This window comes from Kogia breviceps, chromosome 4, assembly GCF_026419965.1.
Source record: "Kogia breviceps isolate mKogBre1 chromosome 4, mKogBre1 haplotype 1, whole genome shotgun sequence".
NCBI classification, from domain to species: Eukaryota; Metazoa; Chordata; class Mammalia; order Artiodactyla; family Physeteridae; genus Kogia; species Kogia breviceps.
The window spans coordinates 77,728,613-77,800,701 of NC_081313.1; positions in this window are offsets into that span (position 1 = coordinate 77,728,613).

Here is a 72,089-nt window from a genome sequence, read left to right on the forward strand (position 1 = left end):
TTTGGAATATCGTCTCCATTGGATAGAAATATCATGTTACTGCACTCTGGCAGTTTGGGACTTTAGAAAATTCTCAGGAAGTGAAGATAAAAAACTCAATATCAAATGACTCATAGAGGCACTGATTTTAATGGTTCTGCTGCTGTCATGTCACCCAAAGAGGAAGCTCTTCATAGTTGGTCAATATGGTGACACCACATCATTTTGAATTTTATATGAAAAAGACCACAGAACTTTCATTATAATAATCCTGCTAGATTGGTCCTGTCAATGACTAACATTTTCAGTTAAAGTAAATACAGACTCTATTCTCTCTAATTTGTATTTTCTTATAAAATATGTATGAAGACAATCACAGCAAATGTCAAAATATCACCCTTTTAAAAATTCATCAGCATTGACTCATGCTGTTCAAAATTGAATAATATATTGAATGGCTGAGAAAACCAGCAAAACTTGAGAGTCAAAGTCTTGGGACAATACACAAGACTTTATGAATGAACCATGCAAGCCTTACATCATGTCAACTGTTTAAAAGTGAAAAAGTGGGATGGTGAGAACTTATATTCTGTAATTAGGTTCTTAAATGTTTAAAACTGAATATAGTGTGGATTAATCGACCCCTTTATCATTACAATGTAATACTCTTTATCCTGAGTCATATCCTTTGCTCTGAAATCTACTTTGATATTAATATAGTCATTACAGTTTTCTTTCAGTTAGTGTTGTTACATCATTTCCATTCATTTACTTTTAACTTGTTTATGTCTTTATATTAAAAGTTTGATCTTCCTTTTTTATGCAATCTAACAATCTCTGCCTTTAATTGGTATTTTTATACCATTTATATTTAATGTGAATATTGATATCATTGGGTTTAAATCTATCACCTTGGTTTTTAAATTTTGACCCATCTGTCTTTGTTTTTTTCTTTTCCTTTTCTTTGCCTTGTCATAGATTAATTGAATTTTTTTTGTTTGTTTGTTTGTTTTTTTTTGTGGTACATGGGCCTCTCCCATTGTGGAGCACAGGCTCTGGACACGCAGGCTCAGCAGCCACGACTCACGGGCCCAGCCGCTCCGCGGCATGTGGGATCTTCCCGGACCGGGGCACGAACCCATGTCCCATGCATCGGCAGGCGGATTCTCAACCACTGCGCCACCAGGGAAGCCCTAATTGAATATTTTTATTATTTAGTTTTATCTTCTTTTTTGGCTTATTAGACATAACTCTGTTGTTATTTTAATGGTTGTTTTAAGACTTATAGTATATGTCTTTATCTAATCACAGTGTACCTTTAATATGTATAGAATGAAAATCTTATAACAGTTTAGTCCCATTTCTCCCTTGCTGGCCTTTATCCTGTTGTTGGCATAAAATTTATACACATATTATAAATGCTCCAGTACATTGTTTTTATTTTTGTTTCAAACAGTTAACTATTTTTTAATGAAGTTTAAAAAATAAGAAAAAACTTCAACCCACATAAGTTACCATTTCTGGTGCTTTTTATTCCTTTGTACTGGTCTAGATTTCTATCTGGTATCATTCTCTCTCTGCCTAAAGGATCTTCTTTAACATTTCTTGTGGTGGATATCTGCTGTTGATGGATTCTTTCACATTTTGTAAGTCTAAAATATATTTATTCCATCTTTATATTTTTCTCTCAATATTTTTTTATTAATAACTTTATTTTTAGAACCATTTAAGATTTACAGAAAAAAACAGTAGTACAGAAAGTTCTCATATATCTCTCTATACACAACTTCCCCTATTACTGACCTCTTACTTTCGTATGGAACATTTGTTACATTAATGAAACAATATTGGTATGCCATTATTAACTAAAATTCATGGTTTATTCAGACTTCCTTAGTTTTTACCTAATGTCCTTATTCTGTTTTAGGATCCCATCCAAGATACCACATAACTTATAGTTCTCAGATTTCCTTAGACTTAATTTCTTAGACTTTCCTTATTTTTGATGAACTGGACAATTTTGAAGAGTACTAGTAGGTCACTCCTCCATTGGATTGTCTGATGTTTTTTTTCATGATTAGACTGGTGTAATGGATTTTAGGGAGGAAGAGCACAAAGGTAAATTGACGTTTTCATTACATATCAAGGGTATATACTATCAATATGATTTATCACTGATGATACTGCTCTTGATCATCTGGCTGAAGTAGTATTTGTCAGGTTTCTCCACTGTAAGGTTACTCTTATTCCCCCCTTTCCATACTGTACTCTTTGAGAGGACATCATAATGCACAGAATACACCTAGGAGTGGGAGTTTTGCTCCGTCTCTTTTAGGATGAAGTATCTACATAATTTATTTGGAATTCTTCTATATTAGAGATTTGTCTCTCCTCATTTATTTATTTAATCATCTGTATAAGTATGGGCTCATGAATATTTTATATTTGGGATTATATTCTAATACTACTTTATTTTGTTGCTTGAATTGTTCCAGCTTTGGCTATTAGGAGCTCTTTCAGTTGGCTCCTGTGCCCCTTTACCATTCATCAGTGTGGTTGTTTATCTCTTTTTCAGCACTTCCTTATTTCTGGTACTACAAGCTGACAAACCACTCTAAGTTCATCTTGTATTTTTCCTGCCCCAGTCCTAGAGACAGCCATTTCTCCAAGGAGCCCTGTTTCCTTTTATTGGAGAATGACATTAGAAACCAAGATCTGGGTGCTAGGTGTGCTCATGCTAATGGGGTGTCATTTCGTTTAGACCCTCTCAGCTGACAAAGAAATATGAGTGTGTGTGCTAACATGTGTGTATACACATATCTATAAATATTTCTAAGTGTAATCATCCATATCTGTCTTAAATTAAACATGAGTTCTTACTGGTGTCTTTATTACCAAATGGATCATTCTAGCCCACTCGTTTTGCTGATCTGTATATTTCTCCTCCAACAGTGTAAACCCTTGATCCCACCATCTGCCATCTGTTTACTTAAGTTTTAATTCCAGTATACACATATAGCAGAATCAAAACTGTTAATACAGGACATACACCCATGGGAGAAAAAAAGCTTTATCGACTAAAGTCAATGCTTATGTGCAGCTCTTTTGGCCTTTAGTCTTAAAATACTCCATTTCCACAGTTATTTAGGTCGGCACCTTTTCCTTCACCCCTTTCTTTGAGATCGTTTCATACATTTGTAATACACTTAGGTTCTCTTGTCACAGTCTGCATTCTTCTCTGGGAATCCCTGACCTTATAAATGATTTTTTCACGTGTATAGATTAAGTTTTTCTCTTTGCATTATATAATTCTATAGGGTTTAACAAACAAATGTCAATGTATCCACTATTACAGCATCATAAAGAACAGTTTCACCTGTGTTTCACTTTTTCCATCCCCTCTGTTTTACCTTTTCAATCCTCTCTCCTCCAAACTCCTCACAACCAATGATTTTTTTAATTGTCTGTATAGTTTTACCTTTTACAGAATGTCATTTAATTAGAATAATGCAGTATATAGCCATCTCAAACTTATTTATTTTACTTAGCAGTATTATTTAAGGTTCTGTGTCTTTTTATGGCTCAATAGGTCATTTCTGAATTATATTGTGTAATAATATTCCATTGCATGGATGTACCAAAGTTTATCTGTTTATCTATTGAAGAACATCTTGGTTGCCTCCAGTTTTCTGGCAATTATGAATACAGTTGCTGTAAACATTCATGTGTGGACATGCTTTAAACTCAACTGGGTAAATACCTAATACCAGCGTAACTTCTGGATAATATGTTAAGACAAGACTATGTTTAGCTTTGTAAGAAACAGTCAAACTCTCTTCCAAAGTGAGCTGCATTTTGCATTCCCACCAGTGAGGAATGAGAGTTCCTATTGATGCACATCATCATCACGTTTGAGGTTGTCAGTTTTTGGATTTTAGCATTCTAATAGGTGTGTGGTGATATCTGATGGCTGTTTTCATATGTAATTATCTAATGACAAATGAAGTTGAACATCTTTTCATATGCTCACTTGCCAAATGTGTGTCACACACATCACAGTCAGCAGTAGTTAGCCAGGTCAGCCTTAGTAAGAGGAAGTCTGTGTTGTTAAGCTCATGTAGAGCCTTATCCATGCCACCATGCCACTTATCAGATGCCACTTATCTCAGAGGCCTATTGAGCAAGCACTGAAATAGCTGGGGAAAGAGGCTGACTGACATGCAAAACGTGTCATTTTCTTTATCTGATTCAGAGCCCCTCTGAAGTGAATGACCTTTGATGACCTTTTACTTGGTTCACAAATATCTTCACTGTTTGTGACCATTCACCATTTTTAGTCCAGCCACATATCTCTTCCCCAGATTTCTTTGTCACCAATCTGTCCCTCTTGTTCCTTCCAAGTTGCTGACAATCTATCCAAACAATTAGTCACTGCCTAAGAATGCATCCGTTTTTCTGGCTGTCTCTTACTGGCAAAATGTACAACTAAATGTACTGCTTATAGTTCTGACCACTGCCACTGAATTTCCTTCACTACTGTCCTACAAGATTATTTCTGAGAACAGTACTGTAGCTCTCCACTATTGGGTCATAGCAATATAATGTGCAGACTCATCATTAAACCAGGATTTTTTAAATTTCTCAGTTGGTCATTAGGAACATCCCAGGTGACCAAAGTCATGAGTTGGTAGACAGGAGATGATGCAACCATAGCCAGTGTTCAAGGTCTGAGCCTCCTGTTCAGGCTACTTGAATCTCCCCAAGCTAGGGCTCTCTCTTTTTTTTTAACATCTTTATTACAGTATAATTGCTTTACAATGGTGTGTTAGTTTCTCCTTTATAAAAAAGTGAATCAGCTATACATGTACATATAGCCACATATCTCCTCCTTCTTGCATCTCCCTCCCACCCTCCCTTTCCCACCACTCTAGGTTGTCACAAAGCATTGAGATGATCTCCCTGTGCTATGCAGCTGCTTCCCACTATCTATTTTACAATTAGTAGTATATATAAGTCTACGCCACTCTCTCACTTCATCCTAGCTTCCTCTTCCACCTCCCCACGTCCTAAACTCCATTCTCTACGTCTTTATTCCTGTCCTGCCCCTAGGTTCATCAGAACCGTTTTTTTTTTCTTTTTTTCTTTTTTAGATTCCATATATATGTGTTAACATACGGTATTTGTTTTTCTCTTTCTGACTTACTTCACTCTGTATGACAGACTCTAGGTCCATCCACCTCACTACAAATAACTCAAGTTCATTTCTTTTTATGGCTGAGTAATATTCCATTGTATATATGTGCCACATCTTTATCCATTCTTCTGTTGATGGACACTTACATTGCTTCCATGTCCTGGCTATTGTAAATAGAGCTGAAATGAATTTTGTGGTACATGACTTTTTCTGAATTATGGTTTTCTCAGGATATATGCCCAGTAATGGGATTGCTGGGTCATATGGTAGTTCTATTTTTAGTTTTTTAAGGAACCTCCATACTGTTCTCCATAGTGGCTGTATCAATTTACATTCCCACCAACAGTGCATGAGCGTTCCCTTTTCTCCACACCCTCTCCAGCATTTATTGTTTGTAGATTTTTTGATGATGGCCATTCTGACTAGTGTGAGGTGATACCTCATTGTAGTTTTGATTTGCATTTGTCTAATGATTAGTGATGTTGAGCATTCTTTCATGTGTTTGTTGTCAATCTGTCTATCTTCTTGGGAGAAATGTCTATTTAGGTCTTCTGCCCATTTTTGGATTGGGTTGTTGGTTTTTTGATATTGAGCTGCATGGGTGGCTTGTAAATTTTGGAGTTTAATCCTCTGTCCATTGCTTGACTTACAAATATTTTCTCCCATTCTGAGGGTTGTCTTTTAGTCTTGTTTATGGTTTCCTTTGCTGTGCAAAAGCTTTTAAGTTTCATTAGGTCCCTTTTGTTTTTATTTCCATTCCTCTAGGAGGTGGATAAAAAAGGATCTTGCTGTGATTTATGTCATACTGTGTTCTGCCTATGTTTTCCTCTAACAGTTTGATAGTGTCTGGCCTGACATTTAGGTCTTTGATCCATTTTTTTTTTTAAAGCGGTACGCGGGCCTCTCACTGTTGTGGCCTCTCCCGTTGCGGAGCACAGGCTCAGCGGCCATGGCTCACGGGCTCAGCCACTCCGTGACATGTGGGATCTTCCCGGACTGGGGCACGAATCCGCGTCCCCTGCATTGGCAGGCGTACTCTCAACCACTGTGCCACCAGGGAAGCCCCTTTGATCCATTTTGAGTTTATTTTTGCGTATGGTGTTAGGAAGTGTTCTAATTTCATACTTTTACATGTACCTGTCCAGTTTTCCCAGCACCACTTATTGAAGAGGCTGTCTTTTCTGCATTGTATATTCTTGCCTCCGTTATCAAACATAAAGGGATCATATGGGCGTGGGTTTTTCTCTGGGCTTTCTATAGTGTTCCATTGACGTATATTTCTGTTTTTGTGCCAGTACCATACTGTCTTGATTACTGTAGCTTTGTAGTATAGTCTGAAGTCAGGGAGCCTGATTCCTCCAGCTCTCTTTTTCTTTCTCAAGATTGCTTTGGCTATTTGGGACCTTGTGTGTTTCCATACAAATTGTGAAATTGTTTGTTCTAGTTCTGTGAAAAATGCCAGTGGTAGTTTGATAGGGATTGCACTGAATCTGTAGATTGCTTTGGGTAATATAGTCATTTTCACAATGTTGATTCTTCCAATGTAAGACATGGTATATCTCTCCAACTGTTTCTATCATCTATAATTTCTTTCATCAGTGTCTTAGAGTTTTTAAATACAGGTCTTTTGTCTCCTTAGGTGGGTTTATTCCTATGTATCTTATTCTTTCCGTTGCAGTGGTAAATGGGAGTACTTGCTTAATTTCTCTTTCAGATATTTCATCTTTTGTGTATAGGAATGCAGGAGATTTCTGTACATTAATTTTGTATCCTGCTACTCTACCAAATTTATTGATTAGCACTAGTACTTTTCTGGTAGAGTCTTTAGGATTCTCTATGTATAGTATCATGTCACCTGCAAACAGTGACAGTTTTACTTCTTCTTTTCTGATTTGGATTTCTTTTATTTCCCTTTCTCCTCTGATTGCTGTGGCTAAAACTTCCAAAACTACGTTGAATCATAGTGCTGAGAGTGGGCAACCTTGTCTTGTTCCTGATCTTAGAGGAAATGGTTTCCGTTTTTCACCATTGAGAATGATGTTGGCTGTGAGTCTGTCATACATGGCCTTTTTTTATGTTGAGGAGGGTTCCCTCTATGCCTACTTTCTGGAGAGTTTTTATCATAAATGTGTGTTGAATTTTGTCAGAAGCTTTTCTGCATCTATTGAGATAATCACATGGGTTTTATTCTTCAGTTTGTTAATATGGTGTACCACATTGACTGATGTGCATATATCAAAGAATCCTTGCATTCCTGGGATAAACCCCACTTGATCATGGTGTATGATCCTTTTAATGTGCTGTTGGATTCTGTTTGCTAGTATTTTGTTGAGGAGTTTTGCATCTATGTTCATCAGTGATATTGGCCTGTAGTTTTCTTTTTGGGGGACATCTTCATCTGGTTTTGGTATCAGGGTGATGGTGGTCTCTTAGAATGAGGTTGGGAGTGTTCCTCCCTCTGCTATATTTTGGAAGAGTTTGAGAAGGATAGGTGTTAGCTCTTCTTTAAATGTTTAATAGAATTCACCTGTGAAACCATCTGGTCCTGGGCTTTTGTTTGTTGGAAGATTTTTAATCACAGTTTCAATTTCAGGGCTTGTGATTGGTCTGTTTATATTTTCTATTTCTTCCTCGTTCAGTCTGGGAAGGTTCTGCTTTTCTAAGAATTCGTCCATTTCTTCCAGGTTTTCATTTCAACTACAGGCATATAGTTGCTTGTAGTCGTAATCTCTCATGATCCTTTCTTTTTCTGCAGTGTCAGTTGTTACTTCTCCTTTTTCATTTCTAATTCTATTGGTATGAGTCTTCTCCCTTTTTTCTTGATGAGTCTGGCTAATGGTTTATCAATTTTGTTTATCTTCTCAATGAACCAGCTTTTAGTTTTATTGATCTTTTCTATTGTTTTCCTTCATTTCTTTTTCATCTATTTCTGATCTGATCTTTATTTCTTTCCTTCTGCTAACTTTAGGGTTCTCTTGTTCTTCTTTCTCTAATTGCTTTAGGTGTAAGGTTAGCTTGTTTATTTGAGATGTTTCTTGTTTCTTGAGGTAGGATTGTACTGCTATAAACTTCCCTCATAGAACTGCGTTTGCTGCATCCCGTAGGTTTTGGCTCGTCGTGTTTTCATTGTCACTTGTTTCTAGGTACTTTTTGATTTCCTCTTTGATTTCTTCAGTGATCTCTTGGCTATAAAGTAGCGTATTGTTTAGCATCCATGTGGTTGTATTTTTTACAGATTTTTTCCTGTAATTGATATCTACTCTCATAGCATTGTGGTCAGAAAAGATACTTGATACGATTTCAATTTTCTTAAATTTACCAAAGCTTGATTTGTGACCCAAGATATGATCTGTCCTGGAGAATGTTCCATGAGCACTTGAGAAGAAAGTTTATTCTGTTGTTTTTGGATGGAATGTCCTATAAATATCAATTGAGTCCATTTTGTATCATTTAAAGCTTGTGGTTCCTTACTTATTTTCATTTTGGATGATCAGTCCATTGGTGAAAGTGGGGTGTTAAAGTCCCCTACTATGATTGTGTTACTGTCCATTTCCCCTTTTATGGCTGTTAGCATTTGCCTTATGTATTGAGGTGCTCCTATGTTGCGTTCATAAATATTTACAATTGTTCTATCTTCTTCTTGGATTGATCCCTTGATCATTATGTAGTGTCCTTCTTTGTCTCTTGTAATAGTCTTTATTTTAAAGCCTATGTTGTCTGATATGAGAATTGCTACTCCAGCTTTCTTTTGATTTCCATTTGCATGGAATATCTTTTTCTGTCCCCTCACTTTCAGTCTGTATGTGTCCCTAGGTCTGAAGTGGGTCTCTTGTAGACAGCATATATATGGGTCTTGTTTTTGTATCCATTCAGCCCGTCTGTGTCTTTTGGTTGGATCATTTAATCCATTTCCATTTAAGGTAATTATCGATATGTATGTTCCTATTACCATTTTCTTAATTGTTTTGGGTTTGTTATTATATGTCTTTTCCTTCTCTTGTGTTTCCTGCCTAGAGAAGTTCCTTTAGCACTTGTTTTAAAGCTTGTTTGGTGGTGCTGAATTCCCTTAGCTTTTGCTTGTCTGTAAAGGTTTTAATTTCTCTGTCAAATCTGAATGAGATCCTTGCTGGGCAGAGTAATGTTGTTTGTAGGTTTTTCCTTTTCATCACTTTAAATACGTCCTGCCACTCCCTTCTGGCTTGCAGAGTTTTTGCTGAAAGATCAGCTGTTAACCTTATGGGGATTCCCTTGTATGTTATTTGTTGCTTTTCCCTTGCTGCTTTTAATATTCTTTCTTTGTTTTTAATTTTTGATAGTTTGATTTAATATGTGTCTCAGCGTGTTTCTCTTTGGGTTTATCTTGTATGGGACTACCTGAACTTCCTAGACGTGGGTGGCTATTTCCTTCCCCATGTTAGGAAAGTTTTTGCCTGTAATCTCTTCAAATATTTTCTCAGACTCTTTTTCTCTTCTTTTTCTGGGACCCATATAATTCGAATGTTGCTTCATTTAATGCTATCCGAGAGGTCTCTGAGACTGTCCTCAATTATTTTCATTCTTTTTTCTTTATTCTGCTCCCTGGCAGTTATTTTCACCATTTTATCTTCCAGCTCACTTACCCATTCTTCTGCCTCAGTTATTCTGTTATTGATTCCTTTTAGAGTATTTTTAATTTCAGTATTGTATTGCTTATCATTGTTTGTTTGCTCTGTATTTCTTCTAGATCCTTGTTAAATGTTTCTTGTATTTTCTCCATTCTGTTTCTGAGATTTTGGATCATCTTTACTATCATTACTCTGAATTAGTTTTCAGGTAGTTTGCCTCTTTCATCTTCATTAATCTGTTCTGGTAGGTTTTTACCTTGCTCCTTCGTCTGTAACAAATTTTTTTGTCATTTCAATTTTTTTTTTTTTTTATGGGTGGGGCTGTATGCCTCTTACTGGTTGTTAGGCCTGAGGCGTCCAGCACTGGAGTTTGCAGGCAGTTGGATAGGGCCAGGTCTTGGTGCTGAGATTAGGACCTCCTGGAGGCCTCACTCCAATTAATATTCCCTGGGGTCTGAGGTTCTCTGTTAGTCCAGTGGTTTGGACTTGGAGCTCCCATTACTGGAGCTCTGGCCTGACCTCTGGCTTGGGAACCAACATCCCACAAGCTGCATGGCACAGCAAAAAAATAAAATAAAATAAAAATTTAAAAAGAAAAAAAAATTTTAAAGGAGCAGTACAATATCAAAGAATAAAAATCAAAATAAAATTGGAAAGATTAAAAAACTTAGGAAAAATAAAAATATAATTGAAATAACTGCAACAAGGTAAAATAAAATCACAACAGAAAAAAGAAAAAGAAAGGGGGGCATGCAGGGGGAACAAGCCAAAAGGAAAAAACAATAACAAAGTATAAAGAATACAATAAAATTAGAAAAATAAAAGATTTATTAGGAAAAATAAAAATATAAGTGAATCAACAGCAATGAATCAACAAGGTGAAACAGAACCCCAATCTAAAAAAAAAACCTTTTCTATGGGAGCAGAGTTTAAGTGGGGGATGGAACTTAGGCTTGGGTGGGGTTTAGGGTGGGGAGGGATTTAGGCCGGTGGGGGGGTGATATTTGAGTGTGGGGCAGGGCCTAGGCTCAGGACCCATGCAGCCAGAAAGGCCTTGGGGGCGAGGCCTAGGCAGGGTGACATTCAAGAGTGGGGTGCTGTCTCTGCTTAGGACCGGTACAGAAGGGCAGAGGCAGCATGTGGAAAGGAGGGCCTCTACAGTGTGGAATTCCAGAGTTTGGAGGTAAAGCCCTGGGTGAGGGTGTGTGGGTGGGGTTTAGGCCTAGCATCTTGGAAGGGGTCTCAGAGGGGGTCTATGAGTGTAGAAGTAGGGCCCTGGGTGGGGGTGTAGGGGCGGGCCTTGGGCTCTGTAGGCCTGGGAGCCCAACAAACTCCCCAGTACCTAAGTGCACAGGGAAAGCACTGGCCCTGTTCCCTTCCGTTCCTTTGTGCCCCTCCCCCACCATCTCCCCCAGGGTCTCCCCTGTGGCCACTGGACCCCAACCATGGCTGGGTCCCACTGGGTGCAGGAACTCCTCCCCTTCCCCAGCTGTCCCTCAGGGCTGCCCGTCTCGGAGGTCTGGCCTTTACTTTTGCTCCCCCTCCCCTCCCTTCCACTCCCTCACGACTCGCATGCATGGAGGGGGCCTAGGTGGGCAGAGGATGAGGCCTTGGATCTCAGCAGGCTCCCTGTGGCCCAAGTGAGCAGGAGAAACCTGGCCACACTCCCTTTTGATCCTCTGTCCTCCCAGTGGTCCCCCAATTTCCCCCTTCAGGTGTGGGATCCCTTCCCCTCCCCCAGCCACCCCTCATGGGTGCCAGTCCTGTCTGGCCTCCACCTCTCCTCTCCTTTCACTCCCCCCACTTCCCACATCCTACCTGGTCACTAGGGGTTCCTCCCGTCCCCTTAGGTGTCCATGGTCCCCCACCAGTGCCTGGTAGGTGCCCTAGTTGTGTGGAGACATGAATTCTGCATCTCCTTGTCTGCCATCTTGACTCCACCCCCCCATATTTCCTTTAATGAGTGAAATTTACATTTTCTTTATGATTGCATTTTTTCATATATTACAGAAATATTTGTATCTTTTTTTCTATGAAATATTTGTTCATGTAATTTTGTGATTAATAGGTTAGTCATCTTTTTCTTAGTGATTTGTCTGTGGTGTAAGTTGCAAACATTTTTCTCAGTTGTCATTTGTCTTTTGACTTTTCACAATATTTTACTCTATAGATTTTTTTTTTTTTAGCTGTGCTGTGCAGCTTGTGGAATCTCAGTTCACTGGCCAGGGATGAAACCTGGACCATGGCAATGAAAGCACCTAGTCCTAACCACTGGACCACCAGGGAATTCCCTACAGATTTTTCTTTTAGTGTAGGAAAATTTTTTTAATGACCTTCAAGTTTTCTATTATACTCAAGACTTTTTTCTGCTCTGATATTTTATACATATGCGTATATGCCACATGTTTTTGTTTTAATATTTTCAACATTTAAATTGCAATCTATATAGAATTTAGTATAAGAAGTAAAGTAAGGCTCTAGATTAATTTATTTTTATGGATAGACCTCTGTTTTCTCAACACCAATTTCTGAATAATTGATTTTTCCCCACTTATTAAAATGCCTAATTTTTCATATTCCAAATGCCAGAATGCTGTTAGGTCTATTTTGGTGTTTTGGGTCTGTTCCATTGACTCGTGTGTATTTATATGCTAATAGTGCAGAATTTTATCATTTGTATCTCTGTCAGTTATTAAAGCCAGCTCTAAATCTGTCCATTGTGCTGTTGGTGATACTGGAGCGTCTCCTGTAAGTTTTTCTCCCTTGCCAGTAAAGGGTGCTTGAGGGTCATGGCAGGAGGAAGGAGCATCTCTTCCTAGTTCCTTGTAATTTTCTTCTTGGCTTGCTCCTGTGGCAATGATGCTTACCTTCAAGCTTTCCTGGCCTGGTCTGTGGTTCCCTGTTCACCAGTCTTAGCTTGCTAGCATCCTGGTGGCATGATTTCTTGCATTCAGTTCTCTGCCCTGCTGAACAGACTCTGCCTGCCAGCTGTGAACTAGTTCTGGCCTGGGAAAACTCAGGGCTGGGGCAGTGACATATTTATGCTGCATTTTTTGTTATTTATCTGAAATTCAAACTTAACTGGACATCTCTTTTGTTTTGTCTTTTTGCTAAATCTGGCAATCCTACTCAGAAGATACTCACTTCACTGAGGCATTGAGAAATAAATTAGAGAAGGAAGTACCTGCATCCTTGAAAACTTTATAGTTGCCCCTTGTGTGGGCAGGGTATGATCATAGGGGATTCTGCCACTGAAATGGGTTCCCTAATTTCAATGGGGATGATGAGAACCCAGAGTGCCAGAGACCAAGTGGCAGCACTTAACCACAGAAGAGAGGGCTGGTGCATCTACCATAAAGGACAACAAAGAAGTACTGTAACCAGAATGCCTTGTCCCACAGGATCTTTGGTGTGCCTTGTGCTCCAGATGGGAAGTCTACTAGAGTATTAGTTGATCTATATAACATAAAACTCTAGCTATGGCTGTTAGAAAGCTGACTTGCACCACCACAGTGGAGAATCATAGCCTCTCACTTAGTTTCTGGACTTAAGTCAATTCATAGACCCCAAATTCCTTGGTTGGAGGGTAATCTGTGTCTTGTCTTGTTGAAGATTGGAGGTACACGATGTGAATCATTCTCTAAGCCTTCTCCAAAGGACTTAGAGTGACTGTACATTGGATGAAATGAAATACCCACATCTTTGGGGGATAACTACACATTGGCTCTGAATTGACTAATTCCTGGGGTCCCAAAATGCCACTATCACCCATCAATCCAAGTGGAGGTTATGATTGCAGATAACAGATGATGTCTTAATTTAAGTCTGACTAACAGTGATCACGTAGGTCCAAGGACCCACTTTGTGTTTATTTTTCCAGTTCTTGTATGTATAATTGGGATAGACATGCTTAGCAATGGATGGAATCCCCACATTGGATCTCAGACCCTGGAATTTACTTCTACTTCCTACCAAGATAGTGAACCGAAATACAACATGGTATCCTCAGGGAAACTGCTGATATTAACACCGACAAAGCCTTGAAAGAAGTAGGGGTAGTAACATATCATTACCCCATTTAATTTACCCGTTTCACTTGTTCAAAAGTAGGACAGGTCTTGGAGAAAAACTACAGACTGTCATAAACTTAATCAGGGAGTGACTCTCAATTCCAGTTCCTGTCCCAAATGTCATATCTTCACTAGATCAAAAATCAATATGGTCTCTGGAACTTGGTTTCCAGCTTCAATCTGGCAAATGCCTTTTTCTCCATAGGAATTTGCAAGGACAATCTTGAGCAGTTTGCTTCTACCTGTATGGCATGGTTTACTTTCACATCCTTGTCTTAGGGCTCTGAGAGTTCTCCTGCTCCTTGCTGTAATACAGTTTATAGAGACCTTGATTATCTTCACATTCCACAGTATACATTGTTCTATTAGATTGATGACATATGCTAACTGGATCTGATATGCAAAAAATAGCAAGCATTTCAGATGACTTAGGAAGGCATATGAGAACTAGAGAGTACGAGCTAACCCCATGACGATTCAGGAGCCCACTACTTCAGTGAAATTTGAGAGTTCAGTACTCTTGGGAGTGTTGAAATATCTACTCCAAGATGAAAGACCAGCTTTTGCACCTTATACCCATGCCACTAAAAAGAGGTGTGATGCTCAATGGGCCTTTTTGGATTTTGGAGGCAATATATGCCACATCTGAGGGTGTTGCTTTGATCCACCTAGAGTCTAAGAGAAGGCAATCTGCTCCACAACCTGACAGTAGATCCACCAGATCCACTAACACTCATGTTGTATGTGGCAAATAGAGATGGCATATGGACCTCTGGCAAGCACTAATAGAGAATCACAGGGAAGACCTAGGATTTGGGAGCAAATTAATTTCAGATAACTTTCTAAACTTTGAGACACAATTTCTGGCTTTCTAATAAGCACTGATAAAGAGGTTGAATCCCTGATCATGAACATCAGAAGACCATGTGGCCTGAGCTTTCTATCGTGAACTGGGGGTTTCTGACCAACCTAGCCACAAGGTTCACTGTGCATGGAAGCAATACATCATCAGTAGGAAATGGAATATAAGAGACCTAACTTGAGGATCAGCAGAAATGCTGCAAGCCAGAAGGGAGTGGCAGGATGTATTTAAAGTGATGAAAAGGAAAAACCTACAAACAACATTACTCTGCCCAGCAAGGATCTCATTCAGATTTGACAGAGAAATTAAAACCTTTACAGACAAGCAAAAGCTAAGGGAATTCAGCACCACCAAACAAGCTTTAAAACAAGTGCTAAAGGAACTTCTCTAGGCAGGAAACACAAGAGAAGGAAAAGACATATAATAACAAACCCAAAACAATTAAGAAAATGGTAATAGGAACATACATATCGATAATTACCTTAAATGGAAATGGATTAAATGATCCAACCAAAAGACACAGACGGGCTGAATGGATACAAAAACAAGACCCATATATATGCTGTCTACAAGAGACCCACTTCAGACCTAGGGACACATACAGACTGAAAGTGAGGGGACAGAAAAAGATATTCCATGCAAATGGAAATCAAAAGAAAGCTGGAGTAGCAATTCTCATATCAGACAACATAGGCTTTAAAATAAAGACTATTACAAGAGACAAAGAAGGACACTACATAATGATCAAGGGATCAATCCAAGAAGAAGATAGAACAATTGTAAATATTTATGAACGCAACATAGGAGCACCTCAATACATAAGGCAAATGCTAACAGCCATAAAAGGGGAAATGGACAGTAACACAATCATAGTAGGGGACTTTAACACCCCACTTTCACCAATGGACTGATCATCCAAAATGAAAATAAGTAAGGAACCACAAGCTTTAAATGATACAAAATGGACTCAATTGATATTTATAGGACATTCCATCCAAAAACAACAGAATAAACTTTCTTCTCAAGTGCTCATGGAACATTCTCCAGGACAGATCATATCTTGGGTCACAAATCAAGCTTTGGTAAATTTAAGAAAATTGAAATCGTATCAAGTATCTTTTCTGACCACAATGCTATGAGAGTAGATATCAATTACAGGAAAAAATCTGTAAAAAATACAACCACATGGATGCTAAACAATACGCTACTTTATAGCCAAGAGATCACTGAAGAAATCAAAGAGGAAATCAAAAAGTACCTAGAAACAAGTGACAATGAAAACACGACGAGCCAAAACCTACGGGATGCAGCAAACGCAGTTCTATGAGGGAAGTTTATAGCAGTACAATCCTACCTCAAGAAACAAGAAACATCTCAAATAAACAAGCTAACCTTACACCTAAAGCAATTAGAGAAAGAAGAACAAGAGAACCCTAAAGTTAGCAGAAGGAAAGAAATAAAGATCAGATCAGAAATAGATGAAAAAGAAATGAAGGAAAACAATAGAAAAGATCAATAAAACTAAAAGCTGGTTCATTGAGAAGATAAACAAAATTGATAAACCATTAGCCAGACTCATCAAGAAAAAAGGGAGAAGACTCATACCAATAGAATTAGAAATGAAAAAGGAGAAGTAACAACTGACACTGCAGAAAAAGAAAGGATCATGAGAGATTACGACTACAAGCAACTATATGCCTGTAGTTGAAATGAAAACCTGGAAGAAATGGACGAATTCTTAGAAAAGCAGAACCTTCCCAGACTGAACGAGGAAGAAATAGAAAATATAAACAGACCAATCACAAGCCCTGAAATTGAAACTGTGATTAAAAATCTTCCAACAAACAAAAGCCCAGGACCAGATGGTTTCACAGGTGAATTCTATTAAACATTTAAAGAAGAGCTAACACCTATCCTTCTCAAACTCTTCCAAAATATAGCAGAGGGAGGAACACTCCCAACCTCATTCTAAGAGACCACCATCACCCTGATACCAAAACCAGATGAAGATGTCCCCCAAAAAGAAAACTACAGGCCAATATCACTGATGAACATAGATGCAAAACTCCTCAACAAAATACTAGCAAACAGAATCCAACAGCACATTAAAAGGATCATACACCATGATCAAGTGGGGTTTATCCCAGGAATGCAAGGATTCTTTGATATATGCACATCAGTCAATGTGGTACACCATATTAACAAACTGAAGAATAAAACCCATGTGATTATCTCAATAGATGCAGAAAAGCTTCTGACAAAATTCAACACACATTTATGATAAAAACTCTCCAGAAAGTAGGCATAGAGGGAACCCTCCTCAACATAAAAAAAGGCCATGTATGACAGACTCACAGCCAACATCATTCTCAATGGTGAAAAACGGAAACCATTTCCTCTAAGATCAGGAACAAGACAAGGTTGCCCACTCTCAGCACTATGATTCAACGTAGTTTTGGAAGTTTTAGCCACAGCAATCAGAGGAGAAAGGGAAATAAAAGAAATCCAAATCAGAAAAGAAGAAGTAAAACTGTCACTGTTTGCAGGTGACATGATACTATACATAGAGAATCCTAAAGACTCTACCAGAAAAGTACTAGAGCTAACCAATAAATTTGGTAGAGTAGCAGGATACAAAATTAATGTACAGAAATCTCCTGCATTCCTATACATAAATGATGAAATATCTGAAAGAGAAATTAAGCAAACAATCCCATTTACCATTGCAACAAAAAGAATAAGATACCTAGGTATAAACCACCTAAGGAGAAGGACCTGAAAAAGACCTGTATGCAGAAATCTATAAGACACTGATGAAAGAAATTAAAGATGATACAACCAGATAGTGAGATATAGCATGTTCTTGGGTTCGAAAAATCAATATTGTGAAAATGACTATACTACCCTGAGCAATCTACAGATTCAATGCCATCCCCATCAAACTACCACTGGCATTTTTCACAGAACTAGAACAAACAATTTCATAATTTGTATGGAAACACAAAAGACCCCAAATAGCCAAAGCAATTTTGAGAAAGAAAAGCGGAGCTGGAGGAATCAGGCTCCCTGACTTCAGACTATACGACAAAGCTACAGAAATCAAGACAGTATGGTACTGGCACAAAAACAGAAATATAGATCAATGGAACAAGAAGGAAAGCCCAGAGATAAACCCATGCACATATGGTCACCTTATCTTTGGTAAAGGAGGCAAGAGTATAGAATGGAGAAAAGATAGCCTCTTCAATAAGTGGTGCTGGGAAAACTGGACAGCTACATGTAAAAGTATGAAATTAGAACACTCCCTAACACCATACACAAAAATAAACTCAAAATGGATTAAAGACCTAAATGTAAGGCCAGACACTGTATAACTCTTAGAGGAAAATATAGGCAGAACACTGTATGACATAAATCACAACAAGATCCTTTTTGACCCACCTCCTAGAAATGGAAATAAAAACAAAAATAAATAAATGAGACCTAATGAAACTTAAAAGCTTTTGCACAGCAAGGGAAACCATAAACAAGACAAAAAGATAACCCTAAGAATGGGATAAAATATTTGCAAACAAAGCAACTGACAAAGGATTACAAGCAGCTCATGCAGCTCAATATCAAAAAAACCAACAAACCAATCCAAAAATGGGCAGAAGGCCTAAAGAGACATTTCTCCAAAGAAGATATACAGATTGCCAACAAACACATGAAAGGATGCTCAACATCACTAATCATTAGGGAAATGTAAATCAAAACTACAATAAGGTATCACCTCACATCAGTCAGAATGGCCATCATCAAAAAATCTGCAAACAATAAATGCTGGAGAGGGTGTGGAGAAATGGGAATCCCCTTGCACTTTTGGTGGGAATGTAAATTGATACAGCCACTATGGAGAACAGTATGAAGGTTCCTTAGAAAACTAAAAACAGAACTACCATATGACCCAGCAATCCCACTACTGGGCATATATCCTGAGAAAACCATAATTCAAAAAGAGTCATGTACCACAATGTTCATTGCAGCACTATTTACAATAGCTGGGACATGGAAGCAACGTAAGTGTCCATCGACAGATGAATGGATAAAGAAGATGTGGCACATATATACAATGGAATATTATTCAGCCACAAAAAGAAATGAAATTGAGTTATTTGTAGTGAGGTGGATGGACCTAGAGTGTGTCATACAGAGTGAAGTAAGTCAGAAAGAGAAAAACAAATACCGTATGCTAACACACATATATGGAATCTAAAGGGAGGGATGGTTCTGATGAACCTAGGGGCAGGACAGGAATAAAGATGCAGATGTAGAGAATGGACTTGAGGACACGGGGAGAGGCCTGGGTGGGCTGGGACGAAGTTAGAGAGTAGCATTGACATGTACACACTACCAAGTGTGAAGTACATAGGTAGTGGGAAGCAGCTGCATAGCACAGGCAGATCAGCTCGGTGCTTTGTAATCACCTAGATGGGTGGGATAGGGAGCGGGAGAGGAAGGGGATATGGGGATATATGTATACATATAGCTGATTCACTTTGTTAAACAGCAGAAACTAATACAACATTGTAAACAATTATACTCCAATAAAGATGTTAAGAAAAAGGAAATATAAATTAAGATTACAATGAAATGTATTTTTTTGCCTTTCAAATTGAAGTACTGTGCCAAAAGTTGTATAACACATTGTGATAGTTAGGGTGTGGAGAAATAAACTCACACACATTTTAGAAGGTGCTGCTTGAATATCTGTGCTATGTAGTGACACAGGCTCAGTAGGAAAGGACTTTTCCAGTCCATGATAAATATCATTTTGGTTCCATCAAGAGACCCTGGTCCATGATACATTTCAAAAATAATACTGCCTTCTACATGATGGCTTCATTAGGCTGTTGCCTCTACTTCTGAACAATGATTGATATGCAAGAGAGAGAGACGTTTTTGTGAATCCCACAGGGTCCCCAAATACCTTAGTTTTGTATGAAAATAGGTGCAATGAAGAATCCTTTTATGCCCCACCAACTGTAAGGAGTATAGAACACTTTGGTTCAGTATCGTTGTGTGTTTGCTTCAGAGATATAATGGGTGCCTTTCACAATATGTCAATTCCAGGGAAAAGATTAACTGACAACAAAATCTTCACATCCATCAACTTTTTCACTTGGGTCTGCTCTGATTCCAAAGACTGTTGCCTGAAGCTTGCTTTGTTTTCCAAAGTTTTACCTTTTTAAAACAGAAACTCACCCTGGTAGCCAGCAAAATACTTTGAGTTCAAGAGGATTAATATACTTTTAAAGAGCAAGCCAACTTTCAAGCAGGTAACTCTTTGCTGTCACCAAAGTCCTTCAGTCTCACCTCAGCTCTGAATCAGTGAGGACTTCAACTGGAGAACACATCGTTAAAATCCCAACTTAAATATCATCTCCTCTCTGAAGTATGTACCAACTCACCCAGGTAGAGTTACTCTCTCCTTCCTCTGAACTTTCAAAACGTGCCCAGACCTCAACTAAAATATGTATCACATGGTATTATAAGCATTTATTTATACTCTTGCTTCACTCTCTGGCCCTCCCTCTAGCTAATGTGAATAGCTAGACCCCAAATCAGCAGCTAAATGTGATGTTTAACACGATGCTTTGTCCATTTTAATTACTCTGCAATTAATAAATAAATGAGGGAGTGGATAAATGAAGTGGTACTGAGCCCCCTCAGAAGGAACTTTTAAATAGATGGACCCTTGGGAGAGTCAGGGAGGAGCACGGAAAATAGATTGCCTAATTTTTCTGGAGCCAGCCAGCCAGCTTTAGAGAAAGCGAAGAACGAGTACATGAGAGGTCTGCAGTCTCCCCATGAGACTGACAGGGCAGAAGGGAATACCTTCCCTCCTACAGAATAATTGGTACTCAAATCAAACCTAGAAATCCTATATTCACTCTCCCTTTTAGTGGGAAGGCTCTCTGCCTGGCTAGAATTTCAACAGACATATTTCCAACTGGCTCTATTATCATAACCCAAAAATAAATATCATGGTAGGAGCCCATGAGGTGGGAGCACAATTTATACTAACTGAAAATAGAGGCGGAAAGCATCAGCCCTAGTATCCTTGATACTAGAGTGGGGTTGCCATAGCAACCAGCTGAGTCACTAATGAAAAAAGAACAGTTGCACTATGACTAGGCTGACATTCTGTGACATTCTCTTATTTTACTGTAGCTCTAATGATGTCGTCAGTAGGAATGACAGAGAGGAAAGGGTCTGACCTCTCTATTAAACCTGCAACTAGCTTGACATGCTCTGCCTTTAGCCTAATGAATGTTAATTTCTGTGTACAAATTCTGCCTTGGAGAAAAGCACTTTAGGAATTTGTCTGATTCATATATTACACTTGTTGATTCTATTGTTCCCTTAATGTAATCCCTTCTCTTCCAAATTAAGATGGCAATGAAGCAGATGAGCCCCAAAAGCAAAACAGGAAGGGAAAAAATGAGTGAGAAGATGTGACTGGGTGATGCTAATCCATCAGTGATGAAATGAAATTGGAGAAAACAACCAGAAGCAGTTTTTGCCCCTTCTTCAAGCAGGATGAACCACAGACAATTAAGAAAGAAAGCTAGAAATCTCTGCAAATAGAAATGGAACCTGCTGGAAATGTGTTCTGAGAGCATCACGATCCACATATTCACTTGCTGGTCACTATTTTCAGAGCACTGAGTTAGGCACGAAGAGGTCTTAGAAAGAAAGAATAGCCTCAAGTCATCTAAAGTCTAGAGCTGACAGAGGGATGGAAAGGGTTAACAACTTAAAAATACATACAAACCACACGTGGCCCCTACTACTGCCAGGAAACAGGTACAGAAACCAACGCATTTACAATTGGAAGTTTTAAAAATTGAAGTTGTTAAAATTAAAAGAAAAACCTGCCACAACTGTAATTGAGTATACAAATGGAGTTTAAAAATAGACACTGTCATTGAGTTTGTGAAACAGTGAGAATGCTTTGTTTTTTTTCCCCCCGAAAGTACTTGTTTGCAAACATATGAATTTGTTTTAAACCCAACATTGGGTTGCTTTCATCTGCACAAGAATGGCCACAAGAACTGGTGTCAGCACTTGCTGCAAATTATGTGGGAGTTTCTGAATCTGAGTGTAGGCACATACATCTCTTTATCAGCAGGAAAGAAGAGAGCTCATTCATTATTAAAGCAGCCTTCTAGCCACTCTCTTTCATCAGCATAACACTGCTAGACTCATTTTATTCGTCTATGACTCGAATCGTATTATTCCTCTCCTCAAGATCTTAATTTACCACTTTCATCATGTCACTCTCCTAGTTAAGAATAGACGATGGTCCCCCACTGAAAATCAGATCACACCTAATTCTCCCTGATTTGTAGCGCCCTCCACAGTTTTGCTCCAGCATATCTATCCACACTTATCTCCTATTTCTCTCAATGCCAGCCCTTCCTTCCTGCCAGACTGTCTCCTCTCCTCCCTGACCACAAAATGGCATTACTAATTCTCACCTCCATACCTTTCCTCTACCTACCCAATCCTCACTCATCCATTGAGAAACTACCAGCTACCCTTCCTCCATAGGGTGTTCTCTGATTGGCTGTTGCTTTTGGAAACCGGAGTGGGGAGCGTTCCACTCAGCTGGCTGTTCAGCGTTTTCCTTACATGTTCTTAGATTTTCTCTTGACTAACGTGTCCCTTGAGAGTAGGCTCTGCCTTGTATCCTCCTTTTCATGTACATGCTCCCCTAACGCATTAATTCAACCAACACTGGTGGACCATGGTGGGAGGGATGGGGAAGTAGGGTCTCTAGAGGGGGAACTTAAGACCTGCTGGCGTCTTCATGTCAATGTTAGACTGTGCAGTATCTGGAATGTAGGGAGGGCATGATACGGGCAGGGTAATTTGGAACCAGACAATATAGATGTTTTAGAGTCACCTAAAGATTTGAATCTTTTCTTAAACCCTGCTTTAGCAGAGCTTCCAAGTCCCATGGAGAGGGAGGGGGCAGGTGACATGCATTTTTCTGATTTAACCAGAGCAGCTTTGGTTCTATCGACTCTATCGATTTAGACTTCTTGAACTTTAGGCCAGAATTTCTTTTGAAGAAAGGGCACTTTTTTACTGAACCAAGTTTGGAAACCTCTTTTCTGGGTGGGGGAGAGCCTTTAATGTTTGTAAGTGGGGAGGGACAAGCAGGTGTCTCTGGCTCTGAATCAAGGCTGAATCCACACCAGAAAGTTGGTGGATTGCTTAGCCCTCCAGAGACTCTCACACCACCATACACGTTTGACAGATGTTCTTTCACTGTTTGTTTTCCATTAAGAGGCAGAAGGTAAAGATGGCTGATTTATCCCTTTAATACTGAGAAGGTTGGGGAGTATTCTGGCATTATATTTTGCCTCCAAGCACCAAGAAGTAAGCTGCTTCCTTCTTCTTTCTGTGCATGTTTCTTTCATTTTTCATGGGAATGTTTACTTTCTTTGCTTGTTGCACAAGGGAATAATTCAAAGGGCTGGTAAAAGACAGCTAAAGTGACTGGATCTCTGCCACCATGTATCATAACTAAATCTATACTTATGAAGAATATTGTTAACAAAAACAAAACAGAAGGGACATTGGAAGTTGCATGGAAAGGGAATAATATACACGTGCGAAATCAGCACAGAAACAGCCTTTGTTGTTGTGTCAGAGCCAAAAATAGAAGAGTGCCCTGGCACAAAGCAGCAGCAATACTCTGTACAGACCAGTTCTCCTCAGGACTCGCCACCTCCCCAGAACACAAACCTAAGGCTGTCACCTCCTCAGCTATTGCTGTTACACATTTAGGATAATAAGTGGAAGAAACTCCTGGAGGGTTTCTAGGTGCCAAACCAATAAAAATAAACTTCATTTTATGGAACACCTCCCTGCTGAAATAGACACATTCAAAAAACATTCCTAACATTCCAGCCCTTGAAATAAACAGACACAGTAAGAGACCTCCTCACTTGGAGTTCTGTTTCTGCCACAAAAATGTGTGACCTGTGTGGCATTCAAGAAGTATCGTCAGTTTCCCCAAGGATCTTCAATTTCCTCTTTTGTGATTCTCAATTTTTGTTTTACTGCTAACTTAGGAATACTAGAATTTGGGAATGTCTCATTTGAAGGGACTAGAAGTCTCAAAACAGCCATAAACAAGTCATCGATAGTGACAACATGATGACTGCTCCAGTGGAATATCTCAAGGAGCCTATAAAAGCACCCACGGTTGTTGCATTTTTCCATTGGACGCCGCTCAGCGCTGTTTTACTGTTTGAATAGAGCGGTTCACTTCCTGCCTACCCTCTTATATGTGCACAGAGCCCATTTCTCCTCAGAGCCAGTAAACTAGACAACTGATTATGGCCCTGGTTTGACATTATGCCTCACCTGTTTCATTTGCTTAAAGCAGGTGGCTCCTGTCTCTCAACCACATTTCTCAGTCTAAGACCTTCTCAGTCTAATTCCATCTGACTGACATCACAGTGACAGGTTGTATCCTCAGATATAACAAAAATAAATTTATAGCCTGATCTAAAATCGGTAGCTCACTTGTGAATGTTGACAGCACTGTGGTTGAGAAGCACATTCATAAACTTGTCTGTCTGCCTCCCCAGACTGTGAGAGCCTTAAGATCCTTGGAAAAAAATGCTTGTGTCTTGTTTACCCCTGTGAACATGTGCCCAACAGAGCAGACCCTCAAAAATGTTTATGAAATGATTTTCAAGACCAATAAAAATAATAGCGTTCATGTATTCACAACTTCCTCCCATCATGCTAGCTGGGAATGAAGGAACTTTTCTTCACTGATCATGGAGCTATGGCCTAGATTACTGTTGTAGATATAAAGGAAAAGGGAATGGTGGCTGAATTGGAAGAATAGGGAAAAGCTAGATTAGTTTATGATAGAATGGGCCTGGAACTCAAATAAGGACAATTGAATCTAAAGATGAAATAGAGAGGGAATGAAGGAGAAAGGCTAAAAAAAGATAGAGCTGGGGAAGGGTTGGAAAAGAGAGAGATTTAAGCGGAGTGCCTTCTGTAATGAATATTCTCTACTGTTGTATTGAAAATACAAAGAAGGTAAAGAGTATCCTTAAGACATGTGCAGTGTGCCCTATAATGAGTTTCCCCTCTTCAGCATTTCTTTAAGCAACTTCAACAAAGATTTACATCAATTTTCACTACTTTTGGGAGAATATTAAACTGTTATTTATTTTGAGTGCCATAAAGTACTGAAACTGACCACAAGGTGACCCAAGTTTATCTGGTTTTTAGACAGAATAACCTGGTTAAGTGAAGCGGTGAACTTAGATGACCCGTAGGCCAACATCATCATTGACCAAAAAGTTCAATGTCAATGCTCCCAACTTTTGATTAGCAGTCTGGTGATCCCCCATAACTTTGAACAGTGTTGTGAATTTGGGGCCTTTCTGCATGATATTACACTGGGTGATGTCATCCAGTATGAGCTTAATTCTGTCAAACTGCTGGAGTGTCTTAGCCTCTGATATTGAATGGTAAGCGTTAAGGAGAGGTCCAAGAAGCCATAGCTGTCATTTGTAATGGGTCCAAGTTCAGAGCTATATCGAAAGTATTAAAACCTGAATCTCATTCTGGCTCCGTGTTTTGCAGGGCTCATCACTGCAACAGGGAGATAGGTGCTGGGGGAGTGCAGAGGGGGACTTGTAAAGAAGCTGCTCAGTCATTCGGGACTTAACACCTCAGGAGGCTTAACTCACTTTCTCATTAATACCTTTCCACTTTCATCAGAAAAAGGGTGGAAACTGATTCTCTCTTCTTCACACAAGTATTCTCTGCTCATCTTTTTGTTGTTGTTGATTTATTTGACATATCAATACTATTCATTTTGAAAATATTCCATAAATTATTGATGGGGCTTGTGGAAGAATGAAGTTGGTAAAGAAGCGTGTTGAGTTTTGATCTAGGTCCATTCACCTGGGGATGGTTATAATTGTCTGTTGAATGGAGTCAGCATGCTTGATAAGTTTTCTGATATCAATAACCATTCTAGGAAGAAAGGGGGAAAGGAGTCACATATTTTTCAGTCCATTGCTCCTTGACACTGATCTCTATTCCATTGTAATAGCCACAAAGGGGGATTTTGATCAAATGTAACATCTTATGCCACTTTCTATACCCCTACCCTGCTTAACTTTCTTTTATAGGTCTTATCACTCCCTGTCATTATATTACATGCTTAGTCCCTTACTTGTTCATTGCCTACGTGTCCAAATGGAATGTAAATTCCATGAGGGCAGGAGTTATGCTGTGCTCACTGATGTATCCTAAAATGGTGCCTAGTATGTACGAGGTGCTCAGTTTTTACTGTTGAATATATAAACATAGGATTAATTAGTAAATGAATTGTTGAATGGAATTAATGAATTAGTTAATAAGTTAATGGACATCTACCATGTGCCAGCAATGATAGCTTTATAAATATTAAACACTTAAATCCAATACCAACCCTCTCAGGTAAGTGTTGCTTTCTAGAGTTGACAGGTGTGGAAACTGCGGCTCAGAGAAGCTGAAGAATTTGCCCACTAAATATTCACACAGTAAGTTACAGATATAGAATTTGAACCTGATTCTTTCTGATTATATAACTTGTGCTATTTTTATAACACTTTACTTTGTAGAATAGCTGTAAGTCAGGTTGTTTAATATGCTTCAAAGCCACAACCCTGGAGAGGGTTTTTAAGGGAAACCATTCAATAACACCTTTGTGTTGAGCTTGGGATCTCTTGGTCTTCCTTTCCCCTATCCCCTCCAGCTACATCTGACTTGGACATGTAAACAAGGCTTGCAAAGGTCCCTTGGCTGAAAATAAAGCTTGCTTGCTGCTAATCTCTGCACCTTGGACAGGCTTACTCTTTCCTCAGTTATGTGCCAGCCAGCAGAGCAGCTGTGAGCCTGCCAGAGCTGAAGGGAGTCTGTATTTGTCTACCAGGTGTCTACAGTCCTAGAGGATATGGCTCACAGCATTATGTACAGCATTATGGTGGCACTTGGTAAGACAGCAGGAAGAAAGGTCAAATGAATAACAAGTGTGTTCAGGACAAAATAGAAATAAACCAGGCAGGGTGTTGAATGGTGAAAGGAACAGGCTACTTGATGACTAACTGGGGAGAAGGACAAAAACTGTGATATTGAAGGACAAGGATGTAGGTAACTGCTGTGGTTGCTGAGTCTATCCCATTAACGTGATTTTTTTTTTTTTTACCTTTTATGGTTTATGCCCTTGGACTGTGCACTAGGTGTGATGACTCAACTGGGTTAGAGCCAGATGGTTTTCTACCAGATCTTTATGGGAGTCCCCAGAAGATCAGAAATTTGAACTTCAAGGCATCTTCAGTCACCTTGAAATTTGGTTTTTCTTCTTTTTATTTTGTCTTTTTATGCTTTTCAATGAAGTATAATTTATATAAAATGACAAGCACAGGTCATAAATGATGAACACTGACACATGCACATACCCATGTAACCCACACTGCAAACAAGATAGAAAATATTGACACTTAGAAAGTTCCTTTGTGCTCCTTCCCAGACAATCCCACCCACCAGTCCTTCAAGCAGCCAGTCTTCTGATTCCATAGAATAGATTAGCTCTGCCTGTTCTAGAGTGAAAGCATATGTTCTTTGTTCTGACCTCTTTTTATCAGCATGATGCTTCTGGGATTTTTCCATGATATATGCTTTAGTATTTCATTAGATGTTAATACAATTTGACTGCTGAATAGTATTCCACTATAAATATTCAAAATTTGTTATCCAAACCCTCATATATTTTCCCATCTTCTAATTGGATTGATTGGTTTTGTCCTGTTGGGTTTTGATAATGCTTTATATATTTTAGGTACTAGTCATTCACTGAATATGTGGTTCGCAAATATTGATATTTTCTTCTATTGTGTAGCTTATCTTTTCATCTTTTTAAGAAGGGTTTTCACATAGCAATAGTTTTCATTTTGATGAGATCCAATGTATCACTTTTTCCTTTTATGGATTATACTTTCTGTGTCAATCTAAGAACTCTTTGCTTAAACCTAGATTCCCAAAATTTTCCCGTTTTTTTTCCTAATAGTTTTATTACATTTCTGTCCGTGATCCATTTTCGGTTAATTTTTATATAAGGTATGGAGTTTAGGTCAAGATTCATCTTTTTGCCTACAAATGTCCAATTGCCCTAGCATCAGTTGTTGAAAGGATAGTGTTCCTCCATAAAATTGTTTTTGTGCCTTTGTCAAAAACTAGGTCAGCATATTTGTGTGGGTCTATTTCTGGGTTCCCTATTATGTTCTATTGATTTATGTGTCTATTATCCCTCTGCCTATGCTTTTCAAATAAATGGCAGAATAAGCTCGTCTATGTCATAAACAAACAAACAAACAACTTTGCTGGGGTTTTGATAGGAACTGAATTAAACCTATAGATCACTTTGCAGAGAATTGCAATCTTCACTCTGTTCCAATCTAGAAGCAGGTATACCTCTTCATTTATTTGAGTCTTTTTTTATTTCTTTCATCAGCACTTTTTAGTTTTCAGCATACAGATCCTATATGTATATTGTTAAGTGTATACTTAAGTATTTTGTAATTTAAATTCAGCTTCACATATTATTATTAGGATACAAAAATGAGATTGATCTCTGTGTGTTGATCTTGTATGCTATGACCTGTTGAACTCACTTATGAATTCTAGGAATGTTTTTTTGTTCATTTCGTGGGATTTTGTACGTAGACAGTTATGTCATCTGCAAACAGAAATTATTTCATTTAGTCCTTTCCAATCTGTATGTCTTTATTCTTTTCTTCATCTTGCTTCAGTGGCTTGAAGTTCCAGTACTGTATTGAATAGAGTGGTAAGAGTCGATGTCCTTCCCTTGTTCCTGATTTTAGAGGAAAAGCGTTCAGTTCTGCACCACTAAGTATGATGTTAGTTGTAGGATTTTTGTAGATGCTACTTATCAAGGTGAGGTAGTTCCTTAACTTACTGAAAGGTTTTATCCTGAATGGGTGTTGGATTTTGTTAAATGCTTTTTCTGTGTCAAATGACATGACCATATGATTTTTCTTGATTTTTAAACAACTTTGTTGTTCTGATGAAGTACATTGATTGATTTTAGAATGATGAACCAGTCTTGCTTACCTGGAATAAATCCACTTGGTCATGGTGTATAATTCTTTTAAATCATGTTTAGATTTGATTTGCTAGTATTTTGTTGAGGATTTCTTTTTTTTAACTAAATTTACGAGATATATTTATCTGTAGTTTCTTTTGTGTACTGTATCTGTCTAGTTGTTATCAGGGTAATAATGGACTGATAAAATGAGTTGGAAAGTATTCCTTCTTCTATTTTCTGGATAAGGTTGTGTAAAATAGGTGTTAATTCTTCTTTAAGTGCTTGGTGCCATTCTCCAGTTAAACCATCTGAGTCTGGAGGTTTATTTTTCATAAAATTTTTCATTATGAATTTAATTTTTAAAATTATTATGGGGGCTAGTTGGATCATCTCTTTCATTTTGGTTGAATTTTGGCATTTTGAGGTTTTTCAAATAATTGATTAACTTCTTCTAAGTTATCAAACTTATGATCATAAAGTTGTTCACAATATTCCATTATTATCTTTTTAATGATTGCAGGATTTGTCGTGATATCTACTATTTCATTCCTGATTTTGATAATTGTCCCAGTGGAGAAAAGGAGTCTCTGGCAAGAGGAGGTAGGGAGGTGTTTTAGGCACTTGTTGTGGTAGGATCCCCTTAAAGATACCCCCACCCCAGCTCCATGATGTCTCTGGACAGGGTACATGGGGTCAGAGAGGCTCCCCAGTTGAGTCACATGTTGTTACAGGTCCCTCTTGCCAGTTCTTCCCAGTAGCTTTGGTATTTGGGAGGTGGGATGGGTAGTCTCTAGCCTGACAATGAAGGAGAGCACTTCTTGGCCACTTATTGTTAGGAGGGTCTCTAGCTCTATTCCCCTTGTCCAAGGGTGTCAGGCTGGTTTCAGAAGGATGTTTTCAGAGGAGCTCCCTTTCAACCCAGGGGAGGAATGAGTCCACTTGGGCTGCTATCTATTGCTAGGTTGGGGACCAGGGAAATGCTGAGTCTGTATTACCTGTTGGGTAGGGCCTGCAAGACGCCTCGCCATTATGCTGTTTCTTCTGTCTGGGGTCCCAAACAAGTTTCCCTCCTTCTTACCATCCATCACGTCTCTTTTGGCTGTCTCTTGAGTTATTTCCAGTTGAGTTTATAGTTATATTTAGGGGAATTAGCAAGGAGAAAGAGGTCTACACCATCTTGTCCAGACCAGTGGTTGAGTATATTTTTAAAAGAAGAGTTGTCTTTGGTTCTTAAATGTCTCCTTTCTATGTTTAGAAACTTAGTCATTTCAGGGGCCAAAGTCATCATTGCACTAATGGTTCCCAGGCATTGCTGCTTTGAGGCATCAAAGCAATCCCGAAGTTTCTTCTGTGACTTGGTGCCTGGATCTGTCATAGAAGCAGCTGGTGAGGATGAGCGGTCAACAGGTGATTGTTCTGAAAAAATAACAAGGTCAGTAAAGTACTGCCACATGCATAAATATCTTCAGTTAAATATTTATATTATGAAGATATCCTTCTTTCTCTTTCCCCTTAGGCCTTGTCTTAAAATTCACCTTAACTGGATTTAACATGTCCATAAGACAAAGGAAATTGAGTATGAGGGACTTATCTGGGGTCTTACCACACATACTTACTCGAAGTTTTAGATTAATTTCCCCCAAAACTGAGTAATGAGAACCTCTATATTAAAATACTGATTCAATATCCAAAAAGTGCATCATAAATCAGAATTATGAGTTGACATGAATACAATGAAATTTAATGAGAATAAGGGTAAAATTTTGTATTTAGGTACAAAATATTAATAAATGAATACAGATGGGGAAACAGTTTTTGTTTGTTTGTTTTGTGGTACGCGAGCCTCTCACTGTTGTGGCGTCTCCCGTTGCGGAGCACAGGCTCCGGACGCGCAGGCTCAGCGGCCATGGCTCCCGGGCCCAGCGGCTCCGCGGCATGTGGGATCTTCCGGGACCGAGGCACGAACCCGTGTTCCCTGAACCGGTAGGCGGATTCTCAACCCCTGCGCCACCAGGGAAGCCCGGAGAAACAGTTTAACAACAGTTTATTTGATAGCAGAATAAAAGGCTTAGTTGCTATGACCTGAAAAGCTATGAAAATAGTTACTATGACCTGAAAAGCTCTGATAATTTTAATATAAATTTCAGAACTGGGGCAAAAGGTAAAGATCTTCATGGTCTATCACAGTGTTTCTCAAATTTTAATGTGCATGCAGATTACTTGGATATCCTGTACAACAGAAGATCCTGATTGAGCAGACACTGCGTAGGGCTTGAGATTCTGTGGTCTAAAAGTCTCCAGGTGATGCTGGCTCTGTTGGTCAGGGAACCACACTTTGAAGAGCAAGACCCTATACCATACAGATCACTTCTAGGGTGAGATATTCATTTTTGAGCAAGCACCACATCTTAAGAGAATCACTGAGAAATGAATTTGTTCAGAGAAGATAAGGCAGGATAGTTAGAAGTTAGACACTAAAAAAGAAAGCTCAAATTGGAAACAACGGTTATCTCTGATTGGCATGATTCTAAAGGAGCTTTATTTTATTTCCTTTCCTTTTATGTGTTTAATAAACATATTTCAATGACAAAAAAAGAAGTTAGACACTAACTTCCATGAGTCTCAGTAGAAAGATCAACCTTTAATCAAGAGCTCTTTCAAATTGATGATATAAAGTACCCAAAGACAAATAGGCAAACAATTCAACAATAACAATAAAAAAAATCTCAGAAGACCAAATACAGATGATAGTAAACATTCAGTTGGTGGATAGGCAAAAGTTCAAAAGCTTGATAAAATCCAATGGGAAAATAGCCATTTTTTTGGTGGGATATGAATCACCACAACCTTTTTGAAAAGTAATCCAGCATTAGCTATTAAAATAAAAAAGGTTAATGTATACTTTGACTCAGCAATTCCACTTGTGAGAGCCTTCACTAATGAAATAAACCCAGAATTATTAATATAATCACCAAGATGTTTATGGTAACATTTTTGTGAAAAAAGCTTGGAAACAACCTGAATGTCCATCAACTAGTGATCTGCTAAACAGTGGCATATACAATGGAAGGGAGAACTTTACATAAATTCCTGCCTTCCAAGGGTGGAATAATGAGGTAGTAAGTTCCTTGCACTGGAATGTTCTATCGGAGGCCATCAGAAATGCTAGTAGGGGAATTCTTATAGAGAATTATAAACACATTCATCTGCATGATTTCTGGGTTTCTTTCTGACTCTGAAATTCTGTAATTCTATAAATTGAGCACAGTGACCTCAATGAAAGAAAGGAAGAAAAGGAACGGAGGCAAATTTTCTACCCTATTTTTATCTGCTCTCCTCATTTTAGAATTGGGACTTTGGGAGCAGGTTTAAGGGGTGGAATGTTTTCATTAACACGTATAGAGGCCACAAACTGAAGCTATTTCATTTAGACACATAATAAATGAAGAAAAAATGGTTATTCGTTTCTCTATCCCTAATTGTTGAAACACGATCCATATTTCAGAAAATGCCTCCTTTATATTCACAGTCACTAACGGAAAGTGACTAATTTGTGGCTGCACAGGGACACAGCATTAAACACCCTGAGCATATGGATAAGTGACTCTGTGTGTCTAAGATCGATGGAGCCTGATGCCTGCTCCTTTGCTAGGAGCGTGGGCCAGCATAAATGTACTCAGGAATGGGAGAATGCCATCTAGTTATGTACTGGATGGCAGTGAGTGGCTGGATGCCTGCATTTCCCTCTACCAGTGGTTTGCAAACTGTGATACTTCCTCGGAGGTGCTTCAGGGGCCCAGCAACTATTCGTTGCAAGTGTTTAAAGTATGTTTAAATAGTTATTTTTTTAAATGTAATTAAAAAGTAACTACCAAACACATTCAAATGTGATATATATCCAATTTTAATACACTGGAAACCATCAAAGTATTAATGTATATTCTCACTGATTGGCTGTTTAAGTAAATATTATGAATATCAAAGCATAAAATAAGTCTGTGTATTAAAATACTGTTTTGCTTGTTTTATGATTCAGTGTCATTTGGAAAATAGGAAATTTCACTGCTAAAGTTTTTGATAATCACTGCCCCAAATCACAAGTTAGGGAAAACAGAAAAGTAAAGGTAGGATGAGTGAAGCCTGAAAAATTACTATTAGAATGGTTAATTCATATAGTTCTCAAATCTTTAAATGGTCCACACCTCCTTCAGAACACCACGCCTTAAAACAAAAACTCTTTATTCCACCTTAGAACATTTAAATCTATTTTGTTCTTTTCAGAATCTGGTCATTCTTCTTCCTTCATTCTTATTTTTTTCTGTCATCTTTTGGGGGAAAGGGAGTTGTTACTGGGAGTTGGAGTTAAGTTGAATGTTGGTGAATGACTTGCATGACAATTTTTGTTTGAAGGAAAGAAGTTCTTCTTAAAGCACTCCGTTCTTTTTCTATTGCAAACATATTCTGAGAAATTAAGTGAGCTAGGAAACTTTCCAACACAGATCTGGAGTTTGAGTGCTTCAGTTCGAGTTCTAGTTCCACTATCTTTAAGGTGAACCCTAACATGGGCACATTTTCTAAGTGCTACCTCAATTTTCCTTTCTGCAAGATGGGGATAATAATAGTATTATCATCACAGGGTTCTTGTGAAGATCAAAGGAGACAATATTCGTAAAATACTCAGAGTGGTGTCTAGCATGTGATAAACGTTCCGCAAATGTTAGTGCCACTATTGTTTTATACATTTTTTTGCCTAAATTTACTATGAGGACTGTGGGTACCAAATAGGAAAATAAGGAGGAAGGCTAAGAGGCACACAGAGTGCAATTGTTTATGTTATAGAATTGTCATGAGACTTTTGCATTTATTATTCAGTTCTTCAGTAAACTCCAAGGTTCTGAGAAGATACCAAACAGCAAGTGATGGAGGTAGAAAGGAGCAAATAGGAACAAGGTCCTTTAACCTAAATCTAGTACTCTTTCTTCTATGGTGCACCTTCTGTCGTAGTTGCAAGACAGAGCTGTTAAAGTTAATAATGGTTGTTGATTTTTTTCTGCTTACTGTTTTTCATAGGTACAGAATTCTGATGTCCCCTAGATGATAACTAATGCTGGCCATTCTTCACTCCTCTAATATTTATTTTGTGTAAATATAAGACAACTGGCAATACCGTCACTACAGGAAGCAAAGGAGGAAAAAATTTCACAGAGAAAGATGTTAGTTCAGTTAGGAAAACAAAATAAATCACCCCAGTTATTTTAACAGACAAAATGTTATATAGGAAATTGGTTTAACAGTCATTGGAGAACTGAAAAGGCAAATGGGGACACAGACGTAATACAGAGAAAGTAAATGTAGGAGGCAACTTTCACATCTAGGACTGGGAGAAACACAAGGCAGAATATGGGTCCATTAGAACCCAGAAGTTGGAATAGGAGCCCCTCAGAACCCAGGAAGAGGTGCTGGCAGGATAGTGTTGGTGTTTCTGAGGGGGTGTAAGGAAGCTGCTTCTGAAAGGGTGAAAAGACAACTGCATATTGGAACCTGGGTGGGCTGCCAGAGTGAAGACGCGTTCTTGGGGTGAGGCCTCCTCCCCTCTCAGGCCTTTTCATTTTTCTCTAGTGCCCCCTATCGGCAGAGCTTCAATAGCAAGCCGCTGGCAAAGTGGAAAGTGTTTGGCCAAGTCCCCAGCTCCAGCATCACAGGTAGGTTTGGAACTGAGAGGCAGTCGCTTAATGACCAGCACAGATATATGCACATATTGTTACGGTTAATTGCCATTAATATATGTGTGTTATGGGCTGAATTGTGTCCCCCCAGACTGATATGTTGAATCCCTAACTTCTGGTAGCCTAGAATGTAACTGTATTTGGAGATAGGCCTTTCAAGAGGTCATTAAGTTAAAAGGGGGCTGTTAGCATGGGCCCTGATCCATTATGACTGGTGTCCTTATAAGAAGAGGAGATCAGGACACAGACAACACATATCAAGGGACAACCATGGAAGGACACAGCAAAAAAGGTGGCCATATACAAGCCAAGGAGAGAAGCCTCAGAATGAAACTAAGCTGACTGACACCTTGATCTTGGACTTTTAGCCTCCAGAACTGTAAGAAAATACACTTCTGTTCTCTAAGCCACCCAGTCAGTAGTATTTTGCTGTGGTAGCCCTAGCCCACTAATACAGTGTGCTACAGAAGAAGCAATCATTTTATACTGGGTGTCTTCTAGACTCCATTATACCCAATTGGACCTCATGTTTTGATTTACTATTTTTATTATATATGATCTCAACTCTTCAGCCCCTGTCTGTCCCCAGTCCCACTGGATTAGGTCCTTATCATGTCCCATTTGAATTATTCCCAATTGATTTCCCTGCCTCCAGTTTTTTTACCCTCAGTTCGTCCTATCTGCCAACACAGAATAATCCCTATTACTCCACTGCTTAAGACTCTTAATTAACTTCCTACTACCTGTAGAATAATGTCCAAACTCTGTGCATGAACTACAAGCTGCCTCCTCTCCTTCCATCCTGTCCACTTCCTGTGCCAGGTCTCATCTGCTAAAATTGCTCAGAGCCCTTGTCTTAATATCATACATAGCAAGGTGGTTGTGTGGCGGGGGCTTGGAGTTTGGAGCTAAAGAAAAGCAAAATGTGTATAAAATGAAAGAATTATCACAATCAATCAGGTCTATGATGAGCTCCACCCAGCATTCTGTTTCTGGTAGAGGAGCTAAAAGTTGAGAGACAGAAGGACATTCAGAGAGCTGGCCAATCTTCCAGGTGTCTCATAAAAACCTACCAAGGGACTAGAAACATACAAACCTACTAGGAGCAGGTTAATAAGTTATTAATAACAATAATCTACTTAATTAAGTAGGTTATTAATCAGGGGTTAATTCAGAAAGGGAAGAGGAGAAGAGGAATAATAGAGGTCCCATTCATGAGGCACCTGCTGTGTTAGACAGTCACTCTGTTAAGCACTCTCTGTTATACATACCATGTAAACCTCAAATGAACACCCTAAGGTATTTTTATCTCCATATCACAGAACACGCTCAAGATCACCGAGGTAGGAAAACTGCCTTCAAGCCCAGATTCATTAGAGTTTAAAGCCTATGATCTTTTTACTGTATCAAGCTGCTTCAGCTATTACTGAACATAGAGTGTTATTTGTTTCTATAATTGCTCTGGTTATTTAAGCAATAGAGTTTTGTTTTCAGAAAATAAGACCCTCATTCTCAATTCACCACATCAGCTAGTAAAGCAGCTCTTTGTATAAAAAGCAAAATTAACCTATATTTAACAGCAACCCATTACAGCTGCCAGAGCCATTGTCTCTGTAGCTCAGAAGGTCTATTGCAGGTGACTAGAGTTTGCAAATCCTATACAACAACGTAATAATGCATTCTGTCTTTCAAAGGGTAAAGACCTAGGATTGAAAGTGGTTCACTGGGGAGACTGATGAAGACTTCTTGACTAGAGGAAGGATAGTCATGCTGGTAAGTACAAGAAGAAACCGTTAGAGATATTATTTCTTGATTGGTTGCTACTCATGTAAGTTGGTAAATATTTTGAGTGTCCTCTTTGTGAGGAGAGAATAGTTGGGGCACAGAACAAGATGGCAGTTTCTTTGATTTGTTAAATGCATCTGTGTCTTGAGCAGAAAGATGGGTAGACAGTGTGTAACTAATAAGAATGTTGAGCATAATGAATCATGATAAATTGTAATCTACTGACAGTTTCAGCTCTGTGAACATGTTCTAAGAGGTTTTATCTTCAAGAAATAGTCAGTGATATTCAAGTTAAGAGGATACTGCTGATTGAGAAACACTGAAGATAAATTCCTGATACTACTAAGATGAGAGTATTCTTTACTCGTGTTCTAATTGTGTATGGTATTTAAATAAGAAATATTCTGGAAGCTTTGCTTAGCTGTTTCAGAAAAGCTTCAATTCTTATGAAAAGTAGTCTTTCTTACATATAATCTTTCTTGTAATATTATATGTGCAAAGTATGTAGCACAGTGTTTGTCACAGGTGTATGTAGTTCAGCTTTTCCTTATTGAAACTCTAGCTGTTCAGACTTTTGTTGCATGATCCAGACACCACCTGGGTGTAATTACCTAAACTGTAATCACCTCAGGGGAAACGATAGCTTCTAGAATGCTGTTATTTCTTTCATTAACCAAAGCCTATACATGCAACTAAAGTAGATGTTCTAACCCATGTTAAATTTATATTTTCTTCATTAAAATAAGATAGAAGTTCAACAGGTTTTACCATTTGATACCTGTAGTGGTCTAAGTCTAATTATTTCAGTGCAGATAAGAAAAAAAGGTGCTCTTACCAACTGGATGAAATTACAGTAAAATGGCCAGAAAAATGATGTATATTTAGATCCCAAGAGAGTCATCAATTTACACTCTGAAGCATGAAATCTGATTGCCCTTTTCTCTAATGTGAAACACCATGTACAACAATTTATTGACCATAAAACTACTTACTTATCCATCCGGTGCCATGATTTCTCCGCATGATTTTCAAAGAAAGGATTGGTATGAAATTGATCTCCTAGTTGCTTCAGATGGAGAAAGCCCAACCACATTTTTTAGCTCTGCTTAGAAGGAGGACCTCTGTAAAATGGTAATGGGATTCTGCATTTCACTTTCATAATTTATGTCCAAATAAAAGCAGTAATTTTTTAGGCCTCCAGAATCACTAAGTTGTCTTCTCCCATATTCTTTATTCTTCCCTGTATTGTAAAAACAGACATTTTCTTTCCAGCCTTTCAAGCTTACTAAAGACCTTTGGATTCTGGAAACAATGAGCTCAGTTACGTTACTTTAAAGATAGTAGATTTCTAAATAATGTCAAATTCATTCCCTATGAATCAATTTATATTCAACTAATGCTCATATTACAAAAATCGATGGATGAAATGTTCAGTAAACTTTTCAAAGAGGTTGAAGTAAGGTGTTTGGGTCTTATATATGAATAAACATTTTTGTAAAAACTCCCAAATTTTCCATAATTTGAATTTGAATAGAGGTATATTTCACTTTCAGTTGCATAACATGTCAATGCTTTGTGTTATTCAAAAACTGGTATGTATAAAATAGGAAGTTTAAGTTTCAAAATGTTTTGAACCTTGGGAATTCATTTCCTTTTTCAAAAAATTATAAAGCCATTGAGTTTATCTTAAGTGCCACTTTCCACTTTATCTGAAAGTCATTTTTACATTTGCCTTTAAATTTATTTCCATTTGAAAATGGAACATATCACCTGAGTCTGCATTCACTGACAGTTGAAAAGAAACAATAACTTTTTTTAGATCAAAAAGTTTTAGTCACAGTCTGAGGAGGAAAGGATATTTTGTATAAGGTCAAGGGATTCTTTTAATGGCAGAACTTCTCTAAATCGAGGACCATGAGAATATAATAATTTTTAACATAATTATGAGTTTCTTTGAGTATGTTCAACCTAGCACAAAAGCCTTGCTAAATAATCAGCTCTCACCTCTCTTTTACAAGGATCTTTCTTTGATTACACAAAAGCCAAATTGAGTAGTTCTCTGCACTCCAGACAACTGTTCCTTATAATAGGAACTGTCAATTGTAATCACTTTAAATAGGTTTTAGTGTGTCAGCAAAAACGATAATATGAAGCTTCTAATTAGATGTGTAAACGGAAAAAAGGCAGGTTTAGTCAAATAAGAGTGTTGGACTTTACAATTTGAAAGAGGCTGTTTTATACTGTTTCTAGTGTTCTGGTAACTAATAGTAAAAATCAAGAAATTTTATGAGTTTTATAATTTTTCAAAATTAATTTTTCATAATGTTATAATGTTTCCAGAGCAAGTTGTATTAATGAGCTATCCACTTCCTTGTTACACAAAGTATGGTCCATGAACCCCACTGACGTTGTCTGGGGATTTGTTAGAAATGCAGAATCTCAGACCTGTTGAATCAGAATATGCATCTTTAATGAGTCTCCCAGGTGTTGCATAAGCATATTAACATTTGAGAAGCAGCAAACTAGTTAACAATGATACTCAGAAGGGCTAAAAACTGTTTATTACAGAGTTTCCCAGTTTACGTACTGAAGTAGGCTGCTGTGTGGCAAATAGTTTGCAGGTGCACTGAAGTAACAACTCCCTTGGCCCTTAGAGCAGGTGGGTGGGGACTGATGCAGCCAAACCCCCCCAGAGCAGCCCCTACAGTTGCAGGTGACCTTGTCCATTAACCGCAGTGTGTCATACAGATATCATCATTTGCTGCGTGTGCTGCTACATGAAAAAGGTAACAGAATGCTGCTCTGATGAATTAGATTTAATGGGGGAATATTTTATGGGAAGGATGAGAGGTGGAAAGTATAGAGAAGTAGGAAATCAGTGCTCTTGGGTACAGACAAATCAAAAGCAAGGAAGCCAAGGTTGACTGGAGATTTGCGTCAGTTCTCCAACTCCTTGCATTGTTAAATAAGCAGAACTTATACAACAACCAAATGATATTGGAAGAATAGCTCCTGCCTGGCAGATTTTTTTTTTCATAGTTCTTGCTTTAAGGTAAACCAGCGTAGCCAAAAACATGCATAAAATTGTTCAGCAGTAAACTCTTGGCAGTGGTAACAGAAGGACCACTGAATAATAACAGAATATAGACCAAATTAGAAAAAACATTTCTCTAAGCCATATTTGTCAAATGCTTTGAGGAGAGTAGCTTAGAAGTTGATATAAGAACCCAACTCCATAGCGATTGTTATTGCTATGGCATTGTGCTTTAGTGAATTTTTCAGTTAATATTTTAACTCTCATTCCTTAATATGCGTCTGCCATTTTCAATTAATGGATTTATTTTTAAGTTTAATGGGACAAAACTAAAGAACTCCACAGTCTTAGCTTCTCTCTTGGGGCAAAGCAATGGCTTCCAATTGACTTCTCTTGCTATAGTTTACCTCTTTCAAACCCATCATTCACATAATCATCCGAGAGAATGTTTGAGAATACAAATCCTTTAATGTCACTTTTCTGCTTATACAGCTCCAATAGTGTTGCATCACTTTCTGGAGAGTTTAAATTCTTTCTTTTAACACTCACGTTCCTTTAGGACTTCTTAAGTCTCAGCTTCCTTTGCTATCCCACCCCCATCAGCATTCCAGCCACATCAAGCAGCTGTAGTTCCCCAAACGTGCAGTGCTTTATAATGCCTCGAGTCTTTGCACCTGCTGACTCTCCAACTATAATGCTCTCCTCCTCCTTTGTTCACTTGGCTAAGCCTTTCTCATCCTTGAGGCTTCAGCTCCAGTGCCACCTCCCCGCCTTGGAAAGTCCTCTTCTCTTCTTCCCTTCTAGTGAGTTATTCCCATGGAGCCCTGTGTATGTCTTGATCATGGAATTTCTCAGAGGACTTTTTCATCCAGACCAGACTTGTGTGTGTACAGCTGTATGGTTACACACAACCTTGCTCTCCGGAGGGCCCTGTACTTTACCTAATGTTCTGGTACCACCATTTTGAAATTCCTAATAAGTTCATCTTTGAATTTGTGTTTCGAAGTGAAGTCTCATGGGACAATGGAACATACCCCTGAGCAGAGGAGATCCATGCAGTATCTGTGTCAGCCGTTCCTTAAACTGCCCCATTCACTTAAAACATTTGCAATGCTTTACATCTACTACTGAGTAAGCAGTGGTATTTACAAGCCCAAGAGGGCATGCTTTCTATTCCAGCTAGAACTCTCTTTGAAGACAGAAAAAAGGCAGTGATGTTCTAAGAAAGAAGAATGAGCAAGGAATCCTGTCATCCTTTCCTACGCTTGTCACTTCCCTGTGTTAGCCAACTATTTATACTGAAAATGATCTCATGCGAGAAAGGGAAAGGCAGGGCAACCCATAGTACCTTCACTTTCAGCCCTTCCTTATTCACCAGGAAGCTAAAGGTAGAGAGCACATGCATATCAAGAAGCTTTACATTTTAGTGCTGATGGTACTTTTATGGGGTTTTTTTTTTTTTTTTTTGGTGCTAGGCGGGCCTCTCACTGTTGTGGCCTCTCCCGTTGCGGAGCACAGGCTCCGGACGCGCAGGCTCAGCGGCCATGGCTCACGGGCCCAGCTGCTCGGCGGCATGTGGGATCTTCCCGGACCGGGGCACAAACCCGTGTCCCCTGCATCGGCAGGCGGATTCTCAACCACTGCGCCACCAGGGAAGCCCTATGCTGATTTTTGAATAAGAGGTTTCCTACTTTCATTTTTCAGTTGACCCTGCAAATTATATAGCTGACCTGATTATAATCTCTGCTTTCCTTGTCTGTGTACCGTATTAGATTAGGGGTTTCTTGAAGGCAGGCAAAATGTTTTTCACCTTGGTATCCTTAGTGCTTACATAAAGCCAGCTCTCAAAAGATGAATTTCAAAAGGCAACTGCAGCTAATTTTAATGTTTCCAGAAAGGGGAGACAACATAAGCAGCTTTTTTTCCTGCTTAGAATGTGCACCTAACAACGTATATTTTGTCTTGAATGTGCCAATATGGAGTAGGGAGAATAAAACCAAATCCCCAATCAGTTGGTGCTGGTTTTGAACACCTGCTATGTCTGTGTTAGGTGTGTTAGGGAGAGTCGCATATCTAGGAGTCATTCATGAGGTCTGGCTGCTTATGCCCAGAAACGGATAAATGGTGCAGGTGGCTAATGCTCACAGGAGACATGTACCTTGTGACATCAGAGGGGCTGGGAGATATGCCTCAGATGCCAAAGTGGATGTTTATATAGATAAATAAAAGCACGATTCCTACATGGGCAACTCAAGGTGAGGTAGAAGGGTCCTAATACATGGACTGAGCTTAGCCGCAAGGCCAGGCTGTGGCCTGGGTCCCTAGATTCCTATCAAACAGGTATTGTCTGGAGAGTTTGTGTGCATGGACCTGGGCCCTGGTCACTAGGGAAAATGGGAATCAGCAGCAGAATTCCAAGCCCCAGGGAAGGACAACGCAAAGGACAAGGCAGGACCCCAGTCTTGGAAGGCCGTGGAGTCAAGGAACGTTCCCAGAACAAGACCTCAGAAAGGACCAGAGCAGGAGACTGACCCACAACCAAGGCCAAGGATGGAATGGGTAACAAACAAGCAGGGCCCCTGGTGGGTTCAGACACTTAGCTGGGGAGTGACACAGAACCTGTGGGCATCAGTGAGTCCAGCTAAGAAGGCGACCTAGAGGCCAAAGAAATTATTTCAAGGAATGGAGAGGAAGAATGCAGGGAAGATGCATAAAACTTAGATAGGAAATGTATAATTTTGTTGAAGAAATAAGACAAATACATTGGAAACAAAATAGAATTGAACTCAGCATGACATATTAGAGCCCAGTAATGGAGCTCACTTTTTAAGTAGTATGGAAGTCAAAGTGGGTTGGAGAAGTGAGTGAAGGCTTCCTGGAGGAGGTGGCATGAGACTTGAATATTCAAGGAGGAGAGACTCAGTCCAGGCAGGAAGACTATAATGAACCCAGAGGAAGCTGCAAATGGGGGTAATCTCCATAAAGGGTCTGTGCCTGGGAGTACGGAATACAGGGTAGAGCAGTGTGTAGGCTATGTGATGCTCCCCCACATATGGCCATGTCCTAAGCCTCAGAACCTGTGAATGTTGACTTATATGGCAAAGGGAACAGCAGATGAGATCAAATTATGAGGTGGTGCGATTACCTGTGTGAGCTGAGGCCAATCATAGTGCCCCTTATAAGAGGGATGCAGGCCAAGTCAGCGTCAGAAGAGACAGAAGCAGAGATTGGAGTGATGTGCTTTGATGATGGAGGAAGCAACTTCAAACCAAGGAATACAGGTGGCCACTAAAAGCTGAAAAGGGCAGGGAAACAGATTTCCCCCTCAGAGCTTCCAAAGGGAACCCACCCGCCCCCGGCGGCACCATGTTGACTTTCGCACAGTCAGACTGATTTTTTACTTCTGACCTCCAAACCGTAAGAGAATATATTTGTTGTTTTAATCCATTAAGAGTGAGGTAATCTGTTACAGCAGCAACTGGAAACTCATAGAGGCACTAAGGATCGTGGACCAAGCTGCAGAGCGCTTTGTGATTGCAGCGGCTGTGCCAGTAAAAACCAAAGGCAGCCAAGTGCATATGATGGAACTTTGCTGAGAGCTGCTTCCCTCCTCAGTGATCCGCACAGATCGCAGCAGGGGCTTCAACCTCAAGCCCAGTCAGCCCACAGCGCGGCAGCCAGAGCCCGCAGGTGCCGACAGGTTTGGGATCGGTCGGGGTGCCAGCAGGTTGGTTCGGGGTGAGCTCTCTCTTCCTGGCTTGCAGACAGCTGCCTTGTCACTGTGGCCTCACGTGGCTTTTCCTGTTTGTGCGCATGGAGAGAGACATCTCTGGCATCTCTTCTTTATGGACACCAGTCCTGTCAGATCCAGACCCCACCCTTATGATCTCACTGAGCTTTAAATCCTCGTTAAAGAGCCTGTCTCCAAATATAGGCACATTGGGGGGTTAGAGCTTCAACAGATGAATTTGGGGGGAGGGGGGCACACAATTCAGTCCACCTCAGATGGTGACAATCAGGATAGCACCATCTTTTACTTTTAGGGTCTGGGGCCTCATATTTGTTATTGTGATGAAGACCATATCAGGAAGCATTATGAAAAATACTTCGAGAACACCTTTTAATATTCACGCATTCTTTCCTAATGCCACATCCTGCCCAAGAATTCACCCGTCTGGCCTAAGAAAGAGAAAGAGACCACAATGCATCCTGTCACCTTTTCCTCATCACCTTTGTGAAATGCTAATTACAGCAAGTACAATAGAAGAAATATTATCTTTTTGTAAAAACCATACAGCTGAGGGCCGGCTGTCAGGATATAATTATGCAGACAGGAATTGGTCTCAAGCAGGACGTGATGGTTACCATCCCAGCTACATCAAGTGCCGAGGGAGCTCCTCTAATTACCACCGACTGGAGGTTTGGTCTTATATCTCTTTCAAATAACGTCAGCAGCAGCAGTGACAGCCTGCACCTTCCAACACCACACTCCTTCATTAGTTTGCTCTGACTCACCCTCCTCACATCCTACCACCCAGCACACCTTCCATCGAGTGATTTATCTTTCCAAGTACTGGATAGCACTTAAGCCACTGCCTTCTTCTTTCCTTATTTCCTACCAAATAATTATCAAGTGTCTCCTCTGTGCAAGGACATTCATATGTGCTATTTTATTCAGCCTCACTGTAACCTGACTAAGTAGACATCATCCCTCTATAAATGAGTAAAGTGAGAAGCAAATCAGTTATGTGGTTCAGCACTAGCATTGAGTCATCCCAGTGGGCATACGGAGGGATGGAGGAAGGAGGAGAGGGGAGAAATCTGTAGGAGGCGTAGCAGCAGCACAGTCAGCTGAACCTCATCTCTGCCATCCCTCAAAGTCAATATCGTCCTTGACATTCCCCAGAGATGTTAGGCCCGGAGACTGATTTTATGGGAATTAATTGTAATAGGAACTTATACAACCTGCTTGATGAGACATGGTTAGACTAGCTGTCCAGACACAGCAAAACTGTAGTGCAATTCTCTAAATAAGCTCTGGCTTCTATGCCTAATGAGAGCTTACAGTCAGCCTAAAGGAAAACGTACGTTGTCTTTGCTGTAGATTTCCTTTGTCCCAAATGCATGAGAAGAGACTTTTTTTTTTTTTTTTTTTTTTTGCCTTTCTCCCATACACTTCTCTCCATCCAAGTTGAGAAAGGTCTTTTTAAATCTGCCCACAGACCAGCCAGTTCCCTATACCCAGTCTCCACCACGTTCAGGACCAAAAAGGACAGTCATGTCCCATCTACGCCACCACTGGGGGAAACAAGCCCCTCCTCCAGCTGCTCTTTCTCTAGGACTACAGCCTTGATCTTTTGGAAGACAGGCCATGGCCTGGCTCTACTTACTTTCTTTCTCTCTGTGTCCTCTGAGCTGGGCCACGTGGGCTTGATGACACAGAACAAGCCAATAAATACTGTCCCGCTTCTATTTTTCTATGAGAAAAAGTGATGGTGATCATTGTTATGGACTGAATGTTTGTGTCCTCCCAAAACTCATATATTGAAAGCCTACCATGTGATGGTATTAGGAGGTGGGGTTTGGGGAAGGTAATTAGGGTTAGATGAGGTCATGAGGGTGTAGTATCATGAATGGGGTTAGTGTCCCTATATGAGTTATGAGAGAGCTGCTTTCCCTCTCTGTTCTGTGCCATGTGAGGATACAATGATAAGTTGACTGTCTGTAACCCAGAAGAGGGCTCTCACCAGAACCTGACCATCCTGGCACCCTGGTCTTGGACTTCTAGCCTATAGTACTGTGGGAAATAAATTTCTGGTGTTTACAAGCTACCTAATCTATGGTGTTTTTGCTATAGCTTCCTGAGAAGACTAAGCAATCACTGGTACACAACTTTTGTGAGACTTTTAGAGGTATGGTTGTGTTTATAGAAGATTTTTAAGTCGTCACACAAGTATACAGTGTAAAAACAATGATTTGACCAGGGCCTATCTTAATTTAGGGCATTGAAGAGAAGGGGGAATCTGGTGGTTAGTGTCCCAATCCGTCCTCAGGCTGATTGCGTTTTTTCTTGTCCCCAGTGCTCAAAAAAGTGCAAGTGGTATGATTTCCAGTCTCTAAGCTCAGGGATTAAAAAAATATCTATTTCTATTCATTTATTGTCTATAAATCAAATGAAATATAAATTTAAGCAAACACCTAACCAAACCGTCAGGAAATTCACCTCAAGTAATATTGGGACTGGCTCCCTATTCGGATCTGATAAGAATCTGGAAGCTTACCGGGAATCCAGAAAACATCTCTATTTTCTATCTGCCTTTCCGGGGTCTTCATTCTTCAAACCATCATGGATGCCATGACATCTACATTGCTTAAACCCACAGTGGTCCCTCCAAGTCCTAAAACTTGAAGTCAGGTCACATGGGAGGTACAGAAATGTTTGCAGAGGCTGGAAATGCCCCCTCCCGAGGTGCCCCGTCATCATCTCTGATGTATTGCCACCACTTGGGCACAGAGGTGGGTGCAGGTATACCCCCTGCCCTCAGACCTCTCTCCCTTTCTCACCAGAGAGAAATCTCTTTTCTTTCCTTTCTCGTTCTCTCCTTTCTCTCAAAGAGCTTATTCAATTCCTGTATTTCCCCTTCCCCTCTACCCAAAACATTCTGCGTTATTGGGCTTAGGTTTAAAAGAAACTCAAAGGTCATTGACTTCAGACTACAAGTTTGAAGTGATTCATATTATATCTTCTGGATGTAGTGGCTAAACAGCTCTGGGTTTGTGAGTGTGCCTGTAGAGGTTTAATTAGGTGTACTACAGCATGGGCATTGTTGAAGCCATATCTGCTCTCCTTAACCCTGCCAAAAAAATAATGCTGTGCCTGATGAGCAAGGATGGAATGCACTGGTCCTATCAACCACTGTGCCTTTTGCTTTTATTCCCTCCCTTTCTGGATACCTGCCATACACGCTACCTAATACAGACAGGTCTCTCACATACCTGTTTTACCCCGTGGTCCTCCTACCCTGATGAGACTTATATGAACCATGAGTGGAACCTAACCCGAAGCCAGCCAGTCTCTGATATGACCTCAGAAAAGTGCTCTGACCAGTAACGGCACCCTGAATGGATGATGGTCGGCCAGGCGTGGATCCTCTGCCTTACCAAATTTGAGTTCAGAGACAGAGAGAAAATCATTGATAATGGGGAGAAGGGCAGAAAAAAAAAAGCTGGAAGGTGACATGACAGGAATGGAGAAAGAACAGTAGATCTGTGGTGCTGACCTAGTGACAGGACACCTGGTGGCTAGAACTGTGTTCTCACCTAAAAGGTCTTCCAGCTCCTATTTTTCTGAACAGCCTGGCTACATGTGGTTCCTGTTTTCCTTCCTTCTCTGCATATCCCTTCCACACACTCTGACCCTCTGACTAAACCTGAGCTTCTCTCTGGTCCTTGCAACCTAAAAGAGGCTCACTCACATTTATTTAAAGTAAAACTCCCAAGGCTTAAGTATTAGGGCAGTCAAAGAGCAGTAAACAATGAGTCACTGATTAATAACTGTCTCAAAGGGCAGCAAATAACAGGTGATTTTTATTCTGAAGTTTGAAGATTAAGAAGTCCTAGAGAAATAGTCGCTGATGAAAACATCTCAAAACCTATTAAACCTACCCCCCCACCCCCAGCTCCTCCTCCTCTGGAAGAAAAGAAAGGCTCTCCAAGCCCAGGACTTTGCATAGAAGTTTACCAAGGAAACGATAGATTCTCTGATCAGTTTCTATTTGAAAGACTTAAAAAACAACAACGACGACAACAACAGCTCCCTGGTGTTCAAGTTGAAAAGAGAAGGGAAAGATGCAATTTTACTAAATTAGATTATTAATCCAGAAGGTACAGAACTCTTAGTACAGTGAAAATAGCAATTTTAGCTTTATTATACAGACATTAACTCTCTTGGTGTTACCCTGGAGCTGATATTAATCTTCCTACTAGATTAGTCTTTTAATCTTTCCATGTTGCACATTTCCTTTGTGAATCTGAAAGTTGCAGAATACATCCTACTCTTCATAGGCTCAGGCCAAAGCCCTAATCATAATTCTTACCATCCTGTCAAATGATGATGATTCCTGGTGACATTAATGTCACCAGAGAAAGTTATCCAGTGTTTGTTAAGCATTATGTTAATTGCTCTTGTTTGTATCCAAGAGCATAGTCACCTGCCACCTAGTGTCTTAATAAAAAACTGCAGTATATGACACATTCAGCCAAGGTTCTCCCTGAACTCCCCATTGGACTCCCCAGGGTTTAGCTTCAAACACTTCTGGATGGCAGGCAGCTCACTCTATGAGAGGCTACTAGACCTGACTTCTCCACTCTGAACAGCAGAATCTCATCTGTCACAGTCGGGTAGGGTCCCTGTGGTCTATATGTGAGAATATCCAAAGGTGTGTTCTGACTCAGAACTTCACGGGAGAGTCAGGGATGGCTGAGAATGGCTGAAACATACCATGGCGTGAAAAGTATTCAGAGTACATACAGTTCATGTAATACGGTTACTGCAACAATAATTGTATGTAACCATTACAACAACATGGAGGAAGTATTTCTATGGAGGAAGACGGGTAACAAACAAACAAGATAAGTCCATATTAGGATATATATAGAAGGGAAATAAACAGGGTCGCCAATTAAACTTACTGGACGGCTTTGTTTACAGTGGTCAGGGAAAACCTACCCCAGAAAGTGGCATTTGAATGAGGCTCACATGCTGAGAATATGCCCAGTGTAAAAGTGGCTGAGGAAAGTCCTGGAAGAAGAAAGGGGCCTGGCATGTCCAAGGGCCAGAGAAAAGGACAATGTAGTTGAAGTGTGATGAATGAAGTAGAGTGGTGTTTGTTCTCTAAACATTGCCAATTCAGGACAGGAAAAGAAGTAAAATTGCCCCCTGAGATTTACATTTTGAAATCAGTGCATGATGGATGATATATTTATTAGGACACTTTTTGTTTCCAAGAGACAGAAATCTGAATCAAACCAAATTAAGACAAAACAAAGTTGGTGGGGGAGGGTTTTACTGGCTTATGTAATCAGAAAGGACACAGGTGCAAGGGGGTGCTGGAACCATGGATTCTATGTCACCAGCTTCTCTTTCTCTGCTTCTATTTGCATGTTGGTTTCAGTCTCTCCTACCACTAGGCTAGAACCATGGATGCTGGCAGCTCTGAGCTTACATACAACATCCTAATCAAGCAAAAAACATTGCTTCTTTCCTCCCAACTCAATTTGAAAAACTCAGGGAAGGACTCCGATTACCCTGACTTTGTACTCACTCCCTGAACCAATCCCTATGGCTAGGGAAGTGAGGAACTATGGCCCAGATAGCCGGTGTCCTGTGTCCATCCCTGTGGCCAGTTACTACAAATGGAGAGGGAGTATGTGGTAACACGGATATAGCCTCTGGGATATCAATATCACTCTAATTTGACTATCAGAAATGAGAAAAAAGATATGCTACATCATATTAAGGCTGGAATGTCAGTAAGGTATTTCTCTTTTTTTAAATTTTAACTTATTTATTTATCTTTTCTGTGTTGGGTCTTTGTTTCTGTGAGAGGGCTTTCTCTAGTTGTGGCAAGCGGGGGCCACTCTTCATCGCGGTGCGCGGGCCTCTCACTATTGCGGCCTCTCTTGATGCGGAGCACAGGCTCCAGACACGCAGGCTCAGTAGTTGTGGCTCATGGGCCCAGTTGCTCAGCAGCATGTGGGATCCTCCAAGATCAGGGCTCGAACCCGTGTTCCCTGCATTAGCAGACAGATTCTCAACCACTGCGCCACCAGGGAAGCCCAGTAAGGTATTTCTTTAGGTTAAATAGTAAAAGGAAGACAGAGGTATTGAGTGACATTAATACTACCCAAAGAAAGAATGTGTTCTTCTGAGTCTTGTTTAGCCATTAAAATACAGGAAAAAAAAAAAAAAAGTCCTGGAGGTGAAACCTGGCAATTCTCACCTAAATGATGTCTGGGGGAAGAGAGTCCTGGCCAATGGCCCCTATGGTGTGACATATTGTTGAACCAGCCACTGTCTCCGAGCTAGTCCCTCTGTGGCACATCCCCTTTTAATGCAACACAGTCACTGAGTTTCTGATATTAGTTTGAAGTACATCCTCATTGAAGAACTTAAGAATCTTTAACATAGCCAGGAATAGTCTTAGTTCTTTTCCCCATGAGATTTTTTCTTCTTTCATGGTCCAGGTTCTGTTCATGTGCTTCTGTGTCCCACACCAGTTCACTTGGGATTTTGCTTCCTTTTAATATCCTTAACAAGCATATCTAAGTCTCTGCATCAACTGTTGCTGTTAGCTCACATAGAATTTGGCATCCTTTTTTTTTTTTTTTTTTTTTTTTTTTTTTTTTTTTTTTTTTTTTTGCGGTATGCGGGCCTCTCACTGTTGTGGCCTCTCCCGTTGCGGAGCACAGGCTCCGGACGCGCAGGCTCAGCGGCCATGGCTCACGGGCCCAGCTGCTCCGCGGCATGTGGGATCTTCCTGGATCGGGGCACGAACCAGCGTCCCCTGCATCGGCAGGCGGACTCTCAACCACTGTGCCACCAGGGAAGCCCTTGGCATCCTTTTTGCTAAAAAGACTTTACTTCTCTCTAAAGCGTTCTACAAAATGCTCTCCGGCTAGTTACTGGTTATGGGAAAATAGCTTCTCCTTTGATTTGTATGACACTGCAGGTGTGTGTGTGTGTGTGTGTGTGTGTGTGTGTGTGTGTGTGTGTGTGTGTGTGTGTGTGTGTGTGTGTGTCCCCCTCTGGCTAGCTGCCTTGTCTTCAGCATGATCAGCAACCCACTTTTAGAGGAAAGTTCTATATTCCATTGCTTTTGACATAAAAAGTAATGTTTAACCACTGGAAATGGGTCCAATCTTGGACAAAATTATGAATGACAATAAAGATTGAACGCAAAATATTAAACACCATTCTAGACTGCATAGCGTTTCTGTTATTTTCCCTGTGTATTCACGCACTGACTAATGTTTATTGAGCATTTTTGGGAGAGGTGCTTTGGGTCTTTGTTGCTATGCATGGGCTTTCTCTAGTTGTGGCGAGCGGGGGCTACTCTTTGTTGCAGTGCGCGAGCTTCTCATTTGCAGTGGCTTCTCTTACTGTGTAGCACAGGCTCTAGGTGTGTGGGCTTCAGTAGTTGTGACGTGTGGGCTCAGTAGTTGTGGCTTGCAGCTCTAGAGTGCAGGATCAGTAGTTGTGGCGCACGGACTTAGTTGCTCCATGGCATGTGGGATCTTCCCGGATCGGGACTCGAACCCGTGTCCACTGCATTGGCAGGCGGATTCTTAACCACTGCGCCACCAGGGAAGCCCCAGGGCAGTATCATTTGACAAACTATATATATATGCATGTATATGTGTTTGTATATGTCTGTAATGGAGTCACACAGATACCTATAAATCAGTGGTTCTCAATCCTGACAGCACATCTGAATCATCTGGGGAGCTTTTAAGAAACAATACCACCCTTAACCCCACCTGAGATTCTGATTTAATGGATCTGGGGCCCCAGCATCAGTATGATCCTAATAGGCAGCAACTGCCCCAAGGAGAGTGGTACGGAGAATTGAGGAAGAGCTTTGGAGTTAGATAAACCTGAATTTGAACTCGATTTCACTATCTATTGGCTTCGTCATTTTTTGTCTATTATTTAACGTCTCTGTGTCTTAGTTTTTCATCTGTACAATAAGAATAACACCTATTTCGTGGAGTTATCCTGAGGATTAGGGATAAGATGTGCCCACTGTTGATGGAATGGCTGAGAGCCAGGATGAGGGGCTAAGACAGAAGGAAGGGGCTGGAGGAAAAGAGAAGCCAGAGCAAAGAAGAGAGACAGGAAAGGGCCCTACAGAGCAAACTGAGACCTGCCTCCACCTTTTAAAGATGCGTTTCCTGCTTCTCACATTTTTCTTGAAATCCAGCTATCAGCAAGAGGTTGGCTCAAAAAGAATGTGAAATTTCACCCTGAGGAAGCCCTACAGTGTGGAAAGCCTTGATACTCCCAATCACCCTTCTCTTTTGTTTGACTTTGACTTGGGAATGCTTACAGCACCTGTGCACAACTTGAAACCTTGTTCTTGGGGTTTGATGCCAACATCACACCACCCTAGTGGTCCTCAAGATGCCAGCCCAGTAGCATCAGTATCATGTGGAAATTTATTAGAAATGTGAAACTTTGGGGCCCTTCCCCAGACCTACTGAATCAGAGAATGGGGAAGGGGCCTGGCAAACTGTTTTACAAGCTCCCCAGATGATTTCGATGCTAAAGTTTGAGACCCACTGTATTGAAGTATTATGACAGGTGTCCTCAGCAATAAAAACAGTTAGCAGTAAGCCAAAGCCACAGCACTTTTCATTTCATTCACTATTGTGTCATGTTAAATAAACTCCTAAGTCTTGTCTTCTTGGCTCAGTAAATTTAATAAATGAGGGGATATCCAAATCATTTAATTTTCCTTCAGAAAGAAATACAAAAATCACCTTTTAGACTTCAGTTGCTACAGCCCTCAGACAGCACTTAAAATTACAAATTTCTAGTATATTTACCTGTGTATGAATGTGTGTTCTTTCGTATATTTAAATATGTATTTAATTATGTATTCACCTTTGCAAAGAGTTCCTTTCACAATCACTTTTCTAGATGTCACAGGTTACTCTGCCGCTTTTCCCAATTAGGTGTGTTCTTCCAGTCAGGTTGGTCTGTCACTGGTGAGCCTAATTTCCAGCCACAATGCCCTTCACAGCACAAGGAGAGACCCCCAGGGCAGGATGTAAAAGTTTGGATTCCGGAATCAGCCAGGCATAGGTGTGATTATGTATATATCATGAGAGAGATTAAACTTGTATTTTGGGGTAAACTACTCATCTCTGAGACCCTTATTTCCTGATCAATTGAAATGGGGTCAGTAATAATACCTGTGCCCACCTTATGGGGTTTTTGCAGAACATGTTAAATACTCAGTAAATGCTACCTGTTGGCATTGTGACTTCCAGAAGTCTCTTAATGATGATGTGAAGTACTTGTCGATTTTTGAAGTAAGGAGACACAAGTGAATAATAGGATTTTTGTGGGATTTGTGATAAAGCATTCAAAGCAGTGCTTTTTGAAGCTTAGCGTGTGTATGAATCACCCAAGGTTCTGTTTAAAATGCAGACATTGGTTGATCCAGTATGTCTGAGGTGGAGTCTGACACCCTGCATTTCCAACGAGCTCCCAGGGGACACCGATGCTACTTGTCCCAGTTTAAAGCACTGGGCTTATGCCCTGGAACGTGTTGAATACTGAATAAACATTAGCTATTGGTACTGGTTCTTCCAGAAGGCTTGTGCTTTTAATAACTATTTGAAATATTTGCAGGGACTTCCCTGGCAATCCAGTGGTTAAGACTCTGCTCTTCCACTGCAGGGGGCCCGGGTTTGATCCCTGGTTGAGGATCTAAGATCCCATATGTCAGGTGGCGTGGCCAAAAAAAAAAATTGTATGAAGTACTTGCAGAATTTTGAAGTATGTAGACATTATGTAAAATTTTTATCTTTCAAAACTAGGAGGAGATTGCAAGATCTGGCTATTCTTAATTGCTTTATTTTGGTAAAAAAAAAAAAGAAAAAAAGAAAGTGAGGTGAGGAGAATATTTTTCCTCTTTATAATGAGCTGCTTTCCACACCCATCAGAGGACTTTTCCTCAGGTGCTTCCTCTTCCCTTCTACCTGAAATGCCCTCTCTTTTTTTTCCCACTCAAATCCTAACCTGATCTCAACATCCAGCTCTTAGGAGAAATCAAGCTCTCAGCACATGAATGTTTTACCATACAACTTTGCGTGGTGTGATTCCAAAATAATAATATTGGGTTGGCCAAAAATGCCTTCGGTTTTTAAGTAAAAATCAAAGACACATTTTTCATTTTCCCCAAGAACTTTATTGAACAATGTATTCACCCTTTTGTTCCACTACCTTCTGCCATTTTTCAGGCAACGTCATAATTGAATCTTTCCAAAACTTATCATCTTTTTGAGCAAAGAACTGTTCAAGGTGCCTTTTACAGTCTTCCAGGGAATTGAAATTTTTTCCATTAAGAGAATTTTGTAAAGACCAAAATAAATGGAAATCCAAAGGTGCAGTGTCTGGTGAATAAGGCAAATGAATCAGAACTTCCCAGCCAAGCTGTAACAGTTTTTGCCGGGTCATCAAAGAAACATGTGGTCTTGTGTTATCCTGATGGAAGGTTACACGTTTTCTGTTGACTAATTCTTGGATGCTTTTCGTCGAGTGTTGCTTTCAGTTGGCCTAACTGGGAGCAGTAATTGTTGGAATTAATGGTTTGGTTTTCTGGAAGGAGCTCATAATAGAGGACTCCCAATACCACCATGTACACAATATCACCTTCTTTGGATGAAGACCGGCCTTTGGTGTGGTTGGTGGTGGTTCGTTTCGCTTGCCCCACGATCTCTTTCATTCCACATTATTGTACAATATTCACTTTTCATCGCCCCTCACAATTTGTTTTAAAAACAGAACATTTTCATTACATTTAAGTAGAGAATCGCATGAGGAAATATGGTCAAGAAGGTTTTTTTCCGCCTAACTTATGTGGAACCCAAACATCAAAGCAGTGAACATAACCAAGCTGGTGCATATGATTTTCAGTGCTTGATTTCGATATTTTGAGTATGTCGGCTATCTCCCGTGTGGTGTAACATTGATTGTTCTCAATGAATGTCTCGATTTGATCACTATCAACTTCAACTGGTCTACCCAACCATGGAGCATCATCCAGCGAGATATCTCCAGCATGAAACTTTGCCAACCACTTTTGACACGTTCAATCAATAACAGCACCTTCTCTATACACTGCACAAATCTTTTTTTGTGCTTTGGTTGCATTTTTACCTTTCTTGAAATAATAAAGCCTATATACCGAACATGTTGCTTTTTTTTTTCCATCTTCAGTATTAAAATGGCTACAAAAAATTTACCAATTTTGATGTCCTTTTTAAAATGCATGCTGATATGACAGCTGTCATATAGAATCTAACAAAATTGTTTCAAATGAAGTTAAAGACAACTAAGTGCTACTAGAGCCTTCTTATGGAAAAAACTGAATGAACCTTTTGGCCAACCCAATATCACATTTTAAGTAAAACCACAAGCACCAATATACTTGACAATCAATGCTGTCATTCATACCATTTGAAGAGACTATGGGTTTATGATGATGCTGACATAGCTTAGAACAGTTTTGGAACTTGTTTTATTTTTTTCAAATTGTCTCTATTAGTATGCACTAGGCTGTGTTACATGGCAAAAATATTCTAATAGCTCATTAATTTAATACTATAAAAGTTTATTTCTCAGTCACGTCATAGCCCAAAGCAGGTCTGGGGCCTTCCCTGGAGACTTTCTGCTCCAAATTCTGATTTAGGAGTTAAGGCTCCTTCCATTGTGAGTTTCTGGCGCCTTAGAATGCTTGGCTGCAGGCTGAGGGGGAGGAACATGGGACAGTTGCACAGGAGGTCTATGATCAGGACCAGAAGGGCTCCCACAGTCCACTGGTCAAAACCCAGTCAAGTGGCCCCCAGCTAACTGCACGCAAGATCTCCCAAATCTCTGTGCCCAGATAAAGGAAACAGTATTGGTGAGCGTCTGCCAGGTTCTGCCACATAGTCAGTATCATTTTACAAGCTGGGCTGGACAATCAGCTGTACTGTGTTAAAGAGCTTTCCAGCCAGTGTCTGGGACACAGTCACATGCAGTGATTAGTTATAGGTGTGTGGAGATACCGTACACTTCATGTCTCAGGGTGGCTGCACAGAGATTGTGGCAGCAGAGGGAACTCCCAAGGTCTCCACATCTGGTCATAAACAGCCTCATCCATTTTATCTAGTGTGCCATGCAAATAGCATTTCGTAGTGTGGGGGAAAAAAAGGCACTACTATTTGGTCATACCTAGTTATTGACCAAAAGCCATTTTATCTGACTTAGCCACTCTTTTGACTCTTCTCCAAAATCAAATTTATCTCCCAGATATCTTCCCAATTAGAGAAGCTCAAACTAGAGTGCTATATACCTTGAAAGTAGTTCTAAGAGGAGTTCCAAAAATATTTTAATTACTAGTGAAATCACCAGGATAAATGTCTCAAGTCATGAGGGGGCTACTTTGAAAGGGATAGCCTTCATGTTTATGTATGAAGTAGTGTGTTTGTTAAAATAGCAGTGTGCAAGTTGACTCCATCCTGCCTGGGAAATTTCTCCTCCTCCCCCTCCCCTCCCCCTTTCCCTCTCCCCTCCCCTCCCTTTCCCCCCCCCCCCCCTTTCTCCTCTCTCCCCCTTTCTTTCTTTTTTGTTTCTTCTTTATTTCAGGTATGTTACAGGCCAACTGTTCTTCCCCTTGTAGCCTCCTCATAGTAAACAGCTTGCTGTTAGACCCCTGGTAGGTGCTCAGAAAAAAGTTATTGGTTGATTAATTTGCTCTGTAGACATGTTCATAAAACAAAGTAGGCTTAAGAGATCTTTTAAGGTGAAAAATTTTTTAAATTCCCTCCCAGATATAATTATTTAATCTCAGAATCATTTATTTGGAAGGATTTCAATCCTCTTTAAAAAGCCATATTTTAGGGCTTCCCTGGTGGCGCAGTGGTTGAGAGTCCGCCTGCCGATGCTAGGGGACACGGGTTCGTGCCCCGGTCTGGGAGGATCCCATATGCCGCGGAGCGGCTGGGCCCGTGAGCCGTGGCCGCTGAGCCTGCGCGTTCGGAGCCTGTGCTCTGCAATGGGAGAGGCCACAACAGTGAGAGGCCCGCATACCGAAAAAAAAAGCCATACTTCATGTCATTCATTTTATGTACATTATCTTTCCTCCTAAACTGTTTCAAACACAAAAACTCCAGAAAATATTATTTTAAAAGTATCGCTGACCTTAAACAGATCTTATTGAATTATTAAATGTTACAGATCTTATTCCAGTAAGGATACAGTATCCTTACTGGAATGCCATCATCTCTCCCTCACAAGAAACAGCTACTATCCTAAATTTGGTGGTTATTATTCACATACCTATATTATTTCTTAGTGCATAGGTACATATACAGAAATAATTTTAATAATATTTTACAGGTTAGAACATTTTATAAATGGTATTATTTTCTTCCCGTATCTGACAGCTGCCTTTTTTTTGCCTAACATTATGCTTCTGAGGTATGTGGGTTTTTTTTTTTTTTTTTTTTTGGTTGTGTTGGGTCTTTGTTGCTGTGCACAGGCTTTCTCTAGTTGTGGCGAGTGGGGGCTACTCTTTGCTGCGGCGTGAGGGCTTCTCATTGCGATGGCTTCTCTTGTTGCAGAGCATGGGCTCTAGGCACACAGGCTTCAGTAGTTGTGGCGTGTGGGCTCAGTAGTTGTGGCTTGCGGGCTATAGAGCGCAGTCTCAGTAGTTGTGGCACACGGACTTAGCTGCTCCGCAGCATGTGGGATCTTCCCTGGCCAGGGATTGAACCAGCGTCCCCTGCATTGGCAGGCAGATTCTTAACCACTGTGCCACCAGGGAAGTCCCGGTATGTGTTGTTATGTGCATCTCTAATCCATTTGTCTTAACTGCTGTATAGTATTCAATACCACATGAAAATATATTCATCTATTCTACTGTGTTAGTATATTTCTAGGTTCTTCCCAATATTTTTGGTTTTACAAGAACAGCTTCTATAAAGTCCTTGTAAATGCCTCCTTGGGTTTCCAGAGCAAACCCATAGGAGTGGGATTGATGGCTTTACAAGGTTTTGCTTTTAACTTTACAAGGTCATGCCAAATTGTCTTCCAGGCATGCTGGGCTAGTTTTCACCCCACAAAGAGAATGCTTCTTCACTAGGTATCATCAGACTCAAGCTGGTGATTGTAAGATAATTTTTTGTTTTTAAATTTGCATTTTGCTGTTAAGTGCCAAGGCTGAGCACTTTGTCATATGTCTAACATATATAGTATTTTTGTGTGTGTGAAGGGCACATTCATGACTTTTGTCCATTTTTCCATTGGGTTATCTGTCTTTTTTGTCTTCATTTATAGGAGTACTTTATAGTATTCTGATATGAATCTTTTGTCAATTATCTATTAAAATATGTTCCCCCAATCTGGGCTGGTCTTTTCACTTTGTTCATGGTGTCTTTTCTTGCACAGAATTTTAAAATTTTAACATAATCAAATGTATCAAAATCTTTATAGTTTTGGCTTACGTGATTTTCTTTAATATTTTCTTCCCTACACTGAGATCATGAATATTCTCCGAGATTCTTAGTTTTGCTTCATACATTTAGACCTTTAATCAATCTGGAAACAATTTAACTTTGTATATGATATAAAGAGGAGATCAAATTTTATGTGTATGTATAATTTTTCCATATGAATAGCCAATTATTGGAGGACCATTTATCAATTAGCTTATGCATTTTCCATTGATTTGTAATGCCACCACTGCCATATATCAAATTCCCAAATATGTGTAGGCCTCTTTCTGACTCTATTCTGTTCCACTGGTCACTATGTCCTTCAATGTGTCATGCCACACTGCCTTAACTATTTTTATAGTAAGTTTTGATATCTGGTAGAGTGACTATTCCATCTGGTCTTCTCTTTCAAAGTTGTTTAAGCTATTCCTAGCTCTTTTCTTTTACGCAAACTTTAGAATCAGCTTGTCAAGTTCAACAAAAATCCCAGCTGAGGTTGTCATTTGAATTGCATTAGAAGAGATGAATTTGAAGAGGACTGACAGCTTTACAATATTGAGTCTTCCTACCCTTGAACCTGGTTTCCTCTCTCCCTTTATTTAAGTCTTTTCACATGTCTTTCAATGAAATTTCATACTTTTTTTTACAATTGAACATCTCTTGTTAGTTTTAATAGTAGGCACCTTATATTTTAAATTATGGTAATTACATTTTCTGTTTAAATCCTCACAGTGCTATGAGCTAGATATTTTCTCTTCTATTTTATAACTAAGAAAAGTAAGGTTCAGAAAGATTAAGTAACTCATCACATGTCATTGGTGGCAAGTGACAGGAATGGGATACAAAATAAGTGCTGTCTGACCCCCATCCAGTGCTCTTCGCCTCCAGTCCATACTGTCTTGTGATGAGTGTCTTCAATGATAACATTTTTTAATTAAACAACTTTGTGTTCAAAAGCACAAAGTAGCAATAATAATAAGCATTTATCTCTCTGGGGAAAACATCAAGATCAGTGCTTCTCAAACTTTAATGCCTACACAAATAACCTGGAGATCCTGTTAAATGTACCTCTTGATCTAGTAGGTCTAGAGTAGAGTCTGAGAGTCTTCTTTTCCAAGGAGCGCCTTTATTTAGGTATCCACAAATACTTTCAATGAAATGTTATACCTTTTTTCATAATTACCAGTTTTTTGTTAGGTTTAATACTAAGCTCTTTACATCTCTTATTATTACTGCTCGTGTTATCTATATTTTCTGTTTAAATCCTCATAATGCTATGAGTTAGACATTTTATAACTAAGAAAACTAAGCCTGAAAAGATGAAGTAACTCGCCAGTTGTCATAGGTAGTAAATGACCAGTAACACCCAAGCAGCTCACTTTGAGAACCACGGCTCTATAGTTTTCTCTGGAAAGTGACCCTTTAATTAACAAAGATTAAAGGTGATAATTCCACCAGATGGCAGCAGAAGTTCATTATTTTACCTGGACTGACTTTCCACTTCCCTCTTGATTGTTATTGACAGATTTCTGACTTGTTAGATTGTTTCAAGGAGAGGAATCAGGTTCCCTTCACCCTGTGGTTCTGTGATATCCTACCTACCATAGCGCTTCTCTGTGGACAGTGGATTTGCAGCAAAAGCATCCAGCTGGGATAGGGTATCATGACCACAGCTTCTCCCGAAAAGCTTATTTCAAGGGGTTTATAAATGAGAATGAAAAATGGTTTTCTATCAGTTACTTTTTCATCATAGTAAGTTCAATTTAAGCACTTAACCAAGAATGAGAGGCATGATTTGAAATGTTTGGCAGGATATGAGAGGAGGAAATGACTCATTCGTTATGGCGGAAGGGAAAACTGTTCAGGCAGATAAACCTGAAGCAGAGTCCAAAGATTCAGGGAAAATCCAAGGAATATGTCTGTGGACCATTAGCTTCATGACAGAGCCCAGGCCTAGATTGTACTGAGCGTGCTCAGTACTTTACTGAGCACTTTACTCAGTACTTTACTGAGTACTTTACCCTCTTACTCAGTTCTTTTTTTCTTCTTCTGAATCTGAAAAAAAAAATTTTTTTTAAATCATGGAGTGGAATCCTAATGTTCCTACCCTGAGCTTGTTGGTTAGGTGAAAACAGCCTCATTAAGAAGGAGGATGGACTCCTGACTTTTAGCTGCTCACGAGAATAAGCCTGTGCACTGGGGAGGCCCCAGTGTCAGCCTCAGTGTACCCTGAGCAGGCTCAAGTATGTGGTGGTTTAGGTCAGTCCAATCTCCTCATCTCTCCTTATTCTACAGTTACCAGCTCTCCCACTGATGCAGTCAGCACGCATCTTTCAGAGCCCACTGCCACCGTCTTTCAGATTGCTTCATCAGTGGGGCAGATGGGCACTGCAGAGAATGAAGCAAACAGAAAAGGGTAGTTTGAGGCCGTGCTTGGCTGAGATTGGCACTGACTGAGAAAGTAACCTGCTCCACTGCTCCAGAAGCTAGGCAGGCCAGGGAGCCTAAGAAGATCATGGTTACGAGATTTTCAGTGGCGCTGTTAGTTAAGCGTTGCTGCTTCAAGGTTTTGCTGGGACAGAGGGCTCAGAGAACAGGTTTCATGCCACTGGGGCCCAGAAAATGGAAGCTCAGAGAGGTCAGGGCCACTGCTCCAGAGTCATATGGCTACGAAGTGTGGAGCTGTGCTATGAACCCAGGACTCCAATGTGTGGGCTCTCAGACACTGGGCTTTAACACCCGATAGTTGTTTATTGAATTCATTTATTTCTAAGAGAAGTTGTACTTTGTAAAACAAACAAACAAAAATACAAAACACCAGAAATAAGAAACCAATCATCTAGAGATAGGTTAGAGACAAAGAGAATAAGAAAGTCTTAGGCAATTAGCTCTGAACCCCATGGCTTTCCTCTGGGTCTGAGGACTCCGGTTCTGTCACTGTGGGGCGTAGTGCCCCAGGCACTGGAGCTTTCAGCCACATTTCCCTGCTGCTACCTTGACCACGTCTTCCTTATGGCTCTCTGCCTTCTTCCTTTGATGTATCAAGGCCATAGCCTGAATCATAGGTTAATACACTGGGGTCAGTTGCTACAGTGAATCATTTCATAAAATAAAGACATCTTTTCTAAAAAAGTTAAAAGTCATCTAAGTTAATTCTTGATATTTCACCAGTGCTTCTCAGCTCTCTTTTGGTCACAGATTCTCCTGAGAATGTAGTGAAAAGCTATGGACCTTCTACCCTATACACACACAAAGATACACCAGGGAATACAACTTCAGGGAGGTTCATGTCCCCCCTGAATCCAGAAACCTTAAGCTAGGAACCCCTGCCTTAGATGGCTGTTATTTGGGTTATTTAAATTAAGACACACTCACAAAACGCCATTGACACCCCTTAGTAAGGGATAGCTAAAATAGGAAGGGATAGGATTTGGAAGTTATTCATCTTAAATTTGCACCTTTTACATCTTTAGGTGGGCATAAATAATAGTGCTTTTAAAACTCTGGAAAAAGCATTTTAATAGGAAAAATTTTAAGGTATTTTAATAGTTTGAAGTGGTTGCATCTGGTAAAAAATGAGGGAGAAAGATTTGGAGGACATTTCCGGGTGGGACAAGGACCTGGGCTCTGCCCCACGGAGCACTAGGGTCTGCTCCCTGTACAGTTCAGGGCTCTCACTTGCTGTTAGCTACTGGGTGCGTGGAGCTGGGGACAGGGGGTCCTAGTTTGGACTAGAAAGACAGACCAGAGGAGACTTTAGTTGCATCACACAGTCCTGCTAAGTCTACTCCACAGTCCACCTGTAGAGAGGGGAGCAGATTCCCAGGCTGAAGGTAAAAGTCAAGCATCTTAGGAAGCTAGAGCCAGCTCTTTAAGGAACTCTGTCTGGACTCTGTGCTTCTTGGGGCTTGAAGATGGTATAACAGAGCTTTGCTATCAGACGGCTAGAGTGACCAGCCATCTTGGTGTGCTTGGTGCTCTCCTGAAAGTCCTGCGTCTCAGGAAACCCTTCAGTCTTGGGCACACCAAGAGAGCTGGTCACCCAACTTGAGCTCTGGATAGTGATCTTGGGCAAGATGCTTCATCTCTCTGAGCTTCAGTTTTCACGTCTGTAAGGTAAGGCTGTCAACCCTGTGTTTCAGAGTTTGCGAAGATTCGATGGGTGATAATGTATGTACAGGTTTTCCTCAACTTACAATGGGGTTACGTCTCAATAAATCCATCGTACGTTGAAAATATCATAAGTACGATAGAAAATGCACTTGATACCCCTTAGCTACTGAACAGCATAGCTTAGCCTAGCCCACCTCAAACGTGCTCAGAACGCTTACATTAGCCTACAGTTGGGCAAAATCATTTAACACAAAGTCTATTTTATAATAACGGGTTGGATATCTCATGTAATTTATTGACTACTATACTGAAGGTGAGGAATGGACTGGCTGTGAGTGTATCAGTCACTTACTCTCATGATCACGTGGCTGACCGGGAGCCGTAGCTCTGTTGCTGCTGCCCAACACCTCCAGAGAGTATCTACCGTGTATCGCTAGCCCAGGCAAAGATCGAAATTCAAAATTTGAAGTATGGTCTCTACTGAATGCTCATTTCTTCCTCACCACCATAAAGTCGAAAAATCAAAAGTCAACCACCGTAAATCAGGGACCACCTGTATAGTACCCCCAGGATTTAGCGGGCAGTCAGCAAGCAGAAGGGCAGTCTTTCAGTGTGATGCTGTTGCTGTTATTGTTGCTGCTGCCTTTGTTGCCAGGAAGGCCAGGCTTTCTGGGGTGCCTCGGGGCTACTAAAACACCTGCAGTTCCCTCTGCCAAGTCCCCTAGGGCCTCTAGGGCAGGTATGAAGCCCCTGATCCATGGGAGTCAGGAGGTCATGCCCAAGATTAAAATGTGATAGCGGCAAAGCCAACCTTTAACTCCCTTTCCAAATCCTTTTTTCTCTTCCTTCACACCTTCTTCCTCTTGAAACTCCCCACAGGCTCCTCAAACACCCTGCCTCCCCCCTCAAAATCTGCCCTCAGGAAAGGGAGTTGCTAGCAGTCATCTGTACTTCAAGTGATTTAAAAGAAACTCCTAGGGACTTCCCTGGTGACACAGTGGTTAAGAATCTGCCTGCTAATGCAGGGGACATTGGTTCGATCCCTGCTCCAGGAGTATCCCACATGTCGCGGAGCAACTAAGCCTGTGAGCCACAACTACTGAGCCTGCGCTCCTAGAGCCTGTGCTCTGCAACAAGTGAAGCCACCACGGTGAGAAGCCCGCACCCCGCAGCGAAGAGTAGCCCCCGCTCGCCGCAACTAGAGAAAGCCTGAGTGCAGTAATGAAGACCCAATGCAGCCATAAATAAATAAACTTATTTTTAAGAAAAGTAAAGAAACTCCTAAAAGTGTTGGCATTTTAAAGCTGTCTTGTAAAATAGAAGTCTTTGTCTCCCAGTAAAGGAAGTTCTCACACCGGAGAGTCTGATGCTTTGATGGCTACATCAGTTCCATGACGTTCAGCTGCCCATAGGAGAAAACATAAGATTATAGCAGTTAGGCAAGATGGAGGTTGATTTCTGCTCCCTCATGAAAGGTCTGGTTTGGCAGTTTTACAGCCGTCATGAACGAAAGCATCTTCAGGCTTTCTCTCCCTCCCTCTCAGAGCTGGCTTCCATCCTAAAAGTCACTTTCTGATCCCAGAGGGCTGCTGGAGCTCCAATCATTACAGGCCATTTAAGGCATAAGACAGAGGAAAGGTAAAAGTGTACAGAGTCTGACTGCTGTGTCATTCCCATTTGAGCAGCTTTCCCAGAAGTCCAGGCAACACTTATGTTGACGTCTCATTGGTCAGAGCTTAATTACATGATTACCACCAGTTGCAAAAGATATTGGGAAATTACTGTTTTCTGGGCAAGCTTCAGCCTTACATAAAATCAGCGTTCAGATACTAAGGAAGAAAGGGGAGAATGCACCTAGAAAATGTACCAAGTGGGGAGCCCATACTTAATGAAAGTTTTGTTGTTTTCCCTGGCTGATTAGAATCACTGTAGCTTCAGGTCTCTCTGTCCCCCAGTTCTGGTGACCAGCCCAAATGTATTGATCACCCCTCAGTGATCAATAAAAGAAAGAATGAAGGGAATTATACTATTGGGTATACTAATCACTGGGTCAGATTTGCAAAGGATGTTTGGTCTCAGGATTTTAAAAACCTACAGTATAGACTTTTCATTTATCTGGGGGCTTAAGGATTGTTGTGTTCTCCTAGGTTCTATATATAGCTTCCTGATTGTTCCTCATCTCTGTAATGAAATTAACTTCTGAAAGCAGCCAGGAACGTTTAAGAACAGAGGTTATTTCTTCTCTAACATTTATTGATCATGACTCACATAGGAAATATAAAATGACCAATGAACCTTCAGCTCATGACTTAGAATTGGTAATATAGTGGTGGCTGATTGCTGCAGAAAAAGAAATCTTTTGAGACAATTTCTAGCCTGTCCAAGGAATAAATCATTTCAGCTTTGTTGCCACGTGCAAACTGGAGCTAACATTGCTAAAGACATCAGCTGGGTACAATGCACATAGCACTTAACCTGATGCTAAAGAAATTCTTCTGATTCTTTTCCTGAGGACACATGATTCTCTCTATTCAGGTTTAATCTCAGAAGTACAGGCAATAAACCAAATCAACCTTTGAGCTAAAAATAGTAATGAGAAGTAAGTGCTAGAGTTGGCTGCACAGATATGACAGCTATGGCCCATGATGGAAGCATCACTAGATATGTGAGTCTGATTGACCAGAAAGAGAGTAGGAATCATTAAGTGCCTATTTAGGGAAAACACTGAAAACAAAGTCAACCAGGAGTTATCTTCATTTTAAACTGAAAAACAGGAATGGGCAGGCCTTTTTCTCAAGGAAGAAGAAGCAAGATTTGAAATGTACAAGCAGTTGCCATTTGCTGACTCATTCTTTGTGGAACCCTCTAGAAGGAGATGATACACTGCCAGGAGCAGCAGGAGCAGCTAGAGTACATAAGCCTTGATGGAGAAAGAGCGCTTAGTGCTGTTTTCTGAGTTCAGAGCAGTCATGTCCGATTGTGTCTCTTAGTGAAATGCCTCATTACATGAGAAATATAAATTGGTTTTCCTGCACAAATAGATTTTATCTCTGGTATTTCATAAGTTGCATCATATCCAATGTGCCTCAGTAATTTTTATAACCTGATACTCGTTTTTTTTTGTTTTTTTTTTTTTTTGCGGTACACTGGCCTCTCACTGTCGTGGCCTCTCCCGTTGCAGAGCACAGGCTCCGGATGCACAGGCTCAGTGGCCATGGCTCAAGGGCCCAGCCGCTCCACTGCATGTGGGATCTTCCTGGACCAGGGCACGAACCCGCGTCCCCTGCATCGTCAGGCGGACTCCCAACCACTGCGCCACCAGGGAAGCCCCCCTGATACTCTTAATTGTCCTCATCTGTGCTTGTGTCTAGGTGACAGGTCACAGAATCTAAAACATAGTAATAGCACTTGTTTTCATCAGTTCCAAAGCAACCAGTAAAGGGAACATTAAAGCTAACTGACACTGATAAATTCATCGTGTAATACATGGGGTTGAGCATGGAGCCCTTGGGTTAATTCTTTCAAAAGTCAGTACTAGCAATAACAACAGCTAAGTGGAGCACCCACTCTACATATAGCTTTACATTCATTGTCTCATTTAATTCTCTCAGCAGTGCTCTAAGGGAGTATTTATGTCCCCATTTTTCAGAATAGGAAAGAAAGTCTCAAGGTCTTGTTGAGATCAAGTGGCACTGTTGTTTAAATCTGGGCCTGTCTGAATCCAAACCCATGCTACTTTCTCCTACATTTGATTGCCTCATGAAGGTTCAAATTCCTTTCTCCTCTGACATTATTTTAGCATACCTTCTTAGAAGAAAAAGAGAGAGATGTTAGGGCTTTTTTTCAGATCACAGTAATTTTATTAATTTTTTAATTTAATAATTAAAATAATTAATAATAATAATTTAATTTAAGCCACACTATTTTAGTCAGATCTAAGTTGCTCCCACAGCTTTCTGTACCTTTTTCTAGATTATTATTGGACCTAGCATTTATCCATGTGCTATACCAGCACTCTCCACAAATGTTTATAGGTATAATGAGGAAATAACCACTACTGTTTGAAGAGGAAGTGTTCTGATACCCACCCTGTGCGTGTATTTTCTAGGCACACCTTTCTGTGGGAAAGGCAACGGAGCATTTCTACCCACTGATGAAGTGTATATCATTGAACAAGTTTAGAACTGCCTGGGAAAATAGTATAGTGAGATTCCAATCTTGTAAATACACACACAGGTCTAGTTTGTTTCATAATATATGCATGTAATCTGGCAAGAATTATACCAGAATTATAACAATGGTTACCACTGAATGGTAGGATTCCAAGTGTTTTTTCTTTTTGGTGTTTTCCAAATTTCCTAAAATAAATGGGTATCCCTAATATAATGTACCCCAAAGTGATATTTTTAATGTTCCCAAAGCATGGAATAAGTGGCTAGAGGCACAGCCATATAGTATGAAGCCTCATAGTATTACACTGTCTCTTGTTTATGAACATGATCATTAATAATAAGGATCTTTGAGATTGACTATGACACTTTTCATAAGCTGGAAAGATAAACTGGTCTCAAAAAGAAAAAAATGGCAAAGCCAAAGGGTTTACCATGGGGTTAATCACTATGAACCAGCATCATTTAGTGAGCAAATATTCTCATCCCTTCATATGGCTTTGTGTTTGTGTTCCCTTTGTACAAGGATTGCTTCTAGAGATAAGAAATCAGGGTAGGGCTTCCCTTCCCTGGTGGCGCAGTGGTTGAGAGTCTGCCTGCCAATGCAGGGGACACGGGTTCGTGCCCCGGTCCGGGAAGATCCCACGTGCCGCGGAGTGGCTGGGCCCGTGAGCCATGGCCGCTGAGCCTGTGCTTCCGGAGCCCGTGCTCCGCAACAGGAGAGGCCAAAACAGTGAGAGGCCCACGTACTACAAAAAGAAAAAAAAAAAAAAAAAAAGAAATCATGGTATCATCTTGGTTATCTATTTCCATGGCAATACATAGATTCAGGGAAGAGCTCTTGGTGCCTTTGCTACTTACTGTGTGCAATTTTTATGGACACATGGTCCTTCTAAGTTAGTAAGGTTAATTTCCTGTGAGACTGTCTCATTTGTTGTAAATATTTGAAGCAGAAGTGAGTTACAATTTTGGTTCTCAGAATTTACATTTATGTCAGCAATTCTGAGCAGCAGTAAAGAGCACTAGTATTCTGAAAAATATCTCATTTTTCATGAAAGTCCTCAAGAAGATGTCAAAACAAAATTTTTTTAGGATTATTAGTTAGTGTAGAGTGTGACAATGATGGTGTTTATAGTTTTCTAGTTAAGGTTCTATATTCTCTCTTTGCATCTCTCTCTCTCTCTCTCTCTCTCTCTCTCTCTCTCTCTCTCTCTCTCTCTCTCACACACACACACACACACACACACACACACACACACTGTAGAAAGTAGAATATGAATTCTCCCTTAATCTTTACTGAAATAGGATAGACCAAAATTTTGTCCAAAATTCTCTCCTTGTACTGTTTTCCTGGTAAATGCTTGAAACTAGCAACAAAATTGTATAGAACACTAGGAGGCAGAATTCTGATCTTATTTTACCACAATCTCTGTGATCGTGGACAATTTCCCTAATGTCTCTGTGCTTTCAATTTCTCATCAGTAAAATCATCTAAGCTAATAAAAGTAAGGCAAACTAGTTTGAAAGAAGAGTGATAAAACAAAAAATAGAAAAGTAGGATTACCTATATCCCCACTCCAACACAACTTCTGCTCCCTTTTCCTCCATAAGTGCAGGGTTCATAGAAAGAAAGAAAGAATGAAAGAGGTCACCTTGCTGCTGGCCAAGTACGCATATGAACCCCCAAAGAATTTTCAGGTTATCGTTCACTTCAGGTTCAAGCAATGTATTCACGGGCCCCCAAAATCCATACAGTTGGGGGAGATACAAGCTGGTTTATCTAATGGTACATAAAATTTATACCCACCAAATTTATCCCAACACTCAGGGATGTAGGTCTAGATTTTCAGAATAAACAACAACCCTCTCTCTTATTTTGTTACTCTCCCTATTATTTTTTTTAAGAAGAAAGGGAATTTATTAACGGATACTAGGGAGTTCATAGGTTTTCCAAGAGGGCCAGTCTTTGAAGAGCAGTATCTAATTACATCTGTCTCTCTGGGATCTGCAAAGCCAGGGAGAAATAACCGGCACAAAAGGCATTTTGCTGGCTCAGCGAACTGGACCCTGGTTATAACCTGGGAAATCCAAGAGAGACACAGAGTGACCCGGTCTTGGGAAGGTCACTCTAATCTGCAGGTGAGCCAAGAAGAGGCACCTGAACCAATGAAACTTCACCTGCTCCTTGGCCCTCCACTAAAACTCCAGGCCCGCCGGGCAAGCTGACTGCATATCGCTCATCTAGGGCTTTCAGGTATTATTAAAATGCCCCCCCCCCCATGCTCTCCCGGCTGGTGAGCAGCGAAACCAGCGTTGCAGCCCGGGATCTAGGTCTCTGACCCTCAAAGTGTGGTTTGTGGACGAGCTGTGTCAGCATCACCAGAGCTTGTTAACCTCACATTCTCAGCCCACGTTTCCTGACAGGTAAGAGGAGAGTAATACCCGCTTTGCCTACTTTAGAGGCTGGTTGTGAAAGTCATTGACGAAAATTCTACTGCTCTGCGGAAGAGAGAAAATTCAGGGTAGTATAGCGAATTTTCCAGAAGGTCAATTTTAGGCGACTTCAAGGACTCTTTATATGAAATGACCTCCTTGCTCCTTTGCTCTGGTGATTGTATAGGATAACTTTTTTCTCTCTTAAATATCTTATTTGACAAAATACAAAGTTGGACACTCTGTTGATACTTTTTTTTCTTTTTATAATTTTACTAGTCTGTGAAACCCCCAAATTCTGCAATCCACCATGTGAAAATGCTTGGATAGCTACAAAAGTGTAAAAAAAAAAAAAAAAAAATAAGGTGTTAAAATTTTCTTATTTAAGCACAAAATACTTCCTGAGAAAACTCCTGTTTGAAGGGAAGAAGGTTGTGTTCAGTGACCAGAAATGTAAATGTCCTTACTGTCTCCTGGATTGATTGTGATTTCAGGGTTTTGGGGAAGGAAGAGAAGGGCCCAACAAGGTGCTTAGTTCCTTGTTCCCCTAGGAAACCACCAGAAAGCATTAGGACCCTCTTCAAGTCCCATGCCTCAGGCACCCTGTTTTCTGGTCATAAAGCAAATGCTGAAGGTGAAATTTAGCCTTTTGCCATTCTTTCCTTTTCATTTCACTGGGCATGTGCCTCATCCTACAAGGTGAAGAGGAAATATTTGTTGGTTCGTTGATTGCTATTGGTGATTCTATTGTAGGAGCAGAATACCTGTTTTAAGGGAAAATAAATGTTACCCTTTCTTCTACAGACATTGAGAAGAGAAGTAAGTCCTTTTAAACATTGTTGATTTTTGAAGCATCCTTTTATTTATTTATTTATTTATTTTTTTGCGGTACGCGGGCCTCTCACTGCCGTGGCCCCTCCCGTTGCGGAGCACAGGCTCTGGACGCGCAGGCTCAGCGGCCACGGCTCACGGGCCCAGCCGCTCCGCGGCACGTGGGATCCTCCCGGACCGGGGCACGAACCCGCGTCCCTTGCATCGGCAGGCGGACTCCCAACCACTGCGCCACCAGGGAAGCCCTGAAGCATCCTTTTAAAGTGACCATTTCAGTGCACAAAAACTTTTCTCTGTTTAATTATCTATTTATCCTTCACCACGCAAAGGCCCCATTTGTAATGATATGCACTAAATAGTTTTGGCAATTTACCTAAACTTGTTTAAAAATGCTCTATAGAAAAGAAAGTTAATGAATAAATTATGTTAGCAGATCAGATACTCCCCCATGGCTAAAATGTTTGGAATTTAAAAGGGTGTCACTCAATTACATGCTGCTTAGAAGAGATGCCCCCAAAGATGGCAAGAATCAGTTTTAACCCTTCTATAAATACGTAACATTAAAACTGTGCATATGAACTGAATAAGGTTTCATTTCCATGTGATAAGTATGCCCTGACAGCACATGAAACATTAACAATGGAAGGAAATATGTCAATAGAAATCATCCAATCAACCTCTTTGTTTTAAGAATCTGGGAGACTGACTAATGTAGTTGAAAGTATGTTGGTTTAGAGCCAGGCAGGAAGATCTGCCCAGGCTTGGCTCTGCCAGTTGCCACCTGTGAGGCCTTAGGACATCATTCATCACTCACGCCCCAGCTTCCTTATCTGTAAAGTGAGGATAATAATATTCTGAGATAACCTAAGTCACAGAAACCTGGGATGTTAAGTGGCTTTCCCAAAGTTACCCAGTTAGTTTAACCTTCAGAGCCCAGATTAGAAAGCAAGAATGTGATGCTGTTTCCCTGCGCTATTAGAACACAAACAATTAACAAAGACCTTGTCACTGAAGGAAACGGTCATATGATTACACAAACTGCTTTTTATCTATGCTGGCCCTTCTTGGTTCCTGCTGAACTTGGAGTCTGCACTGCATATCTCATCCTGAAGTACTTAGAAGAGTTTAGCATCTGGAACAAATAAGACCTTGATTTCACAGGCATAAGAGGGAGCATCTTGACTCCTGACATTCAGTGACCTATCTGTGAAAGAATTCCTCCTAATTAAACGACACATAATATGGAAAGAGCCTGGCACTGGGACTTCAATGAAGTTCATTTCCCCCCGCCTTTCTTTTCTCTTTTCTTGAAGATAGTAACATTAAAGGTAGAATTAAAGAGCTTCCACTCGAGCAGCTTGGGCTTGCTTACTTCCTGTCTTTCAAATCCACTGCTCTGCTGCCTTAGAGAAATGCCCTCCCCACCCCTTTCTGCCCAACCATGACTTACCCAGGCTGAGCCGTGCATCACAGCCCCTTATCTGGTGATGAATTTGGCAGAGATGAACTTCTTTTGCTATCAAGTGCTATAAATTTTGCAAACACAAAATTAAACTACAGCCGAGCCCTAAACCAGCTAAGCCCAGGATATCATGGACGAGGCTCAACAGGATCGGTTTCAGTCAAGGCAATGACAGGCCGCTTGGGGCCTGACCTGGAGGAGGCTGGATCTCCTGATCACAGCTCTCTGCCTTCAGTTAGGCATTCGTTCAACTAATTTGTATGGAGCACTGTCCTATAGGCACCTGGGACATATCACTGACTAACACAGTGATGTTCCCTGCCCTCCGAGCTTACTACTGGATTAGAGATAAAATCCCAATTAACAAACAAACAAACACAATTGCCTGTGCAGAATACTAACAGAATGCAGTGATGGAGAACAAAAGTGAAAAGTCGGAATCTACTCATGGTAGGGTCGGGGAAGGCCTCTCTAGAAAAAGACATTTCAGTTGAGCTCAAAAGATAGGAAGGCATGAGCCAAGGAGAGTCAGGGGAAGAGCATTCCAGGCAGAGGGGTTATACCCAGACATCCTTCATTTATTGATCAGTTAAGTTACTTCTAAGCTGAAGACCAAAATACAAGAGGGAAGAAAACCATCTTCTAATCATTCAAGAAAACGACATGAAATTCACCATTTTAAAGTGTATACTCTAGTGGGTTTTAGCATATTCACTATGTCTTACAGCCATCACCACTACCTGGTTCTAGAATATTTTCATCACCCCAAAAAGAACTCTAGTACCTATTAGCAGTTAAACCCAATTCCCCTTTATCCCCTTAGCGACCACTAATCTACTTTCTTTCTCCATGGATTTGCCTATTCTGGATATTTCATATAATTGGGATCATACAATATGTGGCTTACTGTGTCTGGCTTCTTTCATTTAGCATGATGGTTTCAAGGTTCACAGAATGGATTAGTACTTTATTTCTCTCTGTGGCTAAATAATATACTAGTGTATAGATATACCAAATTTTGTTTATCCATTCATCAGCTGATAGATATTTGGGGTGTTTCTACTTTTTGACTATTGTGAATAATGCTGCTTTGAACGTTTGCATACGAGTTTTTCTGTGAACACCTGTTTTCTCTCTAAGGTATATTTAGGAGTGGAATTGCTGGGTCATATGGTAATTCTATGATTAACATTTTGAGGAACTACCAAGCTGTTTTCCACAGAGGCTGCATCATTTTGCATTCCCACCAGCAATGTATGACTATTTCATTTTCTCCACATCCTTGCCAATAATTGCTATTGTCTTCTCTTAAAGTATTATTACAGACATCTTAGTGGTTATAAAGTAATATTTCATTGTGGCCCAAAGTGGACTTGCATTT